Below are 72089 nucleotides of genomic sequence, written 5' to 3'. Positions count from 1 at the left end.
AAGCTGCATTCTGTAGGCAGCGTGATAGTTCAAGGGCTAGAAGAAATTTTGGAAAGCTATGGCTTGGACTTATGCCAGTTGGTTGTAGAAGACCTTCGAGGGCTACTGCACAAAATTACTTTTTCTGACATTGACGGAATCTCCGTGGAGCGAGGAATCAAAAAAGAATACCGCAGTAATGGTAAAACTGACTATCAGGATCTTTCTTCCCCCGAGAAGAAAAGCGTCCGTGCAATCACCGCGCTCTTAGACAACCACTTTGTAAGCAATGTTTTTTGGGAAAAAATGTCTTCAGCTGTCCCTAATTTACCCTCGCTCCGTGTCATCAATTCATACAGGCAAAAACTAGACGAAAGCACTGCTGTGTTTAAAACCCTAGGAGAAGCAGCTGGCGCTCAGGTGTCTTTTGTGCACGAACTTGAAACTGCCGTTGCGGAGTACGCAGTGAATAGAGGTATGACAGGAGAACAGCTCAGGTCGCAGCCAATTTTGGTCAAAATAGAAGGAGATGGCTGTGTAGTCAGCACACGAACAAGCTGGACAACTGTATCTTTTCTCCTGATTGACAGCAGCCGGAGGCTGCAGAGCCATACCTTACATCGCCTGCTCGCAGTCGTCGAAGTCTCTGAAAACTATTTTCAGATTAGAGAAAATTTGAAGGATTTGATAGACGAAGTTAACAGTGTTGTGAAAAGGGGCAGTGTCAGCTTGGAAGGACAGGAAGTTCCCGTCATAGTCTGTCTGGGCTCAGATCTAAAATTCTTGCTCATGGTTCAAGGATTGCAGTCAGCGTCTTCTAGGCACCCATGTCCTTTCTGTCGTATTAATTTAAAGGAACGAAGCAGAGCTGGGGCAAACACAGAGGAGTGTAATAAGCCGCCTCTTCTGCGCACTCTAAAAAACATGAGGGAGGACGGCATTGTTGAAGAATTCGGAATGAAAGTCGTTCCCCTATTCAACATTGAACCTGCATTTGTGGTTCCAGACATTTTACACATGCGCATTAGAGTCGTTAATCGCCTGGTTGATGGATTGATTGTCGAAGCAATGGACAAAGACAACCGCGATAAAGTTACGAACTTAAACACCAAGAGCACTCACGTGGAAGCAATTGTGCAGGCAATTAATAGCTGTGGTGTAAAATTTGAACTGTGGCAGGACGAAAGAAAGGAAAAAAAATTCACCTGTATTCAAGGAGACTCCTGCGAGCGCCTGCTCGAAATGCTGCCAGAGAGGCTCACTGGAAAACTCAGCCCGGAAACAGAAAAAAAAATCATCTCAGTTTGGAAAATGCTTAGCCGCATTTTTGATCATTTTGAACATAACACGACCGGCGAAAGCATCGAGCAAGAAATAGCCAAATTCCATAAAACGTACTTACAACTTGGAGAACGAGGGCATAAGGGTTACGGTGCTGAAAGAATGACGCCATATATGCATATTCTTGTCTGTCATGCCTCAAATAAGCATAAAGAATTCAAGTGTTTGGGGTGGTTTTCGAGCGAAGGCATGGAGAAAAAGAATGATATTCTGAAGCATTTGCATCATGCAAGATCCAATAAATGGAATGCGGCCGCCGATGCGCTGAAGCTGGCAAAACGCCTTGAGAATAGCGCGCACGTAACAACAAGTCGAGCGTACAAAAAACACGATCGTTCACACTGGGTTGAGGGTATGATTGAAGAGAGTCGCACAAATAGGGCTCGAAGCGCTCCTGAAATGGAGCGCGAGGATACACCTCCCGCTTGCATCGAGGATATGGACGCGGTTGAACTGCTGACCGAATTGAAAGCTGCTGGCATTTCAACGAAAGTAAAATCAGTTCCCAAACTGCGTGAAATGCTTCGCAAAGAAAGAGAAAAACGATGTTTTCAGCAGTCGACTTGACTTCTATTAGCAAAAATTGCCTGCAATTAGCAATTGCCGGCTCGCGATGTTCCACAAATCTGTATGCCTCAGTTTTTATCATTTCTTACTTTTTTAATGAAATATTCATCAAAAATTTTTGTAGTGCAGTATGTGCACACTTGCAGCTTCAACGGTTTACTATCTCTCTTCACTCAATGCTAAAACTCGCATTCTCGCTGGTACGACTAAATGCGAGTGAAATGCTTTGTTTGTGCTTGTGGCGACTTATATGTGCAGTAAATGTTCTTCGTTCTTCGCCATATTTGTGGTAATCTTCCTTGATGTGCAATATTTACACGCCGTATCTGTATTCATGTATGATATGTTTATATTTTTTGTATCGCACCACGCTGTGTTGTTTTGTGTTTTTTGGGTTTCATCAAGATTAGGCCAATTGTGTTTTATAATTACTGCAGTGCACGCTTGAAATGCCTTCGCAGTGCACCTCTGGCTGCCTATGTTCCCTGCGAAACAGCGCGGTTCATGTGGCTGACCTCATTGTAGCGCGAATGTTGCACCTCTCCTTTCCTCACAACCGGCCTAGTGATGTGTGGCGGTTGCAAGTGGTACACGTCTATGTAAAAAGTGCAAAGTTTTGCCATACTTAATATTTACTACCGACACTTTCTCAAGCTGGTTCTGTGCATAAGTGCATTGTGTATTTCTAGCAAACTGTCGAAATGTATCGTTTAGACTTTTTCTGCGCCATGATGTGATGCGATAATAAATGTATTCTGTCATGTCAAGTAAACTGCCGCTTTGATTTTTTGTACGAGTTTTTGTAGCGATTATTACGGCAGCATTTCGAGCCTTCAACGTGGCGGCGCCGTGGTGGTGGCGGCACCGCCACCCTGTGGCTGCGTTGACACCCTGTAGATGCGCCGCCACCCTGTCACGTGGTTGGTCACGTGGTGCGGCTGATCACGTTGTTGGTCACGTGTTTGGTCACGTGACCAAGTTCCACTCGGGCAGCTGTAGCTATCGCGTCACTCCAGGTTTAACCAAAGCTAAACCACCGTTATTTTTTTTTTTGCAACTTGCACAAAAGGACAGGAACAAAGAATTGAGCAAAACACTCAACAGGTTAGGAAATTCGGTAGGCTGAAGAAGTTAAACTGAATGTACGCATTGCTACATTTAATTTTCGCTATTTTCAACTTCACTCCTGAACCTAATATGGCCTCCTTTTGGAGATTCTCATTTGCGATGGCATGTTCTATCTGCGGCCGCCTCAGCATTCACAGTTGACGGCGAGGGGACCGAATTCCCGGGGGTATTCAGCGGCGGTCGTAATCTAGTCACGTCACCATGCTGGTGAGTAACGTCATGTAGATCCGGGCGTCAGGGTACGTTAGTAAATTTCAGCTTTAACATAAGTGATGTGTCTCCACTTGGATCCCAATTTAGATCAGTTACGAAAAACAACAGAAGGAACGAAGAGGACCGGGTGGGACGCATTGCTGCCGTTATATGATCTCTAATCGTCTTTGAAACATTTGTCAGGAAGTGCTTTCAAATACGTGAAAAGGTATGTTTGGCGCATCACAGCTCCAGCTGCCGCTGAGCGAGTTCTTACAACGTGAAAAAGCAATGCTTGCTTTCCGATCCCTCATAGTTATGTCACACCCAAAAATAATTGTGGAATCTCCTTCATCACGGTTTTCCATAAGCCGTATAATATTTCCATGCGTTTTGGTTTATGGTTTATCGTCCCAAAGTGACTCAGGCTATGAGGAACGCCGTAGTGAAAGACTCCGGGAATTTCGACCAGCTGAGGTTCTTTAACATGCACTGAAATCGAACAGTACACGGACCACTAGCATTTCGCCTACATCCAAATCCAAGCGCTCCATAACGATCGCAAAGTACAACATTGATGACTTGACTACACAACTCCTCATTGCGGCAGCACTATGAGCAGTACTTTTGAACAAAGAAAAGAAATCGCGCTGAAATTAAGAAATTTGGGGAACACTTAGCTCCGCCTTGTTGGTATGATGCTATAGCATTAACAGGTCTTTTCTGCGGCTTGGTGTCCTCCGCATATTTTGTATTCGAAATTTCAGGCTATTTCGCATGGTCTCATGACGTAACATTTAGCCCGGCGAGCAATGAGCACTCGACCGTATAACCAGCCAACAGCCACCCGCTAGTGCACCTCCCATCTCGGACATGTGACGGCGCTTGGTCATGTCACCAGGTATCGTAATCTAGTATCTTAACCCCGCTCAGCCACAGCGTTTAATGCCGGGATGCATGAGGCGTTTTTACGGCGTGAGGCCGGCGATTTTCACCCGATGGTGAGCGCCGCCACCAATGTGGACCTACCAGATAATTTTCGCACGTCGTCCGACGACGGTTGATGAGGCGGCGGCTGACGCGAGCGAATAGGTGCGCAGAAAGCCCGCTCTTTTCCGATATGACTGCTTGCGCACGTCGCCGTCGACGAGGCCGCCATGGCCGACGAGCACGTGGCGACTTGGGGGGCGGGCATGGAAACGTGACTGTCTTGAAGATAAACGATTCATCAAGCATAGCATATCTTTTTTTTATGGGGACATGAATTACTGTCGTATGAAAATGGGCGCGCGCGTTTCCTCAAGGCCGGTGGAAGAAAACCACGCGCGCAAAAAGCCTGTGTTGTCTCGAGCGTGTGGTTCTCGATATCTGGACATGTTCATGCGGAGTAATGTGATGAAAAAAAAAATCCGAGGGATCTGGTTGCATGTTACATTCTCGAATTTCCTGTTTACATTATCCCTACGTCATAAGACAGGCTGGTGATCAGCCATGGAACTTAAAAGCTTCACATCCTGAGCCGGCCCTCGCCCTCCTAACCAAGCCAAACTTGCGACAAGCCAAGTGGGAGCTCCGCGTTTTTGCGCCACTGCATGCAATGGACTCTACCGTGGCGCGCGCGCGCACACCCACACACTCAGCCCAACACACACACACACACACACACACACACACACACACACACACACACACACACACACACACACACACACACACACACACACACACACACACACACACACACACACACACACACACACACACACACACACACACACACACACACACACACACACACACACACATGCAGAAAAAGGCAGTGAACTAGGGCGCCAGAAAGTCACGTGCTTGCAGGTACAATTCCTATACAAGCGCATCCCGAAAATGGTTACACGTTTAAATGGTATTATTCAATAATTTGTACGCTGAGCAACCTGTCACCATACTTGTGTATAAATGCAGGAAACACATGTTGTGTGCAAGCAGCCTAGGTAAAATGATCAGCGGCGTTCGTAAGTAGAAGGCAGCATATTTTCATTTTTGCGAAAGCATAGCAGCTCATAAGGAGGAAAATCAGGCGTTGTCCTCCCCAGAGGTTTGGAAAAACCACGCGACCTAATCAGAAAAAGAAAAATTAAGTTTCGTAAATAAAATACTTTCCGAAGTGGGTTCCGCACCCACGAAGGGAACCCGCCGCATTGGCTCAGTGGATAGGGCGCGATGTCAGTGCACGCTAAACATCCCCAGGTGGTCTAAATTATTCCAGAACCCTCCACTACGGCACCTTTTTCTTCTTTTTTTTCACTCCCTCCATTTTCCCTTTACGGCGCGGTTCAGGTGTCAGCCGATATGAAATACAGATACTGCGCCATTTCCTTTCTCAAAAAACCAATTTTCAATTCTTACTTTCAAGGTTAGTTTCTAAAATTGGTTTTGAGGAAAGGAAATGGCGCAGTAACTGTCTCACATATATCGGTGGACGCTCGAACCACGCCGTGAGAGGACTGACCTCTGGCCCACTTGAAGGTCAAAACCGTAAGCACCGCGAAATCGTTACGAGGTAGCATAGTGAAGCTTTCGCATCAAAAGTGAAGGAAAATAATGTTGCCGGCCGTGGCAATTGCTATCTAATATCTTAACCACCCGAGCTGCAGCCGGCGGAGGAGAAAGGGAAATGATATCGAGGAGAAATATAAAGGGGAGCGATAGCAAGGAAGCACAGGATCGAGTATTCGGGTGTGGCTCAATCCCCGGTCCGCTTTCGAAGGGGGATGCCATTCACATACCTGGCTTAATATCTCATATGGGCCCTTGAGGCGTGGGTGTTACGCATATTTTTGAAAGTATGGCGGAGTGCTTGGCGTAACGCACTCTGGCACAGGTCAGCCCGGTATTGCACTGCCTCCGGGATTGGCCCGTGGCCTACGGGCTATTGCGCGCGCTTTTCTTCTGTCTCTTTACTCCCATCTTTCACCTCCTACTATCAGCACGCAGGCAGCTGGGCGTGGCTCCGCATTGAGCCAGTAAGCAAGCCCGTGCTTTTCCTTTCGTCCTTCTGTCGACAACTAAACTCAACTCGAAAAAAGGAAGCACAGGGGCTCGAGCTGGGTTTGGGTATCGTCGCCTTCATCAACTTCCATTCGGGCGGCGTGAACTGATCAGCTTGGCTGGCCATTGCATTAGAGCAGCACGCCATCGCCGCAGCCGAACACCACGCTGCAAGCTTTCTCCTTCACAGCTCGTCAGTAGACTTAATTGTTGTCCGTAATTTTTTTCCCCGTTGCGAAAAACTTGACAATTATGGTGAGTCAGGTTATAACTGCAACCTCTTTCGAAAAAATAAAAACACTGACGTGTAAACAAATGCGCAACACAAGGTTCTTACTGATGCTTATACGGCCGCTAGTTCTGTTCTGTCACCAGTCATCAGATTTTCTGTACAGCAAAACACCATTTACCATGAAGACACAGACAGTCCCACGGGGAGAAGTTGGGTGCAGCGCTAAAAAAATTCTATTCCACGCATTATGCTCTGGACTCACTGAGTGATAGCTGGGCCTTGGCACAATTCTGGAACGTTTAGCCATATCTTGTGAGATGTGCATATATACCGCCAGTAGTTTTTGACAAATGGCCCCTCAAAGTCGGACAAAGACGGGGCGTGTACACCGCTTCAACCCCAACCCGACTTCTTTCTTTTCTTGCACCGCAGTAAAGGAACAGACTAGGGGAGCCGCACAGTCAGCCCGTTTCGAACACGCTGGGTGGAAAAAAAAAAAACAGAAACGCGAAGGGTGCCCCCCTCCCGAGGAGCTTGGCTTGGGAGGACACACAAAGCGGACAATGGGCGAAGCTTACTAGCGTCTCTCTCTCAAACCGGGAGGAAGAATATAAGAGAAGGAGGAGGAGCTCAACTTCATGCGGCCCGTGGTGGCGGCGTTGTGAACTAGGAGCGGATGAACCAGAATCCTGGCCATAGATTAGCCCGCAAAAAAACATATTCGGAACGTGGAATGGTGTTCACAGGCACGCTCTCTATCCATTGAGAAATAGTCTCATCTAATGTTTTGATTAGGTAACTTAAGGGTTCTAATGGTAGTGTGCTTTTTTTTGTAGGATCTAGCAAACTGCATAGCATCGCCGGTGATGAAGTCAACAAACGAAAAGTTCACCTTGGAGTCGTAACTGTGCCGCAGCCGCACGCTATCAGTATGCCCCGGCTGTCGTGTTCACAATTTTATTTATTTTTGTAAAGAAGACGACGAGCATATGCGCGAGCTGCGGGGCAGTGGCTAAGTACCTGGCGGTGTTGCTCTAGCTTGCTAAATTTCTCCTTTTTGTCTGTGTCTGTTTGCTCCTGTTCTGGGGTGATTGGGTGCGGGACGAGAGCTTAATGTCTACTTCTTCTCCTGGCCAGGGGTTTTCCCCTTGGTCGGCATCTATTCCTAAAGACCAGCTCCCAATTGATCTCTTTTTCCGCAGCGGTGTTTCAAGCATTCCAGACGCATTAGTGCCTTCCGATGGAGGAGCTATCCGACTGAACAACCCGGAGGCCGTGCAGGCGGTTCTTAGGTCCACATCGCAGCATTTCATGCACATTACCGACGTCCGGCAGTTCGGCAGGGGTAGTATTTTGTGCAGGTCGCCGGATAAAGCCTGTATTGAAGACCTGCTGAAGTGTACGTCATTCGCCAACCAGCCGGTGAGCGCATTCATTCCGCCTCATCTAGCATGTTCCAAGGGCTTGGTCCGAGGGGTCGACTCTCGAATGAGCCCTGCGGAAACGCTTGAGAACCTCTCGCCTGCGGGAGTGATCGCTGTCCATCGATGCAGCAGGATGGTTAACGGAGAAAAAATTCCTACGGAGTCCGTCATTGCCACATTTGCAGGAATATTTTGCCCGTCAGAGATTAAGGTGTGGCCATTGGTTTTTCGAGTAGATGCCTTTAACTCTCGGCCCCTTCAGTGTCAAAACTGCTGGCGATTTGGCCACAGCGGCAAAGCCTGCAAATCGGCCTTACGCTGCTGTGCCTGTGGGGAACGTCATTGCAGAGAGGAATGTCCTGAACAGCAAGAGAAATGTTGTTTGTGTAGCGGTGCTCACCCTGCTGATTCGCCTGACTGTCCTGCACGAGCACAAGAAGTTCAGGTGCTCGAGCTTATAGACAAGCGCAGATGCATGCAGAGAGAGGCTTTTGCCGCAGTCAAGGAGAGAGCCTCAGCCTACTCTAGTGTGGCCGCCAAATGTCCACCCATAATGGATTCTAGTTGGTCCCAGGCTATTACAGCGGCAGTTGAGAAAGCTGTGGCAAATGCAATGGATCGCATTATGGAAACCGTGTCCACATGCATTTCGCAGGTCATAGCTGCTCAGATGACCAATCTTCTGCAGGCGTCCACCGCTCCGCTCTTGTCTTCTTTGGCTTCGGAAGCTACCCCTCCTTCTGTAGTAATCGATTCCGCTCCACAGGGCCACAAACAATGTGAGCAACAAAATACCTCTCAGGCCTCTCCTTCGCATAGCGTTATGGACGTATCCTCTATGGATTATATGGATATAGAGTCTAATCTCCGCGCCCAGAAACGAAGTGGGTCTCCTCTGAATATTGCAGGTCCATCTTGCCCCCAGTCAAAGACAAAGAAAAGTAACGCAAGTCAAAACGCTAAGACCAGGATTCTAGAAAAGGCAGTCGCGGCTGCGGCACTTCCGCCAAGATAGGGTTCTTAAGTGTACTCCAGTGGAATTGTCGATCTATATTCTCCGCTTCAACATATTTAAATTGCCTATGCAGTCAGCTTCTACCAGATTTAGTTGCTTTACAGGAAACATGGCTACCTTCAAATTTCAATTATCATCTCAAGGATTACCATCCGTTCCGGCTTGACCGGTCATCACGAGGGGGAGGGTTGTTAGTGCTCATATCTACAAAGTTTTGCCACAGGGCATGCATTTCTTTTCAATAGGCGGACAATGAATGTGAAATCCTTGCGGTTGACCTCAGTGTCCCAGGTCAACAGCCCTTTACGGTAGCTAATGCATATTTCCCGTCTGGTGTGCGTGACACTCGGCCCCTTGACTCACTCATGTCTAGTAGCCGATCTCAGGTTCTATTACTTGGCGACTTCAATTCGCACCATGTGACTTGGGGGTTTAAAACAGACAGCTTTGGTCCTAGACTATTTGATTGGGCTTCTGGCAACAACTTGATCTGCAACAATTCCGGATTGCCTACGTTTGTTCGCAGTCAATGCCGCTCTGCCTTGGATTTAACTTTTTCCTCCCCAGGAGTCTCTGTTATGTCTTGGGCGCCTGTTGACTGTGCAACAAACAGTGATCATCTACCGATTAGTTTCAAGTTTGCGTGTAAATTAACTCTTCCTGAGCGACATCAGCGCACGTTAATAAATTACAACTGCTTTAAAGACACGCTAAAATCAGCCCTCCAAATCACTTCAGACACTCGCGCTCAGAGAAGTGCCGAAAGCAAGGCTGCACATCTATGCTCAGTACTGGACCATGCAAGGCAAAAGTCTGAATTTTTGCTTAAGAGAACAAAGGGTGCAATCGCGAACAATTGGTGGAATGCTGAGTGCACGCGTGCATATAGACGACGGAAAGCAGCTTGGAAGAAACTTCTCATCAATCAATGCCCAAAAAATTGGCTGGATTATAAGTATGTTGCAGCAACATTTAAGCGTACTATCGCCCGTGCAAAGGAGGAGTATAATACAAATCATTATGATTTCCTTTCCCAATCAGGAAATAAACGAGCTTTGTTTAATTTCATGAGGCGCAACAAGGTGATTCCTCCGGCTGCCAACATTGAATCCCTTGTTCAGTCCCCTGCTGACATCGCAAAGGCCTTAGAGGATATTGCGTGTGGCCTAGAGCTTCGCTTTACATCTGCTTTACCTTCTCCTACTATATTCACATGCACCTCAAGTGATTTCACTGAGGTCTCTATGCCTGAGCTGTCGCAAATTGTTATGCGCTTATCCCCAGCGGCTCCTGGCCCCGATAAGGTCACTTCATCTATGATCAAAATTTTGTTCAATGAATCTCCTGCAGACCTGTTGGCTCTAATTAACCGTTCTATTAAAGGTCCTTGGATACCGCATGAGTGGCGTCTTGCTGAAATAGTTCCATTGCTTAAAAAGCAAGGGGAGGGCTTAACTTTAGACAATATAGGCCCTATTTCGTTAACATCGAACCTTGTGAAATTGGCGGAAAGGGTCCTTCTCAGCCGTGTCATGTCATTGATTTCAGAAAATGCTGTATTGAATCCATGCCAAATTGGTTTCAGGCCGGGTTGTTCAATTTGGTGTGCTCATACTGACCTTGAGAGTCGTATTAAATTAGCTCGCAATAGAAAAATGTTTGCTGCGCTTGTCACCTTGGATGTCAGTAAAGCATACGACAGCGTGGAGCACTCGACTCTATTACTAAGATTAAAGGAGCTCAACTTCCCAAGCTATTTTGTAGCCTGGATTTGTGTTTTTTTGGAAAAAAGAGAATTTTACTGCTGCCAAAATGGTGTTTCCTCAAGGAGATTTCCACAGACAAGAGGTGTTCCGCAAGGATCAGTTCTCTCACCTGTTCTTTTTAACATTTTTTTAAGCTCAATTCCATGCATTCAAAATGTGAAAACTTATGTGTACGCCGACAATATTGCATTTTTTGCATCAGCAGGTGACATTTATTTTATTTATTTTTATTTATTTACAGAAGACTGCTGGCTTTATTGCAAAGCCTTAAGCAGGAGTGGGTGTAAAATACACTTTGACAAAAAGAAAACCTCCCTGAGGTACACGCAACTCAGCACACAATACCGAAAAAAATGAACGACGAAAAGAAACAACATTATACAATATTAGACGACGCCTGGCGTCAATATGAGCACTGGGGGAAAAAAAAAAGGAAAATGTTGAATGCTGCAAAATTGTTACGAATTCCTAAGCGACTCCGTAAATGACTCCACAGTAGAAGCCTCTACAATATTCGCTTTGAGGACATTCCATTCCCGCACAGTACGGGGGAAGAAAGAATTCTTGTATGTTTCAGTGCGGCATGAGTATTCCTTCACTTTTAAAGAATGGTAGGATCGTGTCGAACGACCCGGGACGAGCTCAATGTACTTGCTGCTGTTAATTCCTAATTTGTTGTGAACAATCATGAACATGTATTTAAGCCTCTCGCGGTATCTCCTGAGCTGCAAAGAATCCAAAGTTGCTTTCTCAAGTAGCATGGTAGGGGACGTCTGCCAGCTGTATGAATTATAAATAAATCGCACTGACTTTCTTTGAATATTTTCGAGTGTTTTAATGTTTTCTTTAGTATAAGGGTCCCACACAACAGAGGCGTATTCTAAAACAGGTCGGATAAAAGTTTTGTAAGCTAGTAACCTAATTTCCTGCGTAGAGTACCGGAGAGATCTTCTTAAAAAGCCAAGTTTTTTCATAGCTTTATTTTTAATATTAGAAATGTGTTTGTTCCACCGTAGGTCAGAGCTAATCGTTAATCCCAAGTACTTGTAGCTGTCCACGGTAGGCAGGGGATGGTTATTAATAGTATAGGCAAAACTTAATGGCCGCTTCTTCCGCGTAATAGACATTGAAACTGTTTTTTTAGTATTAATACTCATCTGCCACGTTGAGCACCAATCATGAATTTTAGCCAAGGCGTCATTAAGAAGAAGCTGGTCAGCAGGAGTTCGTATTTCATGATATAATACACAATCGTCGGCAAACAGCTTGATTTTGACAGGAATTTCTTTAACAATGTCATTTATAAAAATTAAAAAGAACAATGGCCCAAGTACTGAGCCTTGTGGGATACCGGAGCTTACCAAAGCTGGGCTCGAACATGCATTGCCGATTGATATGGACTGATATCGAGACGATAGATATGCCTGTACCCACGTCAACAGTAGATCGTTTTTAAAGATAGTATTTAGCTTTAGCAAGAACTTTCTGTGTGAGACGCGGTCAAATGCTTTTTCGAAATCTAAAAAAATGACATCAATTTGACACTGGTTATCAATGGCTGCGGCAAAATCCTGCATCGTCTCTAGAAGTTGGGTCACTGTAGAGAAGCCTTTGCGAAAACCGTGTTGCCGGTCGTCAATTACGTGATTGGTTTCCAGGAAGGCTGATATATGCCCAAAAAGTATATGTTCAAGTATTTTTGAAGAAGTACACAGTAAAGATATTGGCCTATATGAGCTAAGTAGAGATGAATTTTCAGTTTTGGGAATAGGAATAATTTTTCCGTGCTTCCAGTCCTCCGGGAGCTCGGCGTTTAACAGAGACTTCTTAAATATGAGCGTTAAGTACTTGGAACACCATTCGGCATATCTCACAAGAAACGTATTTGGTATGTCATCAATTCCCGGCGTCTTTTTTGCGTCACAACTGAGAAGCAGAGAGAAAACACCTTCTTCAGTTACAGAAACATCAGTAATAGGCGGACAAGCTGAGTTAAAATGAGGCTTTCTACCATCATCGTGCGTAAACACAGTACAAAAGAAACGGTTGAAAGACGAAGCAATCTGTGTCGCATCAGTAATCAGTTCGCCGTCAACGACAACGATGTACACAGGTTTCTTTTTCTTTGATAACTGCCGCCAGAACTTTGCAGGGGACGAAACAAGAAAGTTTTTCATAGATACGCTAAAGTGAAACTCTTTTGCTTTTTTGATACTTTGTTTTAAGTTCAAGCGCATATCAGACAGTTTAGCAGCATCAACTGCCGACTGGCTTCGCCGAAGTTTTTTGCGAACTCTCTTAATCTTTCGTCCCATGCGTACAAGTTCCCTCGTCATCCAAGGGATGCTGGCGCGTAGGGTAATTACCCGAGTAGGCACAAAACGCGAAATGCAATTCAGAGCAAGGTTCTTAAAGAAAACCCAGAGATTTTCTACTGAGCAGTCGCAGGATTTGTAAAGAACCACAAAATCTGAGAATGAAATATCAAGTAAGTCTAAAACTGCAACATCATCAGCACGCGAGAAGTTTGGCACAACACGCACCTCTTTCTTTTTATTTTTCGGAAGAAGCAATGGAATGTTTAAAGATACCATAACATGGTCAGATATGCCTTCAAAATATTGAAGTAGAGGACCGCGACGAAAGACACTGTTACTAACGAAGAAAAGATCAAGAATGGATTTCTTATCCTTTTGTATACGCGTTGCTTGCTTTACTAATTGAGTTAAATCGTGATCAAGTACGATGTCTACAAGAAGTTCGGCTGATGTGCAGAGCGGCTCTGGAAACTGTTTGTCCCAATTGACGAGCGGCATGTTAAAGTCTCCAGCCAATAGTACATTACTTGATTGTGCTTTCGTAGTACATAAGAATTCATTTAGTTTCTCAAAGAAAACACCGTCACCTCGTGGTGGGCGGTAAAACGCGCCAATAACAAGACTAAGTTCATTTAGAATTAGTTTACAAATGACGCATTCAATTCCTTGCACGTCAGGTAGCCTGATTACTTGGAAAGATTCTTGAAAAAGAATTGCAACACCACCACCGCGAGAAGTCCTGTCTTTGCGCATAATTCTGTATCCTGGTGGTGTAATTTCTTCATAAGTGATATCAGAGTGCAGCCAGGTTTCGGTGATTATAATGATATGCGGTTTATGCGCCACTACTATACTTTCCAAATCCTCAGACTTGTTCACAATGCTCCGGGCGTTAAACTGAATACATTTTAGCGATTTAATTTGTCTGTTCTCGATTCATTGGTCACTTTGTTTTCGATTCCGGCTGCCATGCTCTAGGACTCTTTCTTTGCTAGTGTCATCCCAAACAAACAGATCGTCACCAATTTTTATCTTGTTGTAGATTAGCTTAACCTTCTGACCGGCTTTTCGAATCTCTGCGGTGCTTTCCCAGAGATTCTTTCGTATCTGCCGCGTGGTATACGAAAAGTCTTCTGAAATAGAGTAATCGGTGTCTTTTAGTTTCGAGCAGTTTTTCAGTATGTTAACTTTCTCACGATGATCCATCAGCTTGATAATAACAGGTCGATGCTTGTTAGGTTGCTTGCGACCGATTCTATGAATTCTCTCGGCTGAAACAACTTTCGTGTCCATTTTGTCACAGAACACGCCTTTCAACACACTCTGTGACAGTTCTTCGTAAGTTTCATTCAATTTTTCAGGAATTCCGAACACGATTACATTATTTCGTCTGCCCCGGTCTTCTAGGTCGACAAGCTTCCTTTCTAAGCCTGCAACTCGTGATTCTAGCTCCCGGCTTAAATCTCTGAATTCATTTATAGCTGATGTGAATTCTTCCACTTTGTGCAATTTGGCCTCAATTTCGCCCAGTCTCTGCTGAATATCTTTCTGGCCTTCAAGGAGCTGGGTCAGTAGCTGTTCAGTGGGTGGCCCAGGGTTGGACTCAATGTCGCCACACAGCATAAGTAGAGACAATACGAAGTCACGACCAATAAAATAAACTTCAAGCACTCTACGTGGGCATGTCAGCTGGATAAGGCACATATTATTGGATTTGATTGTAGAAACATTGCTACTAACCTGCATGAAAAACAGGAATGGATTTGACATGGTGTCGACTGGACGCCAGCTGACATGCCCACTGAAGAAGGACGATGGCAGGAGGGCTTTTATATCGTGGTTCGTCGATGACGTCGATGAGGTAGCACGTGGCGATCCCCAGCAGTCACTCAGATTCGGAAATTCTTTTTCTTTTGCGCAGTCTCCGTGCTGGCGTAGGCGTTCAGCGAGGATGAATTCCGTGTTCACAGCGCCGGCTTCCGCAGACGAGACGATTAGGGCAAACTGCATGAAAAACAGGAATAGATTTGACATGGTGTCGACTGGACGCCAGCTGACATGCCCACATTCACACTCTTTATCAAACCCTGCAAAATTACCTCAATGTTCTTGACAACTGGCTAGGAAAAATTCATCTGTCCCTTAATGTGAAGAAATGCGCATTGTTAGTATTTCCAGTTTCTGTTCCAGTAAATATCTGCCTGGTCTATAAAAATAACATAATACCTCAATTTCAGACGGTGAAGTATCTCGGTGTAATATACGACTCTACTCTCTCCTGGCGGCCACACATTGAGCAAGTTTCTGCAAAAGGAGTTCGGGCCATTGGCATCCTGCGCAGGCTTTGTAGTGCTAGGTCAGGCATGAGAAGGCATACGCTTCTGATGATTTATAAAATGTACGTCCGCCCAATTTTGGAGTTCGGGTGTGTTTTATTCTCAGGAGCTCCTGCCTATAAACTTCGCCCTCTTGTGCTTTTGGAGCGTGAGGCGTTGCGCCTTTGTCTGGGGCTTCCAAAATATGTCGCCAATGCTGTTCTGCACCTTGAGGCGCGAATGCCTTCGTTATCAGCTAGGTTTCGCCTTTTAACAGTTCAAACATTTTTAAAATTGTGCGACTCACCTCTTCACGCTTCCAGTATAATATTTCTTAGTCAACCTTCCGCCTTTTTTAGTGCTGCCTGGTCTCGATTTCATACCCCGCAGATATGTTACGTGCAGTCCCTCCTTGATCGCATAAATATTCATTTCACAGATGTCCGCCAAATATATAACAACTCCTCATCTGTCCAGATTGAATTCGATGACATTTTCCCATCGAATGCAAAGCTGCAGCCCTTCCCGCTTCTTCAGGGTCTATTGCAGGACCACCTAAGGTCCTTTCCCTCTCATGTTCTTATTGCTACCGATGCCTCGCAGGATCACGAAAAGGCAGGTGTGGGAATTTTTTCGCCTTCACTGGATTGGTCTTTTTCTCTCCGTCTTCCTGACTTCACTTCAATTTTTCTGGCTGAATTATTAGCAGTAATCTTAGCCTTACGAAAATTAGAATCTACCGTTTCCCAGGTTGTGGTTATGACAGACTCTCTGTCCATTTGCTCTTCCTTATCCTCACCCACTGACTCTAGGCCATTACGCCTCTTTAAGTTCTTGATTCCGCTCCATCTAAATTCGGTAAGGTTGCTTTGGGTACCCGGTCACATGGGCTTTCACTTAAATGAGGTTGCAGATTCCTTAGCAAGAGCCTCTCTCAGCGGCCCAATTGTTGCTGTCCTGCCATCGTGTGCATATACAGTTGCGGTGAGGTTTCGCAGCTACACAATATTTCAGGAATTTGCTGCCTCGGCTCTTACATCATCTCCCGAATATCAGCATCTTCTGCATCCTTGGAGTAGCAAAGACTGGCGCTCACGCAGACTAGAGGTCTCTTTCACGCGCTTGCGTTGCCGGGTTCCCCTTCTATATTCCGCAACCGAACGCTACCCCCTACCGCGATGCCTAACCACCAAGCAGTCCAAGTGAGCCCGGCCGCCGTCATCTGTGCTGGTTCTCTCCGCCAGCGAGACCCCGCTATCTTCAGTGGCACGGACGACCATGATGTTGAAGATTGGCTCGCATCATATGAGCGGGTGAGCGCATACAACAAGTTGGACGCGGAAACCAAACTAAACAATGTGATTTTCTATCTTACGGGCGTTGCGAATCTGTGGCATCGGAACCACGAGGCGGATATTACATCATGGTCTGTTTTCAAATCTAACTTCTCAGAGGTATTCGGCCGCCCGGCAGTCAGAAAACTCCGTGCCGAACAGCGCTTGCGTGCGCGGTGACAGCAGTTTGGCGAGAACTTCACGAGTTACATCCAGGATGGCGTCGATCTGTGCAAGAGGGTGAACGCTCAGATGCCCGAAGCCGACAAGATCAGGCATATTCTCAAGGGCATTGATGACGACGCCTTTCAGATGTTGTTGGCGCGAGAACTGCGCACCGTCGCGGAAGTCGTCACCCTGTGTCAGAGCTTCGACGAACTACGCAAGCAGAGGGCTCTGACACGCGAACACACCACGAACGTCGACTCACTTGCTGGCCTGACCGATGCAAGAGACCAGTCATCGCTCCTACCGCACATCAAGAGCTTCATCCGAGAAGAAGTTGCTCGCCAGCTCTCGCTTATTTCCCGCCATCAAGAGCCATCACCACACATAACTCCGAATTTGCGGCACATCATTCAAGAACAGGTCGCTGAAGCTCTTCCGCAGGCCCCTCAACCCACACCTCTTGCGGCCCCGCTAACATATGCGGACGTTGTTGCGCGACCTCGTCCACCTACCTATGCTCAGCCTCCTGGTCCCATTCGAGAGCCCGCTACTTTTATTTCGCCGCCTGCTCATCTGCGAACCTCCTGGGGCACGCCTGACAATAATCGACCGCCTGCTCAACTGGGAAACTCCTGGCGCACGCCTGACAACCGCCCGATCTGCTACTTCTGCGACTTGCCAGGTCATGTGGCGCGGCTTTGCCGTCGACGCATGAACATCTCCCGAACACCTCCTGAAGTTTCCGGTTACTGGTCCCAGCGTCAGCACTCACCTCCTGCTGAGCCGCCCCTAAGCCGTTTTCTGTCTCCTGAGCGCACCTCCTTCTCTGGACGCCGTTCCCCTTCTCCACGTCGGCGCTCCATCTCTCCGATGCGACGGCGTCCCTCGACCACTCAAGAGGAAAACTAGGTGCCGCAGTTCCTGAGGCGAGAACTGCGCAGGCGTCGAAATTTGAAAGGCCTCGTCTGTCTACCGCCAATTTAATTAAGTTTTTGTAGAGGGCGTATCTGTGATGGCGCTTGTGGACACCGTTGCTGCAGTTTCTGTCATGGATGCAGCGCTTTGCCGATCTTTGAGGAAAGTGAAGACGCCCCTTTCTGGCCTGTCGTTACGAACTGCAAGTGCGCACCTCATCCAGCCGTTAGCAGCGTGCACTGCTCGAGTAGTCATAGCAGACATTCTATATTTGGTTGAGTTCATCGTTCTGCCGTCATGTTCGCATTCGATCATCTTGGGCTGGGACTTCCTATCGCTTCATGACGCGGTCATCGACTGTGCTCGGGCTCAAGTAGCGCTCTCCACGTTGCCGAATACCGTGCCAGAGACTGAAATTTGCGGTGCCCCTGTTCCTGCTAAAGCTTTTGTCGCCGACAGTACCGATATTCCTGCGTGCTCTTCCGTGATTGAGCCTCTCTCCTGTGCTTGTGTTCGCGATGCCAGTGTCCTCTTCACGCCGTCTCCTACTTTTCTGCGTCGCCATTGCTTGCCGCTGCCTTATTCCCTGCTCACTTTCTCCGCCGGACTTACCGCACTGTGGGTCTTCAACCCGTTTTCAAGCCCCTTCACTTTGCGCCGTGGAGAATGCGTCGGCACCGTGCAGCTCTTTGATTCTGTTTTCAACCATCCCGACGCTGCCGCAGAATCACCGCCGGTCGCCATGGACGCCCTCAGCTCACCTACTCCTGCGCCCGCCCCATTGTTGACCACCTATTAATTCGCTCTATCGACGCCACTCTACCTCCGACTCAGCGAACCCAGCTTCTTGCGCTACTTGAGGAGTTTCGCTCGTCCTTCGATTGCCACCAAAGCGGTTTGGGGCGCACGTCGACTGTCGAGCATCACATTGAAACCGGTGCCCATGCCCCTCTGCGACAGCGCCCATATCGTGTTTCCGCCGCTGAACGAAGAGTTATTGAAGAACAGGTAGACACCATGCTTCAGAGCGGCGTTATTCAGCCTTCCACCAGCCCTTGGGCCTCCCCGGTTGTCCTCGTCAAAAAGAAGGATGAATCCGTTCGGTTTTGCGTCGATTACCGCCGCATTAATAAGATCACACGCAAAGACGTCTACCCTCTGCCCCGTATTGATGACGCCCTGGACTGTCTACAAGGCGCGGAGCTCTTTTCTTCCCTTGATTTGCGCTCTGGTTATTGGCAGGTCCCAATGGCAGCTACAGATCGTGCCAAAACCGCATTCGTGACCCCTGACGGCCTCTACTAGTTTACCGTCATGCCTTTCGGTCTGTGTAACGCTCCTGCTACTTTCGAGCGAATGATGGATACTGTGACATTCCGTGTGTGCTACGAGGATCCACGTTCGACGGCGCGGCGTAGACGGAGACCCGTGACAGCGGCATCATCAATTACCCAGCCATGCTCTTTGAGTGACGACCAGAACAACCGGACCCGCCGCCGCCCCGGGGAAACAGGCTTTATCCTCCCCAATTTCCGGGCACATTCCAGGACAAGGGAGCTGTCAGCGGGCCAGAGCGCGCCGTACCACAGCCGACGCTATGCGCTACCGCGAAGACAACATTCTTTCCCTCCTTCCCCTTTCTTTGTGGGCTATCGCCGGGAAGGCACCCACAGCTTCCCGCCGTGCCTCGTGAACAAAAGCGCATTCCCAGAAGGGCCGTGACGGACACCTGTCATGGCGGACAGGCAGTACTCGCCAAGAATGTGGAAAGACAGGCGCTAGTGAATTAGCTCCGAAGAGAGAGCCTGTGTATACTCTCACTTGAGAGAGAGTGGTGGCGTTTTTGTTGTTTATTTAGTTTGTATTGTTAACAGACTCTGGGGTCGAGGCTAAGCCCAACCCAAGGGGTGGTCCCCATCTCGCATGTTATTTTGGATTGGAGAATTGATGCTTTGGGCGGGCCACTGGAAATGACCGCCCTTAGTCCTTTGTTAATCAAGTGCTTAAAAGCACATGTAAACGGATGCAGTCCAGTCTGAGCTGGGGCTCCATGCTTAGCATGTAATGTGATGCTACTTAGGCACTAACCTGCCCGGTCGATGAGTAAAGTAGTGCAAAGTTTGTTCTTTTGTAAATTCAGTTCTGCTTTTTCCAGTTTAACTCTCTGTATATGTATGTTGTAAAATTATGCTCTGCTGTCATCATCTACAAGCTCGCCTCCTGTTCATCTTCCAAGCCGAACGACACTAGAGGAAGGGTTTGTGAACCATCCTCGAAGAAACGGAAGAAGAACGCTCAGGACGACATCGTTCGCCAAGAGGGCCTTCAGCGCCGAAGCCCGACGGCGTGCAGCTTCTGCCAGCAACCGCTCGAGCCCAACTCCGGAGCCACTCCATCGCCCCCATGAAGTCGTCGGCACGTAAGCTCGGACGCCCCAGCCTCTGATGTATAATCTTAATCATGTGTAATTATTGAATATACCTGTTTGTTTAAACTGAGCCATACGGTGTCTCTTTGCCTCTCCGTCCCGTGTGGACCTGCGCATTATGGGGGTCATCACACTGGTGTCAGAAGTGGGGTCTCAAAAGCAAATGTCCTCTGAATGCTGCGACATTCATGACTTCAAAATTGTAATCAAAAGGGAATCACGGGACTGATTGTGGGACTTTTACCCCCATTTGAGAGGCTTGAGGCACCGGAGGGCTTGAAAAAAAAATGTCTTTATCTGAGGGAGCTCCCACTCCACAGCCGTCGCTCGGAGCAAGCATGCTGGCATTAGGAAGCGTCATTCCGACGTTTACAGGAGATAAGACAGGGGTTCCAATCTGCGATTTCTTTTCCATGCTAGAAGAGATTGGGAAAATGGGGGGATGGTCCGATGCTCAAATGCTGGGAATGGCGAGGTGTAAGATGGCAGGAGCTGCTCATGATTTTGCATGGCGAGACGAAAAAGTAAAATCCACAAAATCATTTGCGGAATTTAAGAAGCTCGCGTTTGAGCATTTCGACACTGAACCACGTCACGTGCGGGTACAAAGGTTCCGTGACGCCGGACAGATGGTAGGGGAGGACGTGCGAACGTTTGCGTCGCGGCTTCAGCGCTTAGCGCGCGATACGTTAAGCAGGGAGGAGGAAGGAGACCAGCTAGGGAAGAAATACGCGGAGGATCTTCTTAAAGAGGAAATGACCGCTTTGTTCGTGGCTGGTCTGCAAGACCCCTTGCGCCGGTTCGTGCTCTCGCGCAAGCCGAGCAATTTCGACCAAGCCGTGGCGGCCGCATTGGATGAGGAACGAAATGAGGCGTTAACGACAGCCGCAGCGAGAGTACGCGTCATAGAGAGAGCGGTGCTCAACCCTGAGGTTGCTCTCTTGACAGAGCGGTTAGATCGCTTAGAAAAGCTGCTATCTCAGCAGGTGGAACGCCAGGTTGAAGCGCGCGCTCAACAGTGCCCATTCGCTGGAAACCGGAGACCGCCACAAAGCTACAGGCGCGGTATGCGAGATTTTGAAGAAATCGTATGCTTCGCTTGCCAGGGTCGCGGACACATCGCCAGGTTCTGCCAAAACGTGCGCCGTGGGGAGCCACAAAGAGAAGCAGGCGAGACACGCCCTAAGCAAGCCTACAGCGGGGCTCCAGATACCGAGACAAAAAACTAGTTAGTCCTCCCCAGCCTGAGGAGCGTGGGGAGGGAGCAGTGGATGATGAGGTGGTGGTAGTTTGTGTGGCCGACGAGGCATACCCTGTTGTGCGTTGCAAGTTAAATGGTTGTTGCATGGAATTGTTGATAGATACGGGGTCAAAGGTGACATTGCTTAAGGAGAGCAGTTTTAACACGCTTCGAAGGAAGGGGGACCGCGAGGTGTTGGAAGCGTCTGGTGGTATGGAAACCAAATTTGTAGGCATAACGGGGGATCCTCTTGGCATAAGTGGACTCTACCGGTTACACTTCTCTCTCGGCGGAATTGCATTGGAGCACCCCTGCTACGTATGCCCGGACACGGTGTCCCTGCCAAACGGAGTGTCAGGTATATTAGGGCAGGATGTTTTGAGAAAAGGGAAGGTAGTAGCCTCATTCTCTGAGGAAGAGGTTAATGCGGGCGGATCAAAAGTTCCGTTTTTGAACAGGAGAGGGGCTGAGATTCGCATTACCGATATTGACACCCGTCAAACAGTGGGATCATTGGAGAAGGTATATTCGCGGGTTGCCGTCAGGCTGGTCGATGAGGCGGTCGTCCTTCCTTGGTCGGAGCACATTTTGTACGCGTTTGTGCCTTCAGATGTAGAGAGCGGCGCCGTGGGAGTGCTTGAGCCGGTCGACTCTCTCAGCAATGGCCTGAAGGCAGCCGCGTGCCTCGTGACAGTTAATGACGCCCACAGAGTGCCCCTACGGGTGGTTAACTGTAGCCAGCAGCCACTGAGCCTTCCCAAGAACAAAACATTGGCTTTCTTCACCTCTGCGATAGAGAAACGTGAGCCCACCGATACGGTACTCGCAACTGTAGAGCATGCTAGTCCTCCGGCTGCTCCAAAGGTGTCATTCGATCTTTCTCACGTAAATTCCAGGGAGAGGGAGGCTCTGGCTGGTTTGCTGAACGACTACTCGGAGGTATTCGCCGCGTCCAACCTGGATTTGGGCTGCTGTGGCGTTATAAAGCACAGGATAGAAACCGGCACTTCATCGCCCGTTTACCAGCGTGCGTACAGGATTCCTTACTCCCAACGTGGGGAGATGGAGCGACAGGTGCAGGACCTGATTGATCGCGGCATTGTCGAACACTCAAAGTCACCCTGGGGAGCACCAGCACTATTGGTGGAAAAGCCAGATGGCTCGTATCGATTGGTAGTGGTATTCTTTCGTTAAAATTTAAGCAGCGCTAACTTTTAGGACGAATACACAGAAGACATGACAGGACGGGCGCCGTCCTGTCATGTCTTCTGTGTATTCGTCCTAAAAGTTAGCGCTGCTTAAATTTTAACGAAAGAATATGCATAACCAACTAGCCCCGCAACGTGTTTTACTAAGTGATTGGTAGTGGACTACCGCAAACTAAATGCCGTAACTCGCATCGATCCATACCCCATCCCCAATATACAGGAGACGCTTTCTCAGCTGGGCTCTGCCAGGTACTTCACGGTAGTGGACATGGCGGCGGGATTCTGGCAGATAGCAATGGATCCGGCAGATGCCGAGAAAACGGCATTCAACACGCCCTCAGGGCACTATGAATGGAAAAGAATGCCGATGGGTCTGGCCAACAGCCCTGCTGTCTGGCAGAGAACCGCTGATGTTATCCTGGCAGGTCTTCTGGGGAGGCTGTGCTTCGTGTATATGGATGACATTATCATATACAGTGACAGTGTTGAGAACCATTTGCGCGATATTGAGCAGGTTTTGGTGCGACTAAGAGGAGCGGGTCTCAAGCTGAAGCCCTCTAAGTGCCAATTCCTCAAAAACGAGGTGAAATACCTCGGGCACGTTGTTTCAGCTGACGGCGTGCGACCGGACCCTGAGAAACTAAGGTGTGTCTCGGATTTTCCATCCCCGACTAGCGTCCGCCAGGTCCGGCAGTTTCTCGGCCTGATCGGTTACTACCGAAGGCACATAGAGGAGTTCGCCAAGCTCGCTAAGCCGCTCACCGCCTTAACAGCCAAAAATGTCGCCTTTCGCTGGGACGAAAACGCGGAGAATGCTTTTGGGGCCCTGAAAAGGAAGCTAATGAGTGCACCGCTGTTGCGCCACCCGGATTTTAATTTGCCCTTCGTTATGGCCACAGATGCGTCAAAGTTCGCAGTTGGTGCCGTGCTATCTCAGGTTATCGAGGGCAAAGAACATCCCGTTGCTTTTGCTAGCCGACAGCTGAGCCCCACAGAGCAAAAGTACGGAGCTACGGAAAGGGAGTGCCTCGCCGTTGTCTGGGCAGTAAAGCACTTCAGATGCTACCTTTACGGCCGCAAATTCAAGCTAGTCACAGACTGCCATCCTCTGAAATGGGTGATGAGTGTCAGAGACCCTAGCTCGCGACTCGCTAGATGGAATCTACACCAGCAGGAATACTGCTTTGAAGTTGAGCACAAGTCAGGAAAGACACATCTGAATGCTGATGCACTCAGCCGCACAGCTGCCGTGGCAGCTATAGATGAGTTTGTCCCCGTAGTCGACCCCGCCGAATTACGCACAGAGCAGTGCAAAGATCCTGACCTGAAGCGAATAATCGAAAGCTTAGAGGGCGCACCGTCTCACCCCGAACAGCTAGGTTATTTCATTGGAAAAGACGGCACCCTGTGTCGGCGCACGAGGCCAACCAGGAAAGGGAGACCAGAGAAAACCGCTTGGGAGAGAGTCGTCATACCTCGGTCGTGGACAGAAAGGGTTCTTCGCGCGTTTCACGATGCGCCATGCGCCGGTCATTTTGGCGTAGCGAAGACACGCAGGCGTGTGGAGCGTTTGTACTTTTGGAGTGGCATGCGACAGGATGTTAGAGACTACTGTGCGAAGTGTCATTCCTGTCTCGAAAGAAAAACACCCAAGGGACGAAGACCAGCTCCAATTCAGCCGTTCTCTGAGGTTTCGGCTCCCTTCGAGCGGACAGGTATGGACATAATGGCCCATTGCCCACGACCACTTCCGGAAACAAGTACATTTTAGTATTTGTCGATCACCTTTCAAAATACGCGGAAGCGGTAGCACTCCCAGATCAGAAGGCAGACACGGTTGCAAGAGCATTTGTCGAACAGATCGTGCTCCTACATGGACCCCCGAGGCAACTCTTGACAGATCGGGGAACGAACTTCGTGTCGCAGCTAATGAGGAGAGTTTGCGAGCTGCTTAAGATCGCTAAGAAGCAGACAACACCGTACCATCCGGCTTGCAACGGCGCGGTGGAGCGACTGAACCAAACCGTGGCCGGGTTCCTGTCGCATTTTGTTTCGCGCGACCAGCGGGACTGGGACTTGTGGCTCCCGTATAAATGCCTGAGGAGGTCAGAACCAGTTATTTAGAAGGAGGTCAATCAGGACTGCATGCTTAAATCAGTGCCTGCACAATACAACGAAATAACTTCACTGTGTAACATAACTGTAGTGCCGAGAAGCTGCCAATATTGATGACACCACAGAGTATAAAAATAATGGAGGCTACTCATTTGTTTTTATGCACATATATCACACACGCAAAGTGAAGTAAACTGTCCATATGCATAAAATTGAGCACGACGACACAGGTATGCCACACGTATGGCTGGAGCCATTTTAAACTTTACATTTGTTGGCAGGGCTTTAAACTACGGACCTAGATTTCGTTCAGCGTACATTACACCACATCGAAGGACTACCCTTGGCAATGTGGCAGCAAACATTGAACCATTTGATACGAAAATAGAGTTCTGAAGTAGCATGGATATTAAACCTTCAGTTGAGTGTTTTCTTGTTTGTAACGGTGCTTAATTAGCACACAAGTAGATATGGAATTCCACTTTCGTCCATGCCTACTAACATCTTGTAATATTAATTGGTTTTGTAAGCGTACATAATGTGTACATAATTGCACTAGTCCACTTTGCTATTCGGATGCTAGACAGCGGAACGAGAATAAGAAATTCATTGCAATTATTTACTAGACGTAATCATATTCTACATGGCAGTTTATATTCACTTGTCTCGTGCTTACACAGAACGTACAGCCGAAATGTGTCAGTACTGCTTTGATGACAATTTGTGCACCTTAGGCCGGTATTTGGTAATGTATACATGGCTTTGTCGAGCATTTTTCGCTCAGTTGACACCGCCATTTAGCCCCAGAGCACTTCCTTTTGAATAATTTGGAAGGGCGCCTTTTGCGAGCATGGGGAAAAGAGAAGCATTGAAAGATGGCGCCTCACCGGCGCCGTGTCGAACACTGCGCGTTTCGCTTGCCGCGCTGCCTTATAAAAACCACTGCGACATGAATTATCCGTGTTAGCACTTTTTCAAATGCTGCGCGGCACCCGTCGTCTGCACTGGCCCAAACACGGCGCATACGTTTTCAAACGCCGCGCCATTTATGCCAAAAGCGCTGTTTGGCTAGTATCATCATCAGGAGCCAAATTTGTTTACGAACTTACAAACGCGAAAACCATTTATATATTTGTGAAATCTTGGCTACTTGGGGTGTGTACGTTATTAATTGTTGCCAAAACTAAAATGTGAAGATGTAATAGTGCTGGCATGCATTTTGACATGATCTTTTTGTTTTGTTTTCAAATAAGCTTGCTATGGCAGTACTTGCGTCGACCGCTAGGGGACGAAAAAGCGGTAGACAAGATGGCCGCCTCCAGTGTGCTTGCGTTACATTTCAAAACATCGCGAATAGTTCGCAAGACGCCAGCATACGAAAGGCAAGTGAACGTTTCAGGTTTACCAAGTGATTCAATGCGTGCTATTGTTGGAAATGTGGCACAGAAGTTTCGTAGCTGGCCTTGCGTGACAAGCAAGTGCGTGAGCAACGAGCGCAAGAGCGGAGGAAAGTTTTGCTTTTACTTGCATTAAGTACCAGCAGGCTGTTTTTAAAATGGTGGAAGATGAGCAGCGCACGAAAGCAAGCCTTTGACGGCACTGGTGGTCATTAATTTCAAACGTCAGGTCCTCTAAGTTACACCAAGCATTGGATGTTTCAGTTCTGTGTGTGAATTGAACTGCAGTGAGCCTTTCGTGTTGCCTGCCGCGTCTGCATGCTACCTTGCACTGAAAGTTGTGTCAGTTAAAGAACTGTGCAGTTTGTCTTTCGCCTTGCCTGTCACGTGTGCCTGCTTCTTTGCACGTGTGCCTGCTTCTTTGCATCGGACGCAAGGAAATCTGCCTGCTGACTACGCAAGATCATTACGACGCATTTTTGAATAAGATATAAACGCATGCTTTTGCCTGGTTTCACCCATTGTGAACAAGGAAGCCGTAGGGCTTCCGAAACGTCAATACGTTTCTTTAAAATTTTGACTTGGTCAGTGACCCTATGTTTTTATTATGCCTCTACCTGACCAGACGACGTTTCGTCAAACTCTTGACTACATCAACATACGCCATAAGTATGGGCAGCCAGTCATTACAAGCATCCGCCATTTCATTCGTAGTTCGTCAAAACTGGCAGCTTTCCGAACGCATCTGCAATTCAACTTGGCCTGTAAGATTCACCGTGTGACGCCGAGATCCCTTCGTCTGCACAGACCCGTAAGATCTGCCTTTGGACACCAAGTGATCAACAAAGCGGAGCGCCTTCTCGTCCAAGCCCGCATTGAAGAATGCAAACTTACTCTGAAACGCCTTGACAATGATGTGTTCTGTGAAAGGCGCCTCCTAGAATCTTCGGCTCCAGACGTTTTTCACGAGATCCAACTCGTTGCCAACCAAGAAGCCCGCTTGACAAAGGAAAAACACGAGAGGGCCCAGGAATCGAAGCTCGACAAACTTACCTCCGAAAAAAGGGGCATACGGGCGACACCATTGTCTGAGGTACGGAACCTTTCCTCTTACACTCTGACTCCGAGCGAAGCCCAGGTTCTAAGTCACGGACTGAACTTCAACCAAGGAAAGCCACCAGATTCACGAAAAGTGATCTCTGCCGTTGAAAGCGCTGTTCAACTTTTAGACGTTGGTCTCAGGGATGAAGTCCGTACGAAGGTGATAGGGATACTTTCACGTATACGCAAGTCTGACCCTGTGTGCCCTCTGTCCTCAGAAGAGCGGAAGTCACTAGAAAGGCTACGCAGTAACCGCAGGATTGCGATACTACCAGCCGACAAAGGAAACGTCACAGTTATTCTTGACCGTGAGTCTTATAAAGCCAAAATTGAAGATTTGCTTCAGGACCCGGAAACTTACAGCCGCCTACCCAAAGACCCCACTTCTAAAGTCCAGAGGGACCTTCAAAAGCTACTGTCAACGATTTTTCAGTTCCTTCCACCGTCAAAAAGAAGCCTATATTACAAGCTACTCTGCACAAACGGATCGGCGCCAGCTATCTACGGGCTGCCGAAAGTTCATAAGGAAGGTGTTCCGTTGCGTCCTATTGTGGATTTTACAAGGTCTCCACTCCAAAGTTTGTCTCGCTACCTGCACAAGATTTTATCTCCTCTAGTTGGCAAGACCGAGACGCATATACGGAATACAGTGGACTTCATTAACAAAGTGAAGAACGTCGCACTTGAAAGTGGTGAAGTGATGGTTTCCTTCGATGTTTGTTCCCTTTTCACGTGCGTTCCGGTTGACCTGGCTGTGGAAACCTGCAAGCTTCGTTTGAACGAGGACTCGTCTCTTGAAGAGCGCACACCTTTCGACGTACCCGACCTATGTAAGCTTCTTTCCTTTTGCCTTGCCAACACATATTTCTCGTACGGTGGCAATTACTATCGACAGACCTTCGGCACAGCCATGGGAGCATCAATTTCCGTGACGGCGGCTAACCTCACAATGGAAGCCATCGAGACGAAAGCCCTAGAAACATTCGAGCCACGCCCTAAATTATTCGTCAGGTACGTGGATGATTGTTTTTGCATCTTAAAGAAACAATACGTCCAACGGTTCTTAAACCACCTCAACGGCATAGAAGCCTCAATCAAGTTCACTGTGGAAGAGGAGGCGAATGGCTGCATCTCTTTTCTGGACACCCGTGTGACGCAAAAACCCACGAGCCTGGAGTTCACCGTGTACAGAAAGCCTACGCACACAGGCCGTTATCTTGACTTTTATTCTGTCCACCCGATGGCACACAAGCGCTCTGTCGTCTGCTCTTTAGTCGAAAGAGCAATAAACACGTGCTCGAACGAGCAGTCCCTGAAGGAAGAGCTAAAGACTGTTGAAAGGGATTTGGCGAGAAATGGCTATCCAAGAAGTTTTGTGGCAAACACAAAAAAGAAACTACTGGAGCGACCGCCACCTTCTGACGTCGCCAATGCTTCTAAGCCAAAACGCGCATCCATCCCCTACATGCCACATATCAGTGAAGCACTTGGTCGGGTATTCCGAAAGTACGGCGTGCAAGTTGCCCACGTTCCAACAAGCAAGCTTAGAAACGAGCTCGTCAATGTGAAAGACCCGCTTCCCCCTGACAGATATCCTGGGGTCGTGTACAAGATTCCGTGTGAAGATTGCGACCGGAATTATATCGGGGAATCCGGAAACTGGTGCAGACGGATCCAGCAGCACAAAAATGACGTGGCGAAAGGACGCAGTGCTGCTAACGCTCTGGCCGAACACGTGCAAGAGACTGGACATGTCATCAATTGGGACGGGGCACGTGTGCTTGCCAGAGAACGAATCACTTCTAGACGCCTGTATCTAGAGTCCTTGATGATACAAACCACTCCCGGTACACTAAATCGGACGCAAGGAAATCTGCCTGCTGACTACGCAAGATCATTACGACGCATTTTTGAATAAGATATAAACGCATGCTTTTGCCTGGTTTCACCCATTGTGAACAAGGAAGCCGTAGGGCTTCCGAAACGTCAATACGTTTCTTTAAAATTTTGACTTGGTCAGTGACCCTATGTTTTTATTATGTGAATTCCCGGCGTTCAGTTCCGCTTCAATCTATAATAGTGCCACACCGAAACTGTAGGATCGTTCACCAGTACGCAGCGTAAACGATCACGCCAGGATATCGCGGAGAGTTCGGGATATTGGTAGGCATGCTAGTTTTTAGGTTTAAAAATAAGGCATTTTTTGTTTTCAGTACTGCCCAGAGCATGGTCTTTGACAGCATGTCAAAGGCAGCAAGCCTTAGCCTAACGAGGCCCCACAACCCATGTAATTCTCGCCGGCAAATAAAAGTGAAAAGCGCTACGAACCAAAGTACACAGCTAGGTATCACCTTGCGCTTATGATGTCTGTACACACTTACCGCAGCACCTTCCTGTCTCAGACATTCCTAGATGACATCATGGGCTCAGTCAACATGGTTTTGCAAAGACATTAATGGGCTGTTTTGGGCTACTGTTTATGAGGTGCCAATATTTAAGTGTACGAAGAAGTTCTACTATCATATCGACTGCACAGCGAAGTTTTCACTTTTTCACGCATTGCTATGCGTGGGGATCACATACGTTGTCATTTGAAAAATGCACAGCAATTACAACTGTGCTAATACAACCACAGGTGTTTCCACCACCTTCCAACGCGTAATCTGGGACTGTTTTATTGGTTAGACCGCAAAAGGATCAGGGCTGATGTTGCTTGTACTGCCTCGCCATTTAATTCCTCATGCATTGAACTTCTATGCTGTAACTGTGCTATAAATTGCTGTGCACCTAGCCAAAGCAATCGTTGCCCTTCCCCGGCCACCGCGGTGGCTGAGTGGTTATGGCGCTCAGCTGCTGTCCCGAAAGACGCGGGTTTGACCCCGGCCACGGCGGTCGAATTTCAATGGAGGCGAAATTCTGGAGGCCCATGTGCTGTGCGATGTCAGTGCACGTTAAAGAACCCCAGGTGGTCGAAGTTTCCGGAGCCCTTCACTACGACGTCTCTCATAGCCTGAGTCGCTTTGGGACGTTAAATCCCCATTAACCAAACCATTGCCTTTCCCTGATGAATTCTCAACAGGAGATTCATTTAGTCAAAACACTCACAGGTTTAAAATAGGAGTATTTCGTGAGAAGGGCATATACAGAAGGCGAAGGACAGAAAAAAGCGGCATACATATAGGACATCACTTTTTAGAGAGAAGCTCTTGAGCGCATGTTCCTGCATTCAGCGTCCTTGGCACAGTCTGCATAACTGATTGCCCAATCCTTCACCCTTGGCATGGCAGGTAGTAGCAGAGCGAAACGCCACGTGCCAGGGACAGAGTGGAGTAAAGCAGCTGAATGGGCTAGTTGGTTTTGCATCTTGGTGAAAAAACAGCGCACAAGCAGACACAGACGTTTGTCCCCTTCTTTCTGTCTGTGTCTGCTTGTGCGCTGTTTTTTCACCAACAGAGTGGAGGAATGGGCAACCGGAAGGTTGCTAGCATCATAACACGTCGCCTGCCAGCAGTGGCAAGTGGCGTTTAAAGAGCTGCACTCAAATTTCACATTACCCACTATTGCAATCATATATCCATATTTTTTTTTCAAACTTCTGAAGCTTCACCATAAATGGAGTACACAATACGCAAGTGTGTAGGGTAAGAAGTTACAGAACTGCACATGGCACAAAAAACCATATGTAGTACAATATAAGGCTTTGGAGAATAGTACACAAGAAATTATATTTCTGCTGTTTATAGGAACATTTAAAACATGACTAACAAAGTACAAAACAGCACATAATAAACCAAGAAAAGCATAGCAGCACTTTAAGACTGCAGGGTCATGAATCGGTGTGATCAGAAATATCATTCCAGCAACTTATGGCTTGCGGCAGGCCAGTCAAATTAACAGCTGTGGTTCGACCGAGTAAGTGCCTAAAGCCACGGTCTTTATAAAGACAACGGGATGCACAATGTGGTTCAGCTAGGGGAAGGTTAGAACGATGCATGACAAAGTAGGATGCCGTTTTGCCATGCAAGCAAGACTGCAGCTGTTCCACTCAGGTATGTGATTGTGTGCAAAGAAGTAGAGTCAAGGGAAGGGGCCGTTGCAACTTTTAAACAAAGCTTATCTTCCTCTGTAATGGCAGATGTTCATGTTGAAGCTGTGTGGTGCAAGCTGCATCTGCAAGAATGTCTCTTACATGTGGATACCATCTACACAATTTAGAATTTTGGAGGAACATATCTTGGCTCTAATATATGCTCAAGCACGTTTGGAAGTAAAATTATCATGGCTGGTGACCTGAATCTTGCTGGTATAAACTGGAGCACTGAATACCGGAAGTAGAGAAACAAATTGCGTATAAGATTTTATGTTCACCTTTAGCCTCAAACAGCGTAATGAGTTAATTCTCATATATACAGAAGGTTATTCTCTACATTCATAGATCCGTGGGAGTCGTCATACCGCTCCTGGCGCAGTGGTGCAGCGATGCGCCACTGCCCTGCGATGGCAGGTTCCCCCAGTGGTGGGCCTTCTGCGGCCCCACTTGCTCTTCCCGAGCGACCAATCATTCATTTAACTGCCACCTGCCACGGTGGGCAGTCTGCTCACTATCCGGTGGGCAGGTTGTGATGACATCGCATGGTCACGTTGCCCACCTGCCTCCTAGGTTGCTATGTAGGGACCACCTGCTAGAGCCATGCCTGTTTTTTTTTGCTCACTATGCTGACACCAGATGTTCTGGAGAAGGGGGCCATTAACGCTATCACTTTAACATAAAGGTAGATAGCAGTAGACAGTCATGTTCATTTGAGTGCATTGTTTGCTCGAAAGGTACAGAAAAATGAAAGGGTCAAGACTATAGCTGGAGGTAATGCAATGGTACCATGCAGCTGATTCCATTGACGAATGGGGTGGAAGGGAGGTGAATGAAAAAAGCAATTAGATGGAGGAAAGGTACATTCCTCTTTCAGTTGATCAATGCAGGTAAAAACATGACAGGTCGGCGTGATATGGCACCTAGCAAAAGAAGAATGACTATGCTATTATTTGTGAAAAAAGGACAGAATGGAAAATATTAGCCGTCTTTCGAGCAGAGGTAAGTTCAGATATTTGTTCCATTTCTTTTACACTCAGTAATTCTTAGATATAAATTGGGCAGGCTCATCCTGCAGGCTCCAGTTTTGTTACTAAGTATCTGTGATGTCTGTTCCAAATCAAGCAGGTATATTCCACTTCGAGCACACTAATGAATTTTATGTTAAAAGCATTGTGTCTGGGTTTGCTAAACAAAGGTTGCATGTAAGGAATTCAGATACTTTCGATGGCTTGTTAAAGGGGTCATGGTACCATTTTTCAGACTCAAATTGTTTATTGCATGTTGTTTGCTAAGCATCCCTGAACAAGTAGGCAATATATGAGCTGATTTATTGCAGCAAGTAATTTGTAATTTATTTTTTAAAGTTATCCTGAATCATGCAGGAGTCGGGTAACACTGTCGTACCCTCGATCTATGATGACACAAACCAATGGTCGCCTGAACTGCGCATAGTGAGGGTAGGGCAGTGGGTTGCATATTTTTCAGGCTAGGGGTGTGGAGGGGCGATGCTGGCGAGAGAATGAGGAGCCCACACCCCACAACAGGGGGACAAAGGCAACAAAGGCCTGTGTCCTTCTGTTTTATGCCTAGCTTCTGCCGGATCTTGGAGACTTCACCACAGTGTGCCACGGTGGGACTTGAGTAGGTGCATGTTATGCTCCACACCGACCGTGCGCGGCAGTTTTGGAGTTGATAGTGCTATCGATTTATGACAACACTCAGGCTGCATCAATATGGCCGTCACTGGCAGAGGGGAGGGGCTTAGAGCCGATAACTTCTGATGATGATGATTATAAATTTTTATGGCGCAAGGGCAGCTATGGCCAAAGAGCGCCATGTCACAAGGTATTTTTTCTTTTTCTCAAGGTGGGGTCAGAGACCCATTTCCCAAGCATTTCGCCCTAAATAAGCCGAGCACCAGACCAAGGGAAAGCTTGTACCCATTGTATCACCGGTGGGTACCCGGCGGCACTGGGGATCGAACCCCGCACCTCCCGCATACGAGGCGGATGCTCAACCACTTGGCCACCGCTGCGGTACCCGATAACTTCTAATTGCAATTTCTAGCTGAAATGTGCGCGTAGGACCGTACGCCTTTTTTTATGTATAGGCAATAATTCCGTGGCTAGTGGCTCTAACGTAAAATCATTTGTTGGTAGAACATGTCACGAACCTTTTAATAACCGCATCTATTTTACTGTTCCAAGAAAGGTCTGATGTTATGTGAACCCCTAAATACTTGATGGTGGTTACTGATTCTATGGTACCATTGTTCAGAGTGTAATGGCATGGTGCAGGGCTATATTGCAAAATCGACGGGCGTCAAAATCAGACGCAAGAACAGCTTTTAAATTTCAGAACCTGCGTCAGACGTCGAGATATTGAACATGAGTATAGGTTCTGAGAACTCAATTAGCTTTTCCCACATCGCATATTGAAAATGGGCGGCTTTAGAACATAAGTGATATAGGCGCAATTCCTGTAACAGTGCCTCGTGCAATGCCTTTTATGAACATGTAGTGCGGGAAAGGCAATTTTTACGAGTTGCCAAATGGATGTTTTCTATGGTCTATATCACAAATTACGACACTGTTTTAGAAGTGTTTTAAACTGAATTTGCCTGCTACGTTGAAGGTTTTCAATTTGTCAGTATAATCATGTGCTCTGAAAACAAAAAGTTAAGAAGTTCAGTTTATATCTGTTTATCATTTCTTTGTTTTAATATGTACGTAATATCCGCCTTGCTGTATAATCAACCTGCATAGATGTACGTGCCTTTCGTAGCTTCTCAAATAAAAATTCGTTTTCAATAATTTGAAACACCATGTTGTGTGTATGCATATATAAGCTATTGTGTGTAGAAAAAGTTTCTAGAAAAATACCTGGTGCAGTCATTTCATCCGTTTGCACGATGAGGTGTTCCTGTTTCTTCAAACACTTCTGTCGCCATTTAGGTGTCAAAATAAAAATAAGGTGGCCACTAACTCACTACAACATGGCAGAGTTTCTCTGCTGTGTGTTGCAACAAAGAGAGTTCAAATAAAGGTAAAAGAATAACTGCAGAACTGCTTGCTGGTCATCAAAATGATAGCACAATAGTATATCTGTAAGAAAAACACCTGTGCGTATGTGCTCCATTCACACCTGTAATGCAGGGTTGCAGTGTGCAGAAGTATTCTTTTGAAGTGATCATGTGGTTGCGAAGCACGATTCTGCTCTCACAATAATCCCACCGAGTTGTAACGGGAGCAACTTTATGAAAACAGGCGACAGAATACTTGATGCTGTTGGTCCTGCGGGACGGCGTTTGCTGTCTACATGAATTACCAGCTCGCAATTCTCTCTGGGCTTGTGTTTTCATTAAGTTTACACTAACACTTCTCAGCCGAAATCAGTGAAAAGCGCAGCCGAACCAGAAATTGGGGTACTGCGCTGCTAAGGAAACAGAATTGTGCTCTTGTCTTCTCTGTGCTATTGTGGACATCCAAACCTGGATTTGTGCAAATAAATAATACAACAGAGTTACGTGGTCATGTCTTCCTTTATTTGATACTACCAAAAACAGGTTCCTGACAAGGAGGTCCTGGCAAAGCAGTCATGTTGTAAGCACTCTGCAAAGAAGCGACTATCATGTATTCGGCACAGATAACTGCACAATGAAACCAGTTTGGTTAAAAAAATATATGCAGAAATGTATAATATATCCACAGAAAGGGAAAAACATGAAGCAGTAATATCACATAGCGGCTACAAAACACCATGCAAGACCAAGTATACAGCCACGAAATTACCATAGCCAAAAGGAGAAAGGAATAGAAAGGTAAAACACGATAAAACAGCAGGAAGAAGTTTTGGAATCCTCTTAAACAAGACGGAAACCAACATGCAAAGAAAACACAAGGCTGTAAAAAGTTTTAATCGGTACCAAGACAATTAAAAAACACGAACTGGTTTGACTGAGGCATTCGTTCGTGCCAGATCCATACCTTGGTTGCCTACAGGGTACCCCTGAATATGCAAATGGAAGAAAAATGCGCTTATAAAAAGGAACAACTCTAAGGGAAAGAAAGCTTGGAGATGAAGAAAAAACAATATGTGATGCCAGGCATTACACATCTGGTTATTACGCAGTTACCGCAAGCTACAGAATTATCCAAAACTGTTCTGCACTTAGATGAAGCAAAAGAAACGAAGCATACATTTAGGGCATTTGCAAAAGTAGTGAGAAATTCCCTCAGTCCGACTTCCACTCTGGCAAAAAGGGAAAGCACTGTTTGTTTTAGTGTTAGGTGTGACGGACCCACCGCCACCCGCAGACATGAGAAATGTCTGCGTCGTTACATCATATTACACCTGTTCACACCATGCAAGTGGCCACAGCACTAGCAACACCTCTCTCGCATCACATCCTGGCCTGTTTGTGCCACTTCCCTAGACTATGAATACATTAGGACCTTTTTGATATGTTGCCAGTTGATAGCTCTCAAAATCGCGAACAGCAGAAATGTCTCCTCCTAGAATTACAAATACAACACCATGCGACACGTTTTCCCAGCTGCCAAAGTTACAATTCTGACGAATTCTGGTTCGTATAATGTTTAATGACTAACCGTAGGTGCGCAAACATTTAAACGGGCCAAACATGGCAGCACGAAACATGAAAAACTAGGATGCAGCAGGAGTCACTTACTGCGGTGTGGTGTGTGCGATGTTGGCACATGCTATAAAAACCCTGGGCAGTCTAAACTAATCCGAAGCCCTCCAATACGGCGTCCCTCGCAACCCATGTGTCAATTCACGACTTTAAACTGCATTGATTCAAATACTACTACGATGCGCTTACATACGAGCGGCCGAAGTGCGGAGAAGGCAGCATTTAAAGCAAGGCACTCACTAAGACAGTTAGCTGCCACATCGCTTCCTTGCACTGCGCAAGTGCAAGAAGGGCGAAGCATTTGAAGGTGACCAGGAAGAGATTTTGGCTGCTTTTACTACTGACAGACCGAATGCCTAGCGAATTTCGTTCCGCACTTGAAACAATGAACATGTGGACTGATTTCTGCGAGCTCGAGAAGCCATTGAAAGCTTATGCAAAGAAATGCCAGTCGACATTTGAGCTGTCAGCTGCCAGAGCGCTTTTTTGCACTGCAATTGTGCAAAGGGGTGAAGCATCTGAGGATGACCGGAAAGAGATTCCTTGGCTGGTTTTACTATCGACAGACCGGATGTCATCAAATATTCGCCTGGATAATGTGGATAACCACCCGCAGACATGAGAAATGTCTGCGTCGTCACAGCATATTACAACTGTTCACACCATGCAAGTGGCACAAGCACTAGCAGCACCTCTCGCATCACATCATGGCATTCATGCAACACAAGAGCAACTTGAGTACAAGTGGCGCCAGCACTGGGGGCACCTTTCAATCACGTACCACCCAGGCGAGTTAGTGCCACTTGGCTGCACACCACAAATGTACACACTGAGCACACCACTGGAAAGTTTTACACTGTAGAGCCCAACGTATAAAACCAGGCATCGAGTGCTCACTTTTCAGTGGGCGCGGAGGCACGATGAAGAAAAGCATCAATGACTTACGCACCTTCTTCGTTCTACAGCTCATCGCAGTGCTGGCAGCTGGGACGACAGCAGAGGGCCCCCAGCAGGAGACTACTTCGGCTGCGGCGGGACCTGGCTACGATGCGGCTGCATCCTGTGAAGCCGCTTCTGCTTCGGAACCGCCATTCCTCTCGACTGGCTTCGTGGCCATATGCCCCCTTGGGATCCACCACTGCGCACCAGCAACATCAACGTCATCACAGTCGGAACGTATAAAACTAGGCATCGAGTGCCCACTTGTCAGTGGGCGCGGAGGCACGATGATGAAAAGCATCAATGACTTACACACCTTCTTCGTTCTACAGGTTGGTTATCTTTCCAAATTACCGTTTCCTTGCTTGAAATCGGATAACCGCTTTATCGTCGTGCTTCCGTGCCCAGAAGCAGTGATTGCGCCTTTCTGTTCATTGTTATTGCTCTTTAGCGGCGACATCGAAAGCAATCCGGGTCCTGAAGATCTTGCGCAGATCTTGCGAACCTTGAAAGACATGAACGAACGCTCCAAGAGAATTGAATTAGCGCAAAATACTATGTTGGAAAGCATGTCAAACTGAAACAACAGCAGCAGTCTGCTTCACAGGCGATGACGGAAATAAAGGAAAGATTAAAAAAAGTAGAAAATCAAACTTCTGTTTTCGAGCACTGGCAGCAGGACATGAAAGAGTTGCATGCCACAGTAGAGCGCCTTGAGAAAGACAATATTGCGCTTCGATCCCGTCTTGATGATGCAGAGGACCGATCTAGACGCAACAATTTAGTCTTTTATAGCATAACTGACAGTGCAGAAGAAACATCGTCCGAATCAGAGCAAGAAGTTCTCGAACTTATAAAGAACACTATGAAAATTGATATCTGTAGTTCAGATATTTTCCGTGCACATAGAATTAGGCGTTTCGCCAATGACAAAACACGACCACTTATAGCAAGATTTGAGAACTATAAAATAAAAGAACTAGTCATGTCGAAACGGGAGTCGTTGAAGAATACAGGGAAAGGAATTGCTGGAGACTTCTGCCCAGCCACGCGTAATATCAGAAAAAAATTAATAGAGTTTGGCAAACCCAAAGGCGGCATATCCTTCAAACTCGGCTATAAGAAAATTTTTATCGAAGGAAAGTGCTACGGCTACAACGAAAGCGAAGGCGTCATTTACGAAATCAGCAATTCCTCTGGAAATGCGTCTGAAAATGCTCCTGAAAATGCCACTGAAAACGCGAGTGAAACTCAAAGCAGAACTCTCCGCTATGGTCGCGGGAAGTCTACTAGGTAGGATTATGAGAGGGGAGGTGCTTCGAAAATTCTCGCCTGTTCAGTTCTTTACACAAACATACGTAGTCTTTACCCAAAAAAAGATGAATTATGCGCGATGATTGAAGACTGTAATGCTGATATTATTGTATTAACCGAAGCATGGCTAAACAGCAAAATAACAGATAGTGAACTGTTTCATTGTAAAAATAAATATGTTGTCTTCCGGAGTGACCGAACTGGCAGAGTTGGTGGTGGTGTCCTAATTGCTATTAATGAATGCATTGATTGTTTTGTTGTACCTGTTATTACTAATTTAGATCTAATGCCTAAATCTTAACTTTAAAAAGTTAATAGTAGGCGTATGTTATCGATCTCCCTCGGCCAACACATCCTTCTGCGACAACCTACACGATTCTCTAAATCAGATTGTCACGCGTTTCCCTGGTGCTGAACTTTTACTTCTAGGTGACTTCAATTTTCCGAATATCGTCTGGTCACGTGATCACCCCTTTTCTAATCCCTCGTCCGCTGAATCCAATCTATTTCTTTCCGTTTGTTCAGACTTCAGCTTATCACAGATCGTTAGTTCTCCTACACGTGTAACACCAAATACATCATCAATTCTCGACCTTATTCTTTCGACAGTAACAGACAACTTATCGACTGTTTCGCACCTGCCTGGGCTGAGCGATCATGATGTCTTACATTTCACGCTAACGGTGACTCAAACAAAAACGAGCAGACAAAAAAGAAAATTTCGTGATTTTAACCAAGCTGACTGCCCTGCCATCAACAGCGAACTCTGCTCACTTCTAGATGTGTTTCTGCCATCATATCTTGATCGGTCCATAGAAGCTAACTGGGGCATGTTCAAAAATAAAATTTCAGAGTTAATCATCCGATACGTCCCCCTTAGAACCACCTACACTAGCAACAAAGCACCTTGATATAACACTCATCTAAACAGGTTATCGAACAAGAAAAAGCGTTTATTTCGTTCAGCTAAACAGTCCTCAAAATTATTTCATTGGTTAGCGTACAAAAAAGCGGCCAAATCTTATGTCACGTCTTTAAGGTCAGCTAAGTTTTCATTTTTAAACACTACTCTTCCACAGTTACTAAAAACTAATCCAAAGCGATTTTGGAATGTCATTCGAGGCAACACTAATAAGAGTGTCTTATCACTACTCACCAGTTCTGGGGACTCAGTGCCGCCTCATCTCTGTTCAAATGTGCTTAACAACACATTTATTATGTCATTTTCATCCCCAGTACTCACCACTCCAATGCCGGTTTTGAATGCTACCAATTATCAGATCATGGACCCCATAATATTTGAGTCAACAGGTATCAAAGCTGTAATAAATAACTTAAAACCCAAATTATCTTGCGGAAAGGACGAGATCAATATTAATTTTTTGCTAAATACGGTGGAATACAGTTCAATAATACTAGTGTGCATTTTCTCACAATCGTACAACTCTGGCACTATACCTATTGACTGGAAATCTGGAAAAGTAATCCCCATCCACAAGTCAGGTCCAACACATGATCCCCTCAACTACAGGCCCATTTCCCTTACATCTGTACCATGTAAAATCATGGAGCACATTATATACACACATCTTGTTAACTTTCTTGAAAATAACTTTTTCTCAAGTGCCCCGCATGGATTCCACAAACATTTCTCTTGCGAAACTCAGCTTGTCTCCTTCACTAATGATTTGCATGCCTATCTAGACTCTGGTTTTTCAATCGACTGTATATTTCTTGATTTCTCTAAAGCTTTTGACAAGGTAAACCATGCGCTACTTCTTCATAAACTAAGCTTCTTAAGCATTGACCCTACAGTAATTGATTGGATTCGCGCTTTCCTCACGTCCCGCGTTCAGTTTGTAACTACTAATGAAGTTAACTCACCTTCGGCCCCAGTCCACTCCGGCGTTCCGCAAGGGTCGGTTCTGGGTCCTCTCTTATTCTTGATTTACATAAACGACTTGTCTTCTTGCGTTTCTTCTAAAATTTGCCTATTTGCTGATGACTGTGTTGTGTACCGTAAACTTACTGATAATTCCGATGTCCTATTAGTTCAGAATGACCTTAATAAAATTAATGAATGGTGCAGTACATGGTGCATGCAATTAAATATTAACAAATGTAAATCAATGAGGGTATCTCGCACTAACTTATCAGATCCCACGTATACTCTTAATAACGTCTTATTAGAGTCTGTGACATCATACCGCTACCTTGGTGTAACCATTACAAATGATCTCTCTTGGAAATCACATGTCAGTTCCATTATCGCCAAAGCCAGTCGTACTCTTGGATACATTCGTCGTAATTTCTCTGTTGCACCATCATCCTTAAAATTATTAATGTATACAACCTACATTCGTCCCCAACTCGAATGCGCATCATCTGTTTGGGATCCCGGCCAAGTAACTCTCATACAGTCCCTTGAGGCAGTACAAAATCGCTCAGCCCGGTTCATCTTAAATAACTATCAAAGGACAGCCAGCGTTACTAATATGAAAGCATACTTGCATCTTCCGCCCTTATCAACTCGAAGAAAGCTATCTCGCCTCACACTTTTTCATAAAATATACCACTATAACTCAACATTGCGCTCCTTGTGGATTCAACCCCCATCATACATTTCATATCGCCGTAACCAAAGTAAAAAGGCCTACATTCCACACTCAAACACGGTTGCCCATTCTAACTCGTTTCTTCCCAGGACTTGCAATGATTGGAATAACCTATCCGCATCACTAACAAGTATAACTGAAGAAGAAAATTTTAAATCCGCGTTGCAAAGCTTCTTTCTTGCATAGTGTTAAACCATTTTTCATTTGTTAATCTTCATTGTGTACTGTGTTCCTTGTTACATTTTTATTATATTTTTGACACCAATGCCGCCTTAGAAATTATATTTTGTACCTTGTTATATTTTCTTTTGTTTTATTGTTTTCTTCATGTGCTAACTTTGCCTTGTATATGTATCCGCTCCTCCCCTCTGTAACGTACATCTGTACCCTGAGGGTATCTTAAATAAATAAATAAATAAATAAATGCTTTTTCACAAGGCACAGACAGACACTGCTGGGACAGGACAGACTTTTCAAACTAAACACTCTAAATGGATGTCGCCCATTCACACTGCAGCATTCATGGAACACAAAAGCAGCTTGAGCACAAGTGGCGCCAGCACTGGTGGCACCTCTCACTGGTGTACCACCCAGGCCAGTTAGTGCCACTGCCTACATAATATCACAGGTCAGCACACTCACTCACGAGTGCACTCGTATCGCATGCATGTGACACAAGTGGGATAACGTGAGTGTGAGTTGGTGGTCGCGCGTGTGAGCGAGTCGCTGTCAGTACGAGTGGTCATGAGTGTGAGTGCGATTGAGTGGATGTGAGTGAGAGCGTGACTGGGCTGCCTTCCATGACGATGAGGTGTGCATAATATAAGGACAGTTACACGCCTAACTTTTTAAAAGGCCCCAGACCAGGTCTGCACACATAATGAACAGAAACATTTTCAATGTGTGGCAGTTTCATGAACTGAGAGTTGAAATGTAAACCTGTACTGAGTTTTCAAATTCCAGAAAGCATACTGAACTCTTAACTGTGTCTAATTATCTGCCGTTTTCTGAACATATAAGCAGGCTCAAATTAATGAAAAAACTATTCCATACCTCCAATTACACAAAGCAAATTTAATTTTCAACTGCTGCCTGACTTGACAGCTGTCAAACATATTCCCAGCCTAAGTTTAAATGACAGCTTTGTTTACTGTATTTTTTCCTTTCATATATCAGTGCTGGCCACCAAAAGATGAGCTACCAAACAAATGCCACACTCCACAAGTGTGCATTTTATAGTGTCCTCCCTCCAATAACGCGTTCCTTATCATGCCCACAGCGTGAAGGTCACTGGTGATCCCCCATAGCTGCTGTACCCTTCTTTTAGATTTCTATGCATTTGTATACTTGTTACACGAAAACAAATAGACTAAAATTTAGGGTGTACATAATAGAAAGGTTGAATAGTTAGCGAAGCTGCTGCGGTTGCTCATTGTAATTGTATTCAGGAGAGCTTTACGTAGTCGTGCTCTCTCAGAATGTGGATACATGGATCATAATTCGCGATGCGGATAGGTGGACCCTGTTGACATTCAAGCTGTTGTCTCACATGCTCCCCTTGAGAACATGTTCCAGCTGATGTAGAAGCGGTGGCATTGCTGCGTTTGGGCCAATACCTTGACTGCTTTTCTTGTCGCTTATTGGCAGGAGGTGGCCTAGGCTGAGGTGGTTCCTCCTCTTTGTCGGCACACCCACTGACAACCTGCGCAAGTTTGCTAATGTATTCACGCCCCAACGCTCCCACTTTTGGGTCGGTTGATGTTTTTTTACTGAATTCGCGTGTAAGAGCAGCAAGCTCCATGTCAACACCTGCAAGCACATTTCAGTCTTGTGACTGAATCATGTCACTTTGAATGCTCTCAAATAGTGCTGCAGGATCATCCACTGGGAATGAATCATTTGCAGATGTGTCCTCACTGACTGACTCGTGAACAGGAGGTTCATTCAGTGAGAATGAATGATCATCTGCAGATGCCAAAACAGAAGATGGATCCTCAATGATTGGATCGTGAACAGTTGCATCCCTTCTCCGCAGCTCCCACTGCACAACTGCATGGATATGGTGGCACATTTTCATGCACAGATAAAATACCTACAGCTGCACTGGAGCCTGTGGAAACAAGTGTTACATTCAGGGCAGCTAAGCATGTACCCTGCAGGCTTCAAGCATTTCTGGGATTCCATTTAGGTAAGTGCAGAAACATGATCTCACCGAAAAACAGCGCGCTTACACGGAACACGAGAAAGGAGACACGCACACACTTTCTCGTGTCCCGTGTAAGCGCGCTGTTTTTCGGTGAGATCATGTACCAACTGGCCCGGCAACTGTCCTTAATGCATAAACATGGTTACGCACAAACGAATGCTGCACAGTATGCATCGGTGGCTCATTTACTACTTTAAACATCTCGAGTTTTGGCACAAGCATGTATTGAAAGTTGTTTTCTTTCAGTTAGCATTCATTACATTACGGCTTTATTGCATAAACGTCATGCAACAACGTCAACTGCAGAAACTCGAAATTTCTGTCAGTTGCACTTTGCAAGATGTGCACGGCTTTGTTTTTCAGCAAGTTGTCCGTGTCTCATTCTATTAACGACATGTGGACTAATACTCTTATATTGCACAAACAGCTTACACATTTTTGCTTTCCTTTAGAAACAAGGAACCTGCTTTACAAGACTAACATAAGACCAATGCTGGAATATGCTTGTACTGTCTGGGACCCGTGGACTGCGACAGACATAAAGAAACTAGAAAGAGAACAAACCTTAGCAGCCCGTTTCGTGGTTCAAAATTATACTCGGTATTTTAGCGCATCCCAAGCAAAGGAAACATTAGGCTGGAATACACTTCAAAATCGTAGAAAAACATTCAGATTAAAATTTTTGCACAATATATATCATTCTAAAACCGGCCTCAATCGTGATAGCTACATAAGGCCACCGGAGTACACTTCTGGCAGGCGTGATCACCCACTTAAGATTAAAGAGTATAGATGCAGAACGGAGCTTCTTAGGATGTCATTTTTTCCTAAGACGGTCAGTGAGTGGAACAGGTTGCCCGGCGATGTTGTATCGCTATCTTCAAATGATGCCTTTGCTTCAGCAGTATGACTTGAATTTTTTTTTCTGTACTTTGTGCTTGCGTCAACAGAACCGCTTTGTTTCACTTCGCACATGTACGGTTATGCTCTGCTTCTTTGTTCCTTCTTTTTGTTGTGACGGCGATTTGCCCTGATCTGTATCTATATAAACTATATTCTATATAAACTGCTGTTTGTCAATGATATATGTACTTCTTCCCCCCCCCTCCCCCCACTGTAATGCCAAACTGGCGCTGTGGGTACTGTGATAAATTAATTAAATAATTAATTAATATAAATAGGCAAATATGTCAATATGCACCGGCTAAACTCTGAAAGCCGATTTTACAATAGAAATGCAGCTCCAAAAAAAAAAACAGGATTTACTTGATATTTATTTTGCAACACATACATGAAGTTGCTTTAAAAAATCAGTATTTTCCACAGGTAAATAAATGAAGACAGTAACATAAGGACGCAAACACTGAAGTTCAGCATAATATTTGCTGGAAGCTCAGCAGAGGAATGTGCGGCACACGGAAACCTTTTTTTATTGCCGAGTGCTAACTCAGTGTTGCGGCTGAAAGCAGCATTCTGAGAGGCGTTGGTTGGAACACACATGGAGTTTATTGTGACATTCGAATGGCATGGCTGCTAGATTGCGCCTACTTTATGCGTTCCTCACACGTTCTGATTCTTCATGCTTGTTGACGACAGCATTCATATGGATCTTGCACGCGAGAGCCAGGACTCTGAAGACAATACGCACTGATAGGCGGACTGATTTCCTGCTCTCAACAAAGGAGGAGCCTACATTACTTATTGAATCGTGTTTTCCTTTGCTTTACAGCTTCTTCCTTTGGTACCCTTGAAAACACACTGCTCAGCGGTGGTGGGGTCTGCATGAGTGCAGTCTCCTTGGCCTCTGATGTCCTGCTTGCCTCTACCATGACCATGTTCAGAAGTGTCTGTACGTACCCTAAAAAGAAATTTGAGAATGACATGAAGCAATGCTGCTTTGATAACAAGTAAAACCATTTGCACGTACCATATGTTGGTTGTTCCTTTACAGGGCAAGCAGTTGCTTTTCCTCCTGTGGCCTTTGGGTATTTCGAGTTCCAACGGGCTGCACCGTCCAGTCGGCAGGCTTGACTTCGTGCACAGTTTTCATTGTAATGCATGACGGCCAACTGGGTTCTGATACAATGCTCAGTGATCAAGAGTACAGTAAGTAATTACATGTAACATTGATTGTCTCTTGCGCAGGTCATATATAACGGCCTGTACACTGTCGCCCCATAAGGTAACCATGTTAGTACAGTGTAGCAAACTATGAATATGTGTGGAGTAGGAATTCTTGTGTATAACTAGTTGCCACCACAGGTGATTTGTTGTTTGAGAAACACTTATTATAATAAGGATGTTGACCTTTTGGTTATTTTTCAAAAATGTGAGAAATTTTGGTGAATGTTTATTTCAGAATGCAGCTACTTTTTTTTCATTGGATCAAATATTCTTTCTTCTTTTTCCGTGGCATAATACACTATTTCAGTATGCTCACAAGTGGTTCGAAGTATATCTTGACCTTTTTGCAAGCACACACAGTCCATTCTGGTGCATTTAAAAGTATGGTTCTAGTCTTGCAACAAAAAAAAAATATGGCGCTGTCATTCTGAAATGCAAGCGGTCATATATTTCTAAAAACCAGGCTGCCTAAACACTGTTTACGTACGGCGCTTGGCTGACCAAATGGCTAAGGAATCATGCGGTGTCTCTATTGCTCACAGTGATGGAACTGCTGCTGGCCTCATGCGTAGCCAAAATATATTTTCTTATCCATGGTCATGCATGCCTTCACATCAGTGTGTTTACATGAATATATGTAAACACACAAGCAAATTAAACAGACTTGAGATGTTGAGATTTACCTTGCCTTCATACCAAGGTATGAGTACTGGCAGTTCTTTGGGGCAAAATGCAATAAAAGGTTATGAAACGTTTCCAGACCATAAGTCTGGTGTTTAGTTGATAGCTTCAGCATGTCTGCCAATAGGACCTTTGAGGTAGCTATGTTGTTTAGCTTTTCAAATGCTTTCGATTCTGAAAAACAGGAGAGAGAGTGAAACAAATCAAAGTTGAGTAAGCAAATTGAGTACTCTTGGTGTATTCCCACTGGGCAGACAAGTCTCACATTGATCAAACAGTGCTCACAGTGATCAAACAGTGAAGACTCGAAGTCAAATTGGAAAGGTTCTGCCTGGCTTTCTGCTCTTGGCAAAAAACTTCGTGTCAATAGAGCAAGGATGGTACAATGGCATGGTTTGATGGCATAGAAAGAGTGAAAAAACATTCGTATGCAAAGCATAACATTATGTGAAAAATGCTGGGCTATTTATGTTAACGATCCTGCTTGACTCAGGGCAGTCACATACTGGTCAGAATAAATCAGTTCAACAATACCATTTCTGCTCAGACAGAAATAAGAGACTTGAGATAAAGATTAATGAATTGAGTTAAGAACATTTACACTATCTGAGCAAAGAGCAACACGGAACGAGAGAGTGGGTGCAAAAAAATTTTCTGAAATATTACATTTCAGAAAAGGTTGAAATGCTCTTTGTTATCGTTTGATGACACATGTCAGCTCACTATTAGAAAGTCTAGGTGGTCTCCACTATGGTCTTTTTTCACAGATTGAGTTATTTAAAGACGTTAGAGCTCACAGTTAACAATGTACAAATTTTCTTTGATGGAAGAAATATTGAACACGAAGGAAGCACGTGTACAAGTTTTCATTTTGCCTCGTGTATTTTTACACATAATGAGCATTACCACCCTTCCCAGCTTTCGATTCTAGCAAAGTGTTCAAGCAGAGTGTTTTATTGCTTTCCAACATGTTAAATTTTTCTATATTTTTTTTCTGCTAGGCCTCTACTTACCCTTTTTGAGCCACATCCGGCACTCAGGCTTGTCATGAAGGCAGGCTGGAAACAGTGCATCATTGTGCACATGCACATCCCTAATGTGGTTGAGAAGCGATAACCATTTGGGAACAATGTGGTCACTGTGCCCGTGGCTGGATGCAGCTGACCAGTATAGATGGTTCTGAATGGACTTAGCCCAAAGCTGCAGGTCCTTGCAATCACGCCTATTAGATACGGCAGTCACTTTCTTGAAGACACCTAAAAGGCATAATGCAAGAGCTAATAATCAGTGTTCACATTTTATTACAAAACACACTGAACAGAAAACATTGCAAATGACGATATTTTCACCACAAAATGTGCTGCTTCAAAGTACCTTTTGCAACATGCCAAACGTCAAACTTGTGCTGGATGCCTGGTCTTTCTCTTCGCATGTGCGCCTTGATCTGAATATGTCGGTCTGTCACAAGAGCTTTCACAGTGATGCCTTGGTTTTCAAGAAATTGCAGGCCACGTTTGAGGCCTTCTAGTTCCATGTAGCAACTGCCTCCTACTTCATTGGACTGCAATATACAACATATAATTGTTTTTCTCATGATAGAAATTGCCAATATAGAGCAGAAACAAAAGTAATCATAACTTCTGCAGCAGACGGCATTTAGCAGTATGGAGTTAAGAGGCCGTCCCAGAAGGCTAAAGTAAAAGGAAAACAAACCTGGACAAGCTCGAAGTTCAGCAATTTGTTGTTTTGGACGTCCAACAAAGAATATGTGCCAAATTTAGCACTGAAGCCAGGTGAATCGGCTCGCCCATCGCCGGCAAGGGCGACTTCTTTGCCCCTGACATCCTTCAACAACTGCTCTTGCTGCTGCCTCCAAACCTTCAAAAAAAGATTTTTGAAAGCAGTGAGCACTTGCCGTGAAATCTTCAATAAGCATAACTTTTTCAAAACAATTGCTTACTCTGTCGATTGCAGGCCAAATATGGATCTTCTGAATGAAGAAGAATGTTTTGTCGGTGACTACCTCAACACCAATTGATGACAACATTCGCAAAGATGCAGTGGGGTTATTGCCTGAAAATAAAAGGGCAGCACAAAGTTGCAAGTTTAATACTGGCTGTTGTCTCACAACATCCTGATTTTTCCAGCACAGTTGGTGCCTTGAAGGACACCAAGCATGTATTTCAATAAGAGTTCCTTCGCAGCGAATGCTGCACGTGCAAGGTGCAAGACACGTGTGGCACACTTCAAACAATGCTTTCAGGTGCTTTTTCTGAACTAAAACTATTCCTCTCTCAGAATAATCTATGGCCGACTGCTGCTGCGAACATAGGTGCCCATCACAATTGTCACACCTGAAAAAAAGCAGGATTCTTATAGTGAAAACTTGTGAAGCAGTGGCATGGAGTTTATATTTGTGCCATCTTATAAGCTCCATAAAATGGTACCTCAAGCTAAAAGGTATGCAGCAGTAAGAATAGCAAAACATACTCGTGCCAGGAGTCATTGTCAGGGCTATAGTCGTCGTGATGTTCGGGCTCAGGCTCACAATTAGTAAGGCTGTCATCCTCTTCGTATGGCTCTACCATAAAATTCACTTGGGTAGCTGCATCCACCAGGAAGCTCCCAACCTGGACACCTTAAGAGAAGGGAACATGTATTCAACTAAATATTTTAGAGCTCATTGTCATAATTTTCATTAAGAATAAAGAAGAGATCCATTCGCTTTAAAATATTTTGAAGCTCACAACTACAACTAAAATATTAAAGTGAACATTCCATATGTGCTCGATATGAAGACATGCACAAAAAACATGACAAGATTACCCCACCGACTGAAACACCTTGAGGCTTTGTCTGCGTTTTTCGTGATGTTTTCGGTGCTTTCACATATGCTTGCAATCCTTTGCAGAGTGTTGGTAGCCGCACCACAACTTGGAAGCTTTTTTCAGTAGTGTCAGGAACATTATTTGCAACATCATCTGCCTCTGCCACACTTTCTGCTACAAGTGCTTCGCTTGGGGATGGTGGTAGTGATACGGCAACTTCTTGAGGAGCTATGTTTTCGAGCAGCTGTACAAGGACCTGAAAGAGCATGAAATGCGGGCAGCACAAATGCAGGTTTATTATGAAAAGACACGCATGCATCAAAATGCATGAAAACCACAGACAAAAGCTTTTCTTTCTTCAGTATTGATGACCTCATTGTCTTAGACCACATCCAAAGAATAGGAGCCTCGCAGAATTTAATATACACAGAAATGCCCTTTTGTGCACTCTGCTCTTTTGCATCCTGAAAGATGCGACACTATATTCAAAAGAAGTTCTAACACTATGTTCAAAAGAAGTCAAATTTATACCAGTTAAACAGAACAGGCTTGAATTGCGTCAATGTAAAGCACACAGAAAACTACTTCCATTGCACTGATGTGGTGCGATTTAAACTACTGGAACATGAACATTTCAATAGATATATGGTAAGAAGGTGAATCAAAAACTCTGACGAAAGGTGCCAATTCTACGCTGCACAGCTAAACTTTCAGTTACTGCAGTGCTGCTAGCACGTATTCCAAACCAAAAAAAATTTGGTGGATGCCTAGGCTTAAAAAGTGGGACGAGATAGCGTGTTGCAGCGTTACGAAGGAGTCGACTGAACGCCGATGGATGGATGGATGGATGGATACGGCTGAACCCTTTACATCGGGCGGTGGCTCAAGCCACCTAGCCATGTCTTGTGAAATTTTACTCCTGTCTTGCTTTTAGCCACCAATCAGATAACCTTCGCTTGGTTACTTCTAACCTCTTAAAATCCACTTTCCCTTCACTATCCCTAAACCCCAATGCCTTGGGTAAGTCAGCCCCGCTGCCTTCCACTGTAGGGTGAAGCCCTTTACAGAAAAGTATCAAGTGTTCAGCCGTTTCCTCCTCCTCTCCACACGCAATGCACAAAGTGTCTATCTCCTGGTACCTGACTCTATACTTCTTAGTCCGCAAAACTCCAGTCCTGGCCTCAAACAACAAAGAACTTCCCCTACAATTATCATAGATATTTTCTTTGACAATTTCCTGTTTAAAGGTCCGGTATGTTAAGGACAACGCAGCGAGCCATGGAAAGAAAAATGATAGGTGTAACGTTAAGAGATCGGAAGCGGGCAGAGTGGGTGAGGGAACAAACACGGGTTAATGACATCCTAGTCGAAATCAAGAGAAAGAAATGGGCTTGGGCAGGGCATGTAATGCGAAGGCAAGATAACCGCTGGTCTTTAAGGGTAACGGAGTGGGTTCCAAGAGAAAGTAAGCGTAGCAGGGGGCGGCAGAAGGTTAGATGGGCGGATGAGATTAAGAAGTTTGCAGGCAAAGGGTGGATGCAGCTGGCAAAGGATAGGGTTAATTGGAGAGACATGGGAGAGGCCTTTGCCCTGCAGTGGGTGTAGTAGGGCTGATGATGTTTCTAGTGCCGATTTCGTCAGCATCCCTGTTTTCCACAAAGCTCTCTCTGTTCCTTTAACCTTTTTCTTAACCGATAATTGCTGATTTGCCCCCTTACTGCTGTCCAGATATTTGCTTGTCAATTTTCTAGTTCGCTTTCTCCATTTCGTGTCAACATTCTTTATATACAGGTATCTGAAAACTTTCCTAGCCCACCGCTTTTCCTCCATCCTTCTCAATCGTTCCTCAAATGCTATCTTACTGCTAGCCTCTCTGCTCTCGAAAGACGCCCATTTCATATCACCCTGTACCCCCTGATTTGGTGTATTGCCATGTGCTCCCAAAGCTAACCTCCCTACTCCCCGTTGCCTAATTTCCAGCCTTGCTTGAACATCTGGCCTCATACACAGGACCGCATTCCCGAAGGTCAGGCTAGGAACCATCACCCCTTTCCAGATCCCTCTTACCACTTCATACCTATTGTAATTCCACAGTGCCCTATTTTTCATGACAGCTGCATTCCTACTAGCTTTATTCATTACATATTTTTCATGCTCTGTCAGATACTCAACACTGTTATTTATCCACACCCCAAGATACTTGTACTCATTCACTACCTTTAGCACGAACTCCTGTATTCTATGCTCGCCGCCCTCTTCATTAAATGTCATGACTGCAGATTTTTCCTTACTATACTTGAAGCCTAATCTATCTCCCTCTGTACTGCATATGTCTAACAACTTCTGCAGGTCTTCCTTGTTGTCAGCCATTATCACTATATCGTCCGCATATATTAGTCCCGGTAATGTCTGTTTAATCAATTCCCCTTGCTTGAAAAAAGATAGGTTGAAACCTAGTCCGCTCCCCTCTAGCTTGGCCTCCAAACCTTGCAGGTACAACATGAACAACAAAGGGGACAGAGGACATCCTTGTCTAAGCCCCCGCTGTATCTCTACAGGCCCTGATACATTTTTTCCCCATTTTATGAGCACTCTGTTACCTCTATATATATCTTTTAAAAGATTAATTACTCCATTTTCCACATCCAATGTGCCCAATATGTCCCACAAACGCTCCTGAGTAACGTTGTCATAGGCTCCCCTAATATCCAGAAATGCTAGCAATAAGGGCCTATGTTCCTTTTCCGCAATTTCTATACACTGTGTCAATGAAAATAGATTGTCCTCCAACCTCCTTTGTTTCCGGAACCCATTCTGTAGTTCCCCTAGCACCCCCTCGTTCTCCACCCAAGCCTGCAGTCTATCCTTTATAATTTGCATCACCACCCTGTAAACCACAGACGTCACTGTTATGGGGCGATAGTTACTTACGTCTGCTTTGTCCCCCTTTCCCTTATATATCATGTTCATTCTACTTAATCGCCATTCATCGGGGACTTTCTCATCCACTATCATTTTGTTCACTACCTGTATTAATGTTTGCTTGGATTTTGGTCCTAACTTCTTCATCAACATAATCGGGATACCATCTGGTCCTGTTGATGTGCCACTAGGAACCTTCTTCTCTGCCCTTTCCCACTCTCCTTGCTCAAGTGAAGCTATTGCTGTAACCGGTCTATCCTCCTTCGATAAATTATGTACCACGTGCTTTGCTGAAAATTTTTCCGTCATCCTTGTTCCTATGTGTTTTATTGCTTCATCCCCTTCTAGTCGAATACCCTCATCTGTAACAATAAACCTTTGTTCTAGCCTAGTTTTATTACTCATTGCATTTAGATGTTTCCAGAATTTTTGGGCTGCTTTTCTATCCTTTTTATTTACTTTTGACATCCATTGGGCACCCTTTCTTCTAATTTTCTCATTAATCAAATAGGATGCGTCCCTTCTACACTTTATGAAGGTATCCCATTTTCTGTCTACTTCGGGTTTTGGTTCCCCCCTCTTCTTGGAATATCTGTGTTCCCTGGATGCTTCCTTGCGCTTTTCTATTGCCCTCTTGACCTCCTCAGCCCACCAACTCTTGGGTTTGCATCTTTTCCCTTCTAGCTTTACTCGCACCTTAGCTAGCTCTAGCTCCTTCTCTCGCTACCTCTAGCGCCATCACCTGTTCGGCGCGACGCCTTGACCGTTGGACAATTTATGGAAAGGAAAGGACGCCTGTCTCACATATCTCGGTGGTCACCCGAAAGTAATATTTCCGACGCGCGGTGCCGGCAACTACAACTACTGCTACGACGACGCCGACGGCGTTTCGACCGAACGAGAGATACGCTGTTACGTAAAATTGCCCCGCCGCGATAGCTCAGTGGTTATGGCCCTAGGGTGCCGATTTCTAGCACGCTGATTTCGATGAAGGGGGACCTGACCCGGGCGTGGCAGCCGCATTTCAGTTTTGAGAAATGCATGATGTAAAAGCGGGTAGGCGAGCTCTTCGCTACTGCGTCCTTCATATGGCTACACACGGTTCGCAGAACGCTGAACCACAGAAACAAGGAACCGCTAAATACACAAGCGTGCGTTAAAACACTTACCTCACGCCGCTTTCTTTTGGCGAAGGCCGCTCTTGGAGGTGGCGAAGTGCTTCTGTTGTGTGGGAACACTGACGGAACGACTCCGGGTTTCAGTCGCGCCGATTTAATTGAAATACCGAGTGTCCGCATCGTTCCCAAGCTTCGATGATAGTCACTGTCGCGGAAATGGTCGGAGCACAACACAGTTGATTTCGTAGGCACGAAGTTTTTCCTTTTCACGGCAGTGACCCACCGCGCAGAAAGTTTCCTGTCCTTTGGGAACGTACGTGTAGAACACCACGTCGTCTCGGCCGCCAGTGTTCGCGCAACCGAACGCTGCGTAAAACGAAGGCATGACTACGACTAGTCGCTGCACGCACTCGGCACAGACGCCCGAACCAGAGAAAGTAATCGGCACTGGCAGATGATTGCGTTGATCCGTCGTTCACCAAAGCGCAGGCCGAAAAGGAGCAAGCAAAGCGGGACGGCCGGCCGGCCGACTACCCGTGAATGGCGTCACTTCCGTCAGTTCCCCTTTTCTGCCATACCCCCATTCGGCGCTTCCGGAAGCAAAGGGGGCATGTCGGCGGCGGGTTTTTAATAAGCGATTGCGGTTCATTTTGCGAACAGAATCGAGAAAAAATTTACACACATGATTTTCAAGGTCCTTTCTTCCCAACCACAGCGTTTCATGCGATTTGAGAACCGTTTCAGCTTCCCTTTAATGCGCCGCACAGCGCTTGCAAGGCGCACAGCATCGTAGCCGCTGAAGCTGAATGTGCAGGTCTCGACCGACGGACGAAACCGCAACCGAGACCTGCACAAACGCTTCAGCTGACTATCGGCAACGAGCATGCCTCGTAACGCCATGATGGATCGTCACTGGCGGAAACTGAAGTTCGCGCGTGTAGAAAACGTGGAAAAAAGCGCACCTCGCGGTTGGGGACATCTAAAACTACAGGGAACAGGCAGCGTCAAGTTTGGTTCAGCTAGGGACAGCATAGAGACGGTTTGGAGTTGGGTTCAGCTCGGTATTTATTCGGACGCGCCGTGACCAACCAGCGCGCTAGGAGGGACGAGCGATGGTTGGCGATAAGCAGTAGCGGTACACGCTATGCTAAATGTGTCTGATATTTTGCGCAGGCTGTCACAGCGTCGCAGTATCTTGCGCTCGAGTTCGGATCAATAAGTAAGAGAACGTCACTGATCAGTGTTTCCTTCTGCGCCGTCGACGTGACGGTGAAGCATCGCTGGGTCAGCTGAGCGTTCACATGGTTGTAACCATGCAAACGGGGCTGCCAGCCTTGGCATGAACGAGTCACAGAGAACAGGCAACCATGGAGTGCAAACTTCCGCCACGTGCTAAGATAGGTTGTTTTGATTGGTCGCTCTCGGTGTCGTCATTGGGAGAGTGAAATGGGTCCCAGGTCTCTTCGATTTGGCTGCACTAGCTGCACGAGTTCAGAGAGTGCAGCACTGTCGTATACGTTTTGCCAGTGCAGCGTGCGCCCTCTGCACTTGCCTCTTCTTTTTGTGCAAGTGCAGGCCTAGTTCTCGACGAGTTCACGACTACGCTGCACTCACTTCGGAGCAAGTGCCAGCCAGTTCACGATGGCCGGTGTATTTCCCAGCGCGCAGCAGACGACGGTTTAAATAGCTGTCGGCGACAGTATCAAGACAGTGACGGCTGTTCGCAGCAGCGATGGTTCTTACATTCCTGATGGGAATGGATACCTGTACGAGGGAGCAGGTGTGTTGTTCGATGGCTTACCGAAAAAAACGTGGTAAGCACGTGCGCGGTTTTGTTTGTATGCTATGGCTTCAAGCAGTGAACAGCAAACTTTAAATTCTGGATTCTCTTTTACGTGTGCACGAATTGCGCGTACCTGCGCTCGTACTGACCGTCTGAGGAAGCATTTTGGTACTCGCAAGCAAAGTCGCACCACGCTAACACCACAGACTTGTGCTGTCAAGGGAAATGCACCCTATGCGATTTCTCGGTCACCTCGCTAAGTTTGCGCGTCTACAGCTCGTTCTCATTGTTTTTTTTTTTCAGACGGCGAACGCTACACCCTTGTTTTTGAAGCTGAGCACGTACCTGCCGGCCAACAATGTGCTTCCGAAGAAAGCGGTATAGATGCCTCTGCCTCAGCAGAGGCCGTTGCACCTGCTTCTGCGGAAGCAGATTTCGAACTTTGGAGCGGCGCAAGAACGCGCTTTTTAATTGACAAATATGTCGACCTCAAGGATCTGGTTGGCCAGAAAGGGGGATTCAGGTATGTGTCCATCCCCGATTCTACGCAGCATGCTTGCAAACGCAAAAAATGTCTGACAAAAGTGGGAGAATTTTTTCCGAGCCGTTACTCTATTTGAATGCATTGGCAATCATTGTAATACAAACCAAAGTGCATTCCATATTTCATCCCAGCATGCTTTTGGAAATGTGACCCCTGTTTTTGCAGTTGAGTTTAATAGTTGCTGCAGTACGTGTTTCAGTTCTGGCTTGATTTGTTTAGGACAAAAAAAATGCTGTGGATGAAGTTGGCAAACCTCCTCAATGATGAGTTTAGAGGCACCCTTTCGGCTGTCCAGGTGGAGAACAAATGAAAGTCGCTGGAGCGGAGCTATAAAAGAGCGCGAACAAAAAATAATACATCGGGGCACCACCGTGTGCCATGCGAGTATGAGGAGTGAGTACCCAGTCCAATAAATGTCTAGCTGACTTGCTGAATAGTTCTAATGAACTTACACCATGTAGGAAGCTGGCCAAGGTGTTGGAGAAGGAGCACCATATTCGACCGCCAGCACTCCTTGAGACTGGAGTCACTGCAGGAAACTCAGAGTAAGTATACTAATTACAATAAATGCCCGTCTTTCTAGGTAGGCTTACAACTGGAATGGCAGACTAAATTTGGTACATGAGAAGGAACACACATGACAGGGCTAAGCACTGACTACAAGCTGAAATAACATTTACATTGTAAGCAATGCTTCTTATTTTCATAAGCAGTTAGAGCAAAAGAAGCATGTCGTATGTGCCCATTCTTGTGCAGCTGGTTTCCTAGTGAAGTATTTGGTGGAAACTACAGAGAGTGATCTAATGTTTGTATTCACATGTGTGCAAAATGTGGCCGCAGAGGACATCGACTCCTCCAGGGACATGGAGGAGGTGCCGGCCAGCATGCCCCGCAGGAAGAGGCAGAGGACATCCTCGAACAGCGTCATTGCTGAAACGCTGCTAAAATTGGACGCAGCCAGAGCGAAGCGCCACGAGGAGCGCATGGCCAATTTTGATATGCTGATTGAGGTCATGCGAACTAATAAGCAATAAACACTTGCACTTTGGTGTTTCGTGACCTGTGTGTGCTACATATCCCAAATGAAAAGGAAACGTTCAAAATGTGTTTCCGCATTTATTCACTTCAACTTGAACAGCACTAGAATTCGTGCAAGCACTACACAGACAGCATGGCAGTAGCATATCTTCATGAAAACAAGGCCGCCTTAGCATTGCTGCTTTGCAATGTATTCCCTCAGAGCCTCACTGTAGCCTAACAAATTAGGGTCAATATGTCCTGTTGGCTCAACGGTTTCCTGCATCGTCGAAAAGCGGCAAAGTCTCCCACTCTTCTAAAAAATCCCTTTCTTCATTACAGAAAATTGTGTAAAACGCAAGCAGCCATTACAAGGAAGCAGCTCTGTACTACAGTTTTGGCGTCAACGAAGTACAACCTCCGGAAGCGCTGCTTCAACAGTCCAAAAGTGTTTTCAATGGTCACCCTTTGTTGGCTATGCCTTCCATTGAAGTTTCTTTTCCACGAAGGAAAACTGTTCTGGTTGTCTCTGAAGGGTGTCATGAGCCACGGCATTAGCGGGTAAGCGCAGTCCCCAAGAACATTGCGGATGCGTTCTGAAAGAAGGAGCTTTCTCTCAGCACACGCGCATCGTGTGTTGATCCCGGAAAACCGACGAACACGTGCGTGAATCTGTTTTTATCGTCGCAGATCCCCTGCAGTCTGATGGACGGAAACTTCTTCCGGTTGTAGTAAGAATGTGCAGATTGATCCGGCCTAAGGATCTCCACATGACATCCATCGATGCACCCTATAGTGTTCCGGGGCCCCCTGCCACCGCCCTTCGCGAGGAATCCAGCTTTCACGCGGGCAATCTCCGCGCTGCCAGGCCAGCAGATTACTTCGTCCCTGATGGCGTGCAAAAACTTGACGACTCGGTTGACACAGACGTGCACCGACGACTCCGTCACGTCAAATTTATCGGCAATAGAGTACATTGAGCTCTGGGAGCCTATGTAGACTAAAGCTATCGGGCATGTTTTTTCAGCCGAAATCTGCCGCCTTCCTTGTACAGCATCGGGGAAGAAGGCGGATGCCATGAAGCGAGCGCTCAGCTCATCGAAAGTCCTTCTAGATAGCCGGAAGAGTCTCTTGAACTCCACTTCGAAGTACGTGCCCACTACAGTTTCACAGTAGCCAGGGATACGATGGCGATCGTTTCTGACGACACCACATGCAACTAAAATGCACATCTCGTCGAATTCTTCGTCGCTGTCGGACTCTAACGGCTCCATAGCCGCTTGCAAGCAGGCAGCCATATCGATCGCGTTTATAGACACACACACGGAAAGTCCGATGCACCACACAAGAAAAAGAAAAAACGCAGCACGAATCAGTGGAGCACTCGGCACAAAGAATCCGCCTAGGGAGCCGGCGAAGCGACGCTGGCGACGCGCTGCAGACGACAAGGCCTGCACATTTTGTGAACTTGCCTATTCGTTTTGACAGCGACAGTGCGGCGCTAGTGTTGTGAACTGCTAGAACTGGTCTTGCGCGCTCGTTGCACGGTGGCGGAACTACTGCGGAACTAGTGCAGCCAGTTCAGCCAAAATGGGAAGCTGCGCGAAAATCGAGTTGAGGGCAGCATTTTGTTTGCTTGTATTTTGAAATTTCTTCATTGAATAACTGCCGTTCCTATGCATCGATTTCCGTAATTCTTTTTGAGTCAGCATCTGTGTGACATAAAGAATCCATCTGAAGCATAACCGGCATCCGTTCAAGTGATGTTTCGCAGCCCCTTTAAGTTGTATCCGACTATAGTGTCGACGAGGCTCCGTACATACTGTGTGCAGCGACGTTCTGTCGTCTGCTAGTGTCGTCCCATAGCGATGCAATGGACCCTTATTTTTTAAACGTCTTTCCCGAGGACTTTGCTCCTCTGCTCATGTAGTAGACGGCACAACAGGTAGGCATTGACACGAAAAAAAGACGACAACGTCGAAAAGACAAGGTGCTAACTGGAAAACGAAAACTAAAACGGAAAAACCGTGCTGAGGTCCGATTTCGTGCACTGCCAAAGGCTGATTTCCGTGACATTTATTTATTTATTTTATTTACAGGATACTGCCGGCCTCAGTTTGAGGCCTTAGGCAGGAGTGGGCATATCAATAATACATCAAGAAAACGAACATAGAGAAAAACATCGCAAGAATTTAAGTGAGAAGAAGAGACGAAATCCAGCAATAATAATAGTAACGAAAAGTAAAGCGCGACAAAAACAACAAGGCGCGTACACAGCAGCATGACACAACCACGCATGCTCAGTCACTTGAGCAAGAAACGAAATGTACAAACAATGAAAACAATCATGCGTATGAAGCACTCAAGGCATTGCGCACAACGACACGATGGTAATTCTATTTTGCTTCAATACTGTTAAGCATGCCGCAGAATGACTGGACCGTCGGGCATTCCACTGTACTCGAGGTGAGCGCATTCCACTCACGTACTGTCCGTGGAAAAAACGAGTTTTTAAACACGTTAGTCCTGCAAGAAAATTCTTTAATTTTTTTCGAATGATTAGATCGTGTTGGGCGCTTCACTTCCGAGAGAAGCGTTTGCGGGTCGGTAGGCTGGAAACGCCGATTGGTCGGTGGGATGCGTGTCTGCGTGACGTTTTTTTCGCTTCGCCCTCGTTCTCAACCGCATGTGGGGTCGCCGCGCCTCTCTCGGCCTGTCCCTAAAGTGCCTAGGGAATCGCTAGGTCCGGCCGTCCGCCGTGCGTGCGTGGTCCGCGGGCATTCCCTTCGAGAGTCTGGGCTACGGCGCGCTCGTTTCGGGAGCTCTCCAGGTATCGCTTTTTTGCGTGGTGCGCTCGTCGGCGACAGCCAGCTGAAATTTCTGTACAGTTCTCGCTTCCACGACATTACGACGACCCGCATAAAGGTACGCATTTTATCTCAAATTTCGCTTCATGTAGTGCTGTGCCGCTTACCTACATGCCTTGCGCATTCCAGGACCTCGTTTAACTGCTGCAGGAGCACGTGGCTAGTGTCGTGCTGGTGTTCAAAGTTTTGCCACGCCATTACGACGACCCACATAAGGCGCGGTTTGAGTACCGCCGGCGCGCCACCTGAACCGCCGTCTGCCAGTGCAGTGCAGCTTTGTTTAATTCCTTAGAGACTTCTCGCGCTTTATGGAAATCGACGGCAGCCGTGAAAATTTACATATTACTCGCTACAGCATTATGCCAGCGCAGCGCGCCTTTGTTTCTTTGCGTTGGCAAGCGTTAGAAGCGCGCGCCGTCTCGCGCTTTGTCCAAGTCGGCTCTCGTATTCACAAACTGGCCTTACCTTTACCTTACTTTAACGCGAAAGGCGACTTTCAGAAAGGTTGCTGAAAGTGCAAGGTAAGGGAAAGGCCAAGTGTGTTTCAGAAATCTACCTTTCGGCAGCCTTACGGAAAGGGCCCTTACCCACAGAAGTGAGACGTATGGTAACGAGGCTAAAGAAATATTAATGCCTGCTGCATCAGTGGATTTACTGATAACTTGTTTTGTATACTATAGAAAGCAGATAAACATATACTGGAGCGGTCATAATCATTCAGTAGACGATATTAACTAGCCTGACTCAAATTTTTACGCATGTTTCCTCTTGGTCTAGCCACAGTGATAGGCAGCCGTCGATACAAGAAGCTTTGTTGAGTCGACGTCGGTGTTTGTTTATTTTCGTGTGCCTCGATCGTGGTGTGTTGTGCTCGTGCGCGTTTATTTTCTTCCTGTTTTGCTCTGAGCGCAAAAAATGCGCCTTTCTGAGGATTGTTGGCCAATACAGAGATGCTGATAGAAGTGACAACTTCGGTAGAAGGAAATTTCATGTCATAGCCGCTTTGCTGCTGCTGCTGCTGCTGCCTTGTGCGGCTCGCCCTTGGCTGATACACTGGTGAAGGCATCGCGGAAATCGAGCATATCTTTATTTTGTTATGGCACGGGTTCACAGTGAAGGTGTGACGAGAGTAGTATATTTATTTTAGCGCTGGCGTGTTCCGAAGCGCCCTCAGCTGGGGCATCGATGCGAAACTAGCTAGGCTTAGCGACGAGCAGGGCAGTCAGGAAGCAGCGTAGTCCGTCGCCGGGCGCGCCCGCAGGCGGTGTCGCTGCCGGAAGGTGGGCTCTTGCGCAGGTATGCGGTCATTGCTCGAATATGGCAGACAGTCTTTCCGATAGCATGGCTGTTATGTTTTTTCTGATGCGAACGTGAAGTGCACCTAGCCGGCTGGCCGGCCGGCTAGCTGAATCCCGTGCGCCGGCGTCAAAAAATGAGCTGAAGGTTGTTCTTGACGTAAGTAATAGAACATGAGATAGAAAAATGTCAACAATATATCATTTTTGTGGAGTACTGGTCAATACTGAGTTGTTGGTAGAAGTGACAACTGTGATACGAGCAAATTTCTTGCGAAAACTGCCTCGCAGCTTCCGTTGGCCCACCGTCGCGGTCGGGCTCGCTTGGCGTCCGCCAGCTCCGGTGCCGAAGGCATAGTGCGAATCGACCATATTTTTAGTTTATTTTGAGATAATGCTGTTGGCAGCACAGTAATATCAACAGTGCGCCATTATTACAGCGCAGGTGACTTCCGAAGCGCTGTGCGCTGCTGCATCGATGCGAAACAGGCTATAGGCCTAACGACGACCAGGCCAGCCGGGCGCAGTTCGTAGCGAGGCGTGCCCGCGGGTGGTGCTGTAGCCAAAAGCTCGGTACTTGTTCAGGCATGCTTTGTCACTGCTCGACGATAGCAGGCAGTCTTTCTGATAACATAGCTTTTTACCTTTTCTGGTGCGAACTTCAAAGCGTGACACCGGCTGTGGGCAGCGCTTGAGCCGAGCTGCGCATCGATGCTTGCCGATCGGTGTTTCCTTGCTTGCAGTGGGGCTGCAGTTCGCAAGCAGCGACCAGCGCGGCGCACCGACGAAGTTTTCGCACATGTCTCTTCTGCTTTATTTTTTGCATATCTTCGGTTTAGGGAAACTTGACCAGTGCCGGAAACAACGTTGCTACGATTGCGGGGGATATAATCGATACCACCGCTAAGGATACATCGACAGGGTAGCCGGCGACAACTTGGAAAGTTCCCGCACCGTAAAAGCGAAGGGTGGTAAGCAGTCGCAGCAGCAGCGGCACGGGGCAACCTCGTCCGTTAGGGCAGCGGTGAAGCGGCAGCACAGACAAGAGTTCCAGCAGGGCAGGCTTCGAAAAGCGGTACCTCGCGTGAAGCTCATCGTCGAGCAGCTTCATCGGGTACTGGCGATCCCTCACTCGCCGTGCCGGCTTCGCACGATGGGGCACCTGATCGATTTCTTCCATTAACTCCGTGAACTTGATTTATCGGAAAAGCGGTCGTCGATCGTACTCGGTTGCCATGTTGAATTGACGAAAGGAGCTGCTAAAGGTAGGCCAGGGGCTACCTTTGCGAACGCGCCCTTTCCGAGGCCGAAAGGGCGGCTAAAGGTGCAGTTTAAGGGTAAGGTTGGTTTCTGAAACCCGGAAAGGAACCATAAAGGTAAGGACCTCGAAAGGGAAGGTAAAGGTCGGTTTGTGAATACGGGGGTAAAACTCGCGCTAGGCCTCGTTGCCTGGTTGACAAAGTGCATTGCTTTTTTCCTTTCAATGGCAAGCCTCTGCCACTACAGTCGGCGCCCTTAATTCTATGATCGCTGTCAGCTTCAACAGCAAGTCCAAGAAAAGTTATGACGATCGCGCGGTGTGGAAATCTGCGGTAGAGACAAAAAACTCATGCTTGTAGCTACAGTCTTACCCAGCACCAGTGCACCTTTGTTTATTTCCGTACCGACTACTCGCGCTTTGTAGAAATCGACGCCAGCCGTGAAAATTTACATATTAGACCTCGCTACAGCATTAGCCCAGCGCAGCGCGCCTTCGTTTCTTTGCGTTCTAACTTGTATGCAGCACACCTTTGTTTGCTCGTTACTTTTGTTCTTTTCAGTCGTTTCCTGAATCTGTCCAAAGAGCCGGGCTAGGTGGATGATTGTTCGCCGTCAATGGAACCACATGGCGATCGCACTGCATACAGCACGACTTTGGTCCCTGTGTTTTTTTTTTTTGAATAAAAACATCAGATGTCGAAGGTCATGGCCGTGTCCGAGGATTGCTTCGATAGCTGGGGCAAAACCATGGGGACCGCACACGCTGTGTCGCCGCTGCCAAGTGAAGAGGCACAAAACGGCTGTCAACCTTAATAAAGGCCCTTCTCGGGGCCGCCTCAGTGTTTCCTGGCCAATCACGCGCTTTGCACCCTGTGCACGTGTTCTCCACATTTCTAATTAAATAGGTCCTTCAAACCCTGCAGAAGGCTTGAATTAGGAACTGCTAATATTAAGATGGTGCATGGTACTTGAAAAACAATGGCAAAGGTGAAGCGGGGCTGGAGTTACACGCAAATAAAAAAAGGTTGGGGGTACCCAGATAAGCTGAAATGGTTTTGGACAGGACTCCTAGTTATTCGGTATAAAATACTCAAATAATGCATATTGAAGAGTTTATCAAGGTTTTTGTAGAAATATACTCTAAGCACTTTCCCTTCAAGAACATTACGCCGTCTAAACGAATAAGAAAACCATGGATCACGCCAGAGCTCAAAAGAATGATAAAGCGCAAAAACAAGTTTTACCATGCTTTTTTGAATAATTCCTCTCTAGAATCTCTAATTTTATTTAAAAAACAACAAATTAACTAAATGCTGAGCTTCGGCGTGCTAAGATTGTGTATCATCAAAAACTGTTCTCTGATTTTAGAATGAAATATTCAGACGCTTTCTGGAAAGTTGTAAATAACTTGTTATGTCGCAATACGAAAAATGCGCCAACTCAACGAATAATCTATAAGGGCTCTGACTTATCCGGTCAGGCTCTTGCTGACCATTTCAACAGCTATTTTTAACTACCCATTTACCTATGATGCATCTACCTGAAGTTCCTTCATATTGTAGCCCTTTCGAAAGCCTTTTCCTTGAGCCCACCAGTGAGCCCGAAGTATGTACAACCTTTATGAATTTAAGTAATAGCAAAGCCTTAGATGTTGGAAATAATCAGATAAAACCAGTCAAATATGTACTATCTTTTATTATAACTGTCCTTGCATACATCTTCAATTTGTTAATTGAAACGGGAGTTTACCCGGAATAAATGAAGAAAGCAAGAGTGACAGTTGTGTTTAAAGGGGGAGATAAAGATGTAGTGTCCAATTATAGACCAATATCTGTGATTCCAATGTTTTCAAAGGGCTTGAAAAAAGTAATCTTTTCCCGTGTAGTGAACTTTTTTAATGCAATACAAATCCTGTCTGATGCTCAATTTGGCTTCCGAAGGGGCAATTCGACGGAAACAGCTTCGTTATCACTTAAGGAATGTATCCTGCAAAACATTTAAGCAGGTATTCTCACTGTCGGACTCTTCATTGATTTTAGTAAGGCTTTCGATTCCCTAAACCATCAAATTTTAACTCTTAAACTTTCTCAAAACGGAGTTCGTGGAACACCTTTAGACCTCATGAAATCATACCTGCAAAATCGAAAACAATCTGTCTTTTCTGGCGGTACGAAATGGTGTGCCTCAAGGTAGCATTCTGGGCCCGATGCTTTTTAACATCTATATAAATGACATTGTGCATATTTATGACAAAGCGAAATTTATTATATACGCCGATGATAGCAGTATGATGATAGCAGGTCATGACATAAACAAGTTAATTGAAGAGTGCAACGTAATCCTTACGAAACTAGAGAACTGGTCCTCTTCTAATTGCCTCCAAATAAACCCTACAAAGACTAAGGTAATAATTTTCCGTGCAAGGAACAAGCCAGTCGAACTACAATGCGCTCCTAAATACGCAGGTCAAGAAATTCAAATTGTAGACAGCCACAAAATCCTTGAAGTTACTTTCTTGTCGCATCTCAGGTGGGATCGGCATGTGGAAAATATTTGCAAAAAGCTCTCTTCAGTAGCAGGTGTTCTAACACGATGTCGATGGCTCCTTCCCACTCACGTGAAAATTCAAATTTATCATGCTCTTTTCGGTTCCGTAACTCTGTTTGGGCAACACCACAAAAACAAATATGATAAAAATACAGGTTCTGCAGAAGAAAATGATCCGCTACATTGCAAACCTTCCTTATCTGCCTCTCCAACGCAAACTGCTTTTAGAAATTATAACATAATTCGTTTTGAACATATATATGTTTTTCGCATTTTGAGGTTCTTTTACCATTCTTCTCCTGCTTATAGAGATTTCTTAATATGTACTACACATTTAAGGACCGCTTCGAATCGACTCTACACCTTAAACACCGATCTCTGGTATATTCCATATTTTCGAAATAATTATTAACTACAAACGCTTGAACACAATTTACCTACCACTCCTAATAAGTACAAAGTTTTGGCTAGTGTTAAACTAAGCGAGTTAAAAATGTATTGTGTTAATATATAGCCAGGTTGCATTTTATGTGCCTCTCTTGTCTGCCTGTGCCATGTATGCCTATTGAGTGTTTTTCTCTATTTTTCTCGGGTCTTTGTTTTCATGAGTCTGTAAACTGTTGTTAGTGAATATACATGCTCATTGTTTTCATTGCATTTAATCTATATGTCACTTGCTTCGTTGTTCTTGTGTTTTTATAATATATATATATATATATATATATATATATATATATATATATATATATATATATATATATATATATATATATATATATATATATATATATATATATATATATATATATATATATATATATATATATATATACGGTTGAGTGACATAGAAACTAAACTAGACGCAGTATCGAGACTGGAAGCCAAAATCGTTCTCTGTCAAGACCAGCTCGAATCTATGAATCGTGTAATTAAAAACCTGGAAAACAGAATAGATGACTTGGAAAACCGCAGCCGTAGATCGAACTTAATTGTTTACGGCTTCAAAGAAGAAGATGACGAGACTTCTGAGTCCTTGGAGCGTGATGTTAACCAAAAGATCATTCAGGACAAACTTGATCTCGCACCAGTTACCATAGAGCGCATTCATCGTTTGGGAAAACCTGCAGAGAACAAAACTAGGCCAGTTATATTCAAGCTTCTGGACTCCCGTCAAAAAAACCAAAATTCTAAAGCAAGGACGTAAACTGAAAGACAGTGGTATATCGATCGGTGAAGACTTTTCCTATAAAACAAGAGACATAAGAAGAAATCTCTGGAACAGTACCAAGCCGAACCGCGATAAAGGCGACAAAGTTTCATTAGTTTTCGACAAAATTTTTATCAACAGTCAAGCCTACGTTTGGGACTATGAAATGAACGACAAGGTGCCTTTGCGAAAAAACTATCGTACGAAACAGACACGACCCTTAACGCATTCAGTGGTGCAGTCAACTCCATAGATCACGCAATTCTAAGCCATAAAAAGGTCTCTGCTTCTAAATACCGATTTCCCCAACATAAACGTAATAGAGGTGACAAAGGAATTGCGACAGTGACAGTGAATAAGCATCTCCGAATAATTAATGTTAACGCTCGAAGCATCGCCAATAAAACCGAGCAGCTTGAAATCCTTCTCCTACAACATGACCCTCACGTTGCGGTTATAACAGAAACTTGGCTGCACAGCGAGATTACCGACGACCTCATCTTTCCACCCTCGTACAAGTTATTTCGCAAGGATAGGCCCTCGAGAGGTGGAGGAGTTGCAGTACTCATTAAAAATAATATACAGGCTGTTTCGCTAGAAGATGTACCTGATCTTGAGTGCCTTTGCATGAAACTGTTTTGCTGGGGACATTGCTTTATTTTGTATGCGGTTTACAGGCCTCCTATTGTAACGCAAGATTATCTAACTAATTTACAAGTTCACATGTCAAATTACAAAAAGAGTAAAATATGGCTATTCGGTGATTTCAACTTACCTGGCGTTAACTGGGAACGTCTGCAGCCATGTTCCGGGTGCAAAAAAAAAAACGTGGATATTGTATTCGACATTATGTTCACGCACAACTTGTGTCAAGTGGTTCGCGAGCCAACCCGCGAATTTCGCATGAGTAATTCACTGTTGGATCTTGCATTTGTTCCCCATGTTTTCCATGATTGCAACGTGTGTGTCGCACCAGGACTTTCAGATCATCATCTTAGTGTTTTCATTCCCATAAAACCGCTTGCCAAGACAAAAACATGTAAAGCACATCGTATCATGGACTTCACACGTGTGATGACGCCTCAGTTATTGAGCATCTTGAAACATGCATTGTCGAATTTGATGGAACCGACGCCTGCGCACTCTGGAATCAGTTTAAGAAAATGTGTCACTATTGCCTTATAAGTTTCATACCTGTAAAATACAAAAACATTCGCAAGCAGACGCCTTGGATGACACGCAGTATCATTCATCTCAGACGCCGAATCAAAAGGCTAAAAAAGCATCGTGCACAGCAGAGCACAATCAACCATTTAAGAGAAAACCTCGCCCTTGCTGTACGCCGTTCAAAAGATTATTATTTCAAAACAACTCTGCCGAACTTCATAAAAAACGACCCGGGTAAATTCTGGCGCCACATTAGCGATAAATAAGCCCCTATATCAGAAGTGACTATCAACGGTACAACGGTTACCAATCAGCCTGCCATTGCTCACCATTTTAACAATTACTTTCACAGTGTATTTTCTAAACCAAAACCGTACGATGCACCAAGCACAACTTCAGCACATCCATCTGAAGTTAGCTTCATCTCATATGATGGTGTCGTTTCAATGTTACTAAACCTGAAAACTAAATCATCCCCAGGGCCCTAACTGTACTTTACTCATATTTGGAGACTAACTTTCCTAGTATCAACTGGTTCACACAATCCGTCACAGCGAGTGAAACTGAAGCTAACATGTTTCTTCAATCATGTCTTGACTTTTCACTATCGCAACTCATTACCAATCCCACGCGTCGCACATCGAGTACTGCCAACATTATAGACTTAATATTAACAAATAATCCCGATATTTGTTCAGACATTATTCATTTAGATGGCATTTCGGATCATGACGTAATAACAGGACGCATAACTGGTTCTTTTAACGAAAAGAAAACGACTGTTAAACAAATCAGATGTTACAACAGAGCTAACTATGAAAAAATAAATTCCGAATTCGAAATTTTTTCCACCCAGTTCATTATTCAATATTTATTGCGCACTGTTCAGCAAAACTGGGATTTATTCAAGAGTACTTTTAATAAACTTATCGATGATTTCGTTCCTCTAATGACCATTAGATGTAGCAGCAGTGCACCATGGTTTACCCAGAAGTTGCGACGTGCCAATAACAAGAAAAAGCGATTTTACCGACAGGCAGTGAAAAATGGTGTTCTAAGCGCGTGGGAAAAGTACAAGAAATGCGACAAGGACTACCAGTCACTACTGAAATCCACTCGACGTCACTTTTTCAATCACGACCTGTCATCTCTGCTAACCAACAACCCTCGTAAATTCTGGCGCATCATAAATCCTGGCTTTCAACCCGACATTTTGCTTTCCGACAGCGACGGCGTCATAATTAAAGAGTATGAATGTGCTCAGGTTTTCAACGACGCCTTCTCATCAGTATTCACCAAAGAAGACATTAGCGCATTCCCTGACTTAGATATAATCCAAGATATTTGCATGCCTGAAATAGTTATTAATGAAACTGGTATTTTAGCTTTATTAAACAATCTTAAAATAACTAATAGTTCGGATCACCTCGGTTTCAACAATAAGTTGCTGAAGAACACATCCCAAAGCATTAGCGCTGTGTTGTCCTGTTTGTTTTCGCAATCATTATCGCACGGATTAATTCCTAATGACTGGCGGATAGCCAAAGTAATACCTATATTTAAATCAGGTGAGCGTTCCTCTCCATTAAACTATCGACCCATCTCGTTAACCAGCACTGTTTGCAAACTACTCGAACATATCATTCACAGCCAAGTCATCAGCTATCTCGAAGATCATAACATTATTTTCGATTATCAGCACGGTTTTCGCAAGGGATTTTCTTGTGATACTCAGTTAGCTGGCTTTATTAATGACTTACAATTATCACTTGACGCGGGCTTTCAGGTCGACGCAGTGTTCCTGGATTACTCAAAAGCTTTCGATCGGGTTCCTCATCAAAGACTTCTACTGAAACTAGCACAGCTTAATATACACCCTAACGTGCTCGCTTGGATTAAGGACTTTCTGTCATCTAGAACTCAGTATACCTCCGTTAATAATTCTAACTCTTCCTCTGCTAATGTGACATCTGGGGTACCACAAGGAAGCGTGCTAGGGCCTTTGCTTTTTCTAATCTATATTAATGATTTACCTGCCTGTGTAACATCTAGACTTCGCCTTTTCGCTGATGACTGCGTAATTTACCGTAACATTACTACAGACAGTGACCGCCAATCTCTACAATCTGACCTGAACGCAGTAAGCTCTTGGTGCTCATCATGGTTAATGGCAATAAACGTTTCTAAAACTAAACTAATATCTTTCACTCGCCGTACAGCTCGCATTCCAACCACTTATATTCTAAATGACAATACTGTGGAACTAACATCAACATACAAGTACCTTGGGGTGCACCTTCAGTTTGACCTAACATGGCATCACCATATCGACCTCACCCTAGCATCTGCTAACCGCTCACTTGGTCTTCTTAAACGTAACCTCAGATACGCCCCTATACACGTTAAAAAGCTTGCTTATATAACTCTAATACGCCCTAAAATCGAATATGCTGCGGCCATTTGGGACCCTATTCAAGCCTACGTTATCACTAACATTGAATCCTTGCAAAACCGTGCTGTTCGTTTCATATTTTCAGACTACTCACCCTTCACAAGCCTTTCAGCATTAAAAAAACGTGCCGAACTGGAAGATTTGTCATATCGCCGTAAACTTGCTCGCTTAACCCTTTTCCATAAGCTTTATCACCACCCATCCCTTCGCCGTGATTTGTTTCAGTCACCTGATGCTCTCTTTCCACGCCGTGATCATTCTTTCAAAGTTAAACGCGTAAACTGTCATTCATCGTCTTATGCCAATTCATTTATTCCCCGTACTATCACTGAATGGAATAGTTTGCCATCAGTCATCGCCACAGAAACTGACAATAAAAAATTCCAAGAGCTTCTTCGCTGTGACGGAAATGTGTAAATGTTTGCTGTTTTTGTTAGTGTTCAATTTTTCTTTGTGTGATGCCTTATGTTTTAATTAGCGTTTTTTTTTTACACTTACTTGTTGAAATGTATCGCGATTACTTATGATTGTACCCCCCCCCCCCCCCTATGTAATACCCTCTTCTGGAGGGCCTTTAGGGGTAACTTGAATAAAATATTCATAACGGGTTTCTTAGGAGGTATGCTGAATCTCTGGCCAGGTTTTTGGTTATTATATTTCGCGCGTCATTGTTAACCGGGTGTGTACCTGAGGACTGGAAGATAGCCCGAGTCGTACCTGTATTTAAAAAAGGCGACCGCCTTCAGGTGACCAATTATCGACCTATATCCTTAACGTCATCTTGCTGCAAATTAATGGAACATATTGTCGCAACTAGCATTAATGAATTCTTAGATCGCAACAACATTCTGACAGATTACCAGCATGGTTTTCGCAAAGGGTTTTCCACAGTAACTCAACTACTTTCAGTTATCCATTCTTTTGCGGCATCACTTGACAATAGCAGCCAGATTGACGCGATCTTTCTAGATTTCAGTAAAGCGTTTGACAAAGTTCCACACCAAGCCTTATTCTAAAACTAAAAACTATTGGACTTCCGCCTATATTTATTTCCTGGATAAATGATTATTTAACTAACCGGAGTCAACATGTTTCAATCGGTCGTCACCAGTCTGGCTGTCTCCCAGTCACATCAGGTGTGCCACAGGGAAGCGTACTGGGGCCACTACTCTTTCTAATATACATTAACGACATCATCGGTGAAGTTTGTACTGGCGTACATATTCGATTATATGCTGATGACTGTGTTTTATTTCGCGATGTTAGCAATGAAAACGATCAGAGTGACCTACAAAATACGCTTACTAATATTGTACAGTGGTGCAAGCGCTGGGACATGACACTGAACGCAGATAAAAGTGTTTCTCTTCGCATAACTAACAAGATAAACGCTCTACAATATGCATATAAATTAGAATCATCACCATTGCAACAAGTAGCGTCCGTAAAGTACTTGGGTGTAACACTTACTAATAACCTTTCCTGGAACTCTCACATAGATAACATCTGTTCACTCGCATTCCGTAAGCTCTGTTATATAAGGCATAAACTTCGAAACGCCCCCGCTAACGTTAAGCTCTTAGGTTACAATACTCTAATTAGACCCAAGCTTGAATATGCTTGCATAATTTGGGACCCGTATACTAAGTCTAACATAAGAAAGCTCGAGAACGTTCAAAGGAAAGCAATTAGATTCATATATTCAAAATATCTACCCACTGACTCCCCCTCAGACTTGATGCATGCTAACGGTATTGAAGAACTACAGGTAAGAAGACGAAATTTTCGTTTAGATTTTCTTTCATTACTTCTTAATAATAAACTCAGACTTGACCCTTCTGCTTATCTTTCCCCAATGCCAACACGGAATACACGACACTATCACAAAGCTCTTTTAAAACCATATTTTGCCCGGACTAACTCGTTCAAGTTTTCCTTTTTCCCACGCACCATATCTGACTGGAACTCATTAACCGAACCAAATCAACCCTGAAAAACAGACGCGTTCCTCAGCCATCTTTGATATTGCGTATTATGTATTTTTTTCTGCTTTGTCTTGCATTGCTGTATTGTTGTATTTTTGTTGCTATACTTTTGCTTTTTGTGCACCTGCCCTTCCTGCTTGGACCTAACCATGGTCTGCATATATATATATATATATATATATATATATATATATATATATATATATATATATATATATATATATATATATATATATATATATGAAGGGAGCCAACATTCACCGAAACCAAGGTGCATATAGTAAAACACGTTGCGGGGCTAGTTGGTTATGCATATTCTTTCGTTAAAATTTAAGCAGCGCTAACTTTTAGGACGAATACACAGAAGACATGACAGGACGGGCGCTGACTCCAACTATGTTTATTGAACACGTTTTTTCGTAGAACATATAAGACAAAACGAACCGTGAGCGCATGCGCATCTGCGACAGACCACAAAAAGAAAAGGCCAAGATGACAACGATGACAGCTAAGGTAGATTAATGAGGGCGGCACGCATTTCGTCCCATATTTTTAAGCAATCTGAATTCGCTGGCATGCAGGGAGACAGAAGTGGTGCTGACACACGTGTCGCCTTTTGCCTTGATGAAAAATGCTTCGGATAATTCCCGAGCTAATCTATCTTTGCTCCTGGTTAGAATTTTGATTTTGTCAAGCCGTGGCTCACAGTTCTCATCGTTTTGGTCCTTGCAAGAAAGGCAATGAGCGGGTAGATTCAGGCATGAGTCTGATGCGTTTCCCAAACTTCGTTCATGTTCCCTGGCACGGTCGTTAACACAACGCCCTGTCTGGCCAACGTACACTTTGCCACAAGAAAGGGGGATCTCATAGACCACACCCGTGGCACAAGGTGTCCCATAACCTAAAAAGGGTGGGCAACAAGTACGGCGTCCCGATGGTGTTCTCTGCGCCTTGTAAACTGGCTAAGATGCGCCCTAAGGTCAGCAGCAGTGGCCCTGCAACATCCGGCTGTGGAACAAAACACGCCAAGCCCTTTGTCCGGTGTGCCACGGGTGTGGTCTATGAGATCCCCCTTTCTTGTGGCAAAGTGTACGTTGGCCAGACAGGGCGTTGTGTTAACGACCGTGCCAGGGAACATGAACGAAGTTTGGGAAACGCATCAGACTCATGCCTGAATCTACCCGCTCATTGCCTTTCTTGCAAGGACCAAAACGATGAGAACTGTGAGCCACGGCTTGACAAA

General features: G+C 45.6%; 2 protein-coding genes across 2 annotated transcripts; one reads left to right on the top strand and one right to left on the bottom strand.

Annotated features, from left to right (window-relative positions):
- The first annotated feature begins 25992 nt into the window (after window positions 1–25992).
- Window positions 25993–44899, top strand: LOC144129983 (uncharacterized). The gene is made up of 4 exons (XM_077664035.1): window positions 25993–26115; window positions 36941–37246; window positions 42879–43031; window positions 44779–44899. The coding sequence occupies exons 1-3, from the start codon at window positions 25993–25995 to the stop codon at window positions 43029–43031; spliced, it is 582 nt and encodes a 193-aa protein (XP_077520161.1). The 3' UTR covers window positions 44779–44899.
- LOC144116359 (uncharacterized) lies at window positions 43039–53243 on the bottom strand. The gene is made up of 10 exons (XM_077651129.1): window positions 52774–53243; window positions 48686–48938; window positions 48345–48492; window positions 47815–47927; window positions 47568–47732; window positions 47229–47415; window positions 46868–47110; window positions 45857–46028; window positions 44977–45125; window positions 43039–44907 (listed from the first exon to the last, which is right to left on the bottom strand). Exons 3-10 carry the CDS (start codon window positions 48418–48420, stop codon window positions 44744–44746), a joined length of 1269 nt encoding a protein of 422 aa, XP_077507255.1. The 5' UTR covers window positions 48421–48492; window positions 48686–48938; window positions 52774–53243; the 3' UTR covers window positions 43039–44743.
- Between the last annotated feature and the right edge of the window lie 18846 nt (window positions 53244–72089).

Source organism: Amblyomma americanum, chromosome 1, assembly GCF_052857255.1.
Source record: "Amblyomma americanum isolate KBUSLIRL-KWMA chromosome 1, ASM5285725v1, whole genome shotgun sequence".
Taxonomy (NCBI): domain Eukaryota; kingdom Metazoa; phylum Arthropoda; class Arachnida; order Ixodida; family Ixodidae; genus Amblyomma; species Amblyomma americanum.
The sequence above is the reverse complement of the archived record's forward strand: the minus strand, read 5'-3'. Positions and strand labels throughout refer to the sequence as shown.

Coding starts and splice junctions, on each gene's coding strand:
- LOC144129983 (XM_077664035.1), top strand. CDS start 25,993: ATGGCAGTACTTGCGTCGACCGCTAGGGGACGAAAAAGCGGTAGACAA. Junction 26,116..36,940: donor AAGACGCCAGCATACGAAAG/GCAAGTGAACGT, acceptor TTCGTTCTACAG/CTCATCGCAGTGCTGGCAGC. Junction 37,247..42,878: donor ACACCTTCTTCGTTCTACAG/GTTGGTTATCTT, acceptor CCTTCTCCGCAG/CTCCCACTGCACAACTGCAT.
- LOC144116359 (XM_077651129.1), bottom strand. CDS start 48,420: ATGACAGCCTTACTAATTGTGAGCCTGAGCCCGAACATCACGACGACT. Junction 46,029..46,867: donor CCGGATGTGGCTCAAAAAGG/GTAAGTAGAGGC, acceptor CCTGTTTTTCAG/AATCGAAAGCATTTGAAAAG. Junction 45,126..45,856: donor TACCTTGGTATGAAGGCAAG/GTAAATCTCAAC, acceptor GCATTGTATCAG/AACCCAGTTGGCCGTCATGC.